Source organism: Leucopleurus acutus (genome assembly GCF_964270905.1).
Source record: "Leucopleurus acutus genome assembly, chromosome: 3".
NCBI lineage: Eukaryota > Metazoa > Chordata > Mammalia > Artiodactyla > Delphinidae > Leucopleurus > Leucopleurus acutus.
This window is the reverse complement of record NC_139145.1, coordinates 137388006-137460094: the sequence shown is the minus strand read 5'-3', so window position 1 is coordinate 137460094 and position 72089 is coordinate 137388006.

Here is a 72089-nt window from a genome sequence, read left to right as displayed (position 1 = left end):
TGAATTCATTATTCAAAAATAGTTTTATCTTATCTCTTTCCTGACACTGGATTCTTAACAAAATTCTCATCTGCATATTTCAATAGAGTCCTAACTGCTCTGAGGTCTCTAGCAATTCCTTTCCAAATCCATCCTACACATTGCTGCCCGGTTCCAACCTCCTGTAGTTCATCTTCAGTCATTGCACTCCCCTGCTCAAAATTCTTTAAAGTTTCTCTACTGCATATTAAATTAGGAGCATTCATGAGACGCAGGAATTAGGTCCTTCACGATCTGGCCCCAGAATCTTCGCTGCCTTACACATTGTAGTTACCCTCTTTACATACTCTACACTCAGTTAAACTAGACTACTATGCTACTACTTTGCACTACATTGCCTGCATTTGGGTTTACTGGTTGCTTTTTTGTTTGTGGGCCTTTATTGTTGAGCCCTTTGCTTGATATATTCTTCTCTGATACCCACATCTCTATATCTTGAAATTCTACCTTTTCATAAAGGCCCATCTCAAAAACCATTTTCTCCATGAAACTGTGTCTGATATTCTCAACTAGATGTGGGATTCCTCTCCTCTGACTCTTAATGCATGCTTAGTTCCTCATTAAGACACTTTTATTTGGCATCGTAATATATTTATAGGTCTGATCCCATGGTCATATTTGTCTCTGACCACCGTAGTACTGTAGCACCTGGCATAATTACTGTATTATGATTACAGTAATCTAAAAATATATATTGAATTCCTAGTTAAAACCTAGAACCACTGAAGTCCCTAATTCATCCCAAATTCTAAAAAATGAATCCCAAATTCTAAAAACACACTACTCATTCCAAATTCTAAAAACACACTACTGCATCTCAAATTCTAAAAACATCCCAAATTCTAAAAACACACTACTACAATTTTGCCTTCTTTAAGACACAGTAGGGAAAGTGAAGTGAAAAAGAACCCCCAAACAAATTTTTTTTAAATGTTAATTTTGTGATGTCAAAGGTATTTGGGGTAGAAAAGTGTGTCGAGAGAAGATGATATAGTCCTGAATACTGCTCCAGTATGAGCACATGTGATTTTGAATGTGTTATGTGTGTATGAGCCTATCTACCTACTTATTAATCTAAAAAAATACTGGAAATGCAGTGTCATCAGTTGATTTAAAAATGTATATTATTCTTACTATACAATGTTGCATGAAATTTACTTCATATATAAAAAATGACATGCTTATTTAGCCTCCATCTCTAAAACTGGAATACATACTAGAGTTACTTAACTACTGATATTTAATTATCCATGTTAGGTGTCATGTTTTCATTCTAACACTTCAAGATTCTCTCCGTGAAGAATTGTATTAATAAAGACTATGTTGCTGTTATCATTCAAGAGTATTCTTTTTAAGCAGGGCAAGATTTTTCCAGTGGAAGACACACATACACAACACACACACACACTCATGCAACAATCTGAAATCAGAAGGGCAATGCTAACAATATTCCAGAACCTCCCCCCCAAAACATACAATATATGTTTAAAAAATATTAAATACAGTGATCATGTGATTAGTCTCACTATCGATATTACGACAGTCTTTTACAGATTGTATGTATATTTGGCCCCAGAAAATGACTTTTTTAAAAAAAGCTGATCGTCTGAAATACATACTAGGAAAGATTAATGTAAGATGAATATGCAGACACTGCTCACAATACCAGCAAACGTCTTTGTTGTAAATACTTTTTCCACCTCCCAAAATATTAGATTTACATAAAGAGCGCTCTGATTTCCTGCAGATACAAATACACTTTTAACTATTCTTCTGGATAAAGGAAAAAGTTGGAGCTATGAATTTATTCGTATATTCTTTCCTTTGGCTCATTTGTTTGATCACTGATTTGTTCATTTTTTCAATAGCCATCTTTTACGCTCTTGCTAGATGCTATGCCCCATGCTAGTTAGTCAATGGCCTATCAAGGTAAGACACAATCCTGCCATTTTAAGTAGAGAAGAAATGCAGCCCAAGACCCCATTCTGTTTGACGGTAAATTTGGTGCAAAACGGTCCTAAAGCCATATTCTGTAAAACTGGTAATACAGAATTCAGTAGTCATAAAGTTATATTTCTATACATTTGGAAATAAATCGGGAAATTTACTCATCAAGCCATGCTCTTTTAGATTGGATAATATATGCAAAATAACAGTCGACTATGTTTATTTTCCTTGACTCACCTTCCTACTCTGAGGAACTATTAATTGTCTAAGAGGTCTGATTGCACCTTTCAAGCAAGGAGGTTTTGACCATGATAACCCTTCCAAATATACCAACACTGTGATCAAAGTCTTGATTCCACTTATATTTTAATCCATTTATAAATGCCATTTTTGTATATTCAGCTTATCTCCTTTGTTTCTCTCTGCCTTGGATAATATAGGTCACTCTTTCACTTTTGTATTCTAAAGATGCCAGACCGAGGCCACACATGAAGAACAGTCCCAGCTTCTCCCCTTTACCCTCCTTTCGTAACATGTTTTATTTGCCAGCTGATCAAAGATTGTGCTTCTAGACAACTCTCCGTAAACAGTTGGTAGAAAACAATGGATGCTGCTTTGTTTACCTTGTGTATTCACAAGTGCTCCTACTGGAAGAACCCCAGAAGTCCCCCTCACTTATATCAAGTGCTTTTAACAATGGTAAGTGTGCCTCCTTTAGTTTGCCCACATGTGTGATACTTCGGAATAAACCGAAGCATGGAAGAACCTATTCACATAAACAAACACAACATTAAAACAGAACTGGTAAAAACACTGAGAGAATCACAGAAAGAAAAATTGTAAAGATCCATTTGATCTCCATGCATAAATAATTATTTAAAACTTCACAAACAGAAAATATCAATATGCATCTTTGAGTAAAGCTTGTTAGCTGTCCTTATTATTACCTGCTTCATTAGCCTTGAGGACGTCCCTTCTAAAATAGGAAAAGCACAATCTGTATGCTAGGAAAACTACAAAGAAGCAATAAATTATTGCTGTAATGACATGCTAATTAAAATTTTGCTTGTAACTCATGTAAGTGTTTGAAGCCCAGCAAATTTCTCTTTTCATTTGTGAAGTGTGAAGGTAAATTGCCCAGTGACAGTGGGACATCGCTAACAAGTACAAATTGAATAACATGCTATCTTGCTCTATTAGCCCTGACTAGCATGTCTGAATTAGATATTCAGCACACTCCCCATTGAAGGCCTGATTGATAAATGCTACGGAGAATTTGTCAAAACAACAGGGGCTACACCCAGTGGGACATCAATATGCCCCATTTAGTCACCCACACAGCACTTCCTACATAGGATTGTCACATAAAATTAAGACTAGCCGCTAACCAGCCATCAAGCTTGTAGCAGACGTCAGGCAGCCTGTGTTCTGTATGCATATTAGTCACATGCTTAACAATTTGGGCTGTCAGGACAGAAGCATGCAGTGACCTCTGGAGCAGAGGTTGAATTTTCCAACTATATAGAAACATCATGCTCAGCTGTTCAAGATTTTAGACCATTTCCTGCCAGATCTGTGCACAGATGCAGTGCCCTAAGCTATAATCTGTGGCCGCGTCCAAATGACAAATGGCACAGGGAAGATTATTGCATTATATATTAAGTACCACAAGTCTGTAAATTATAAGTAAACTACTGTTCAGACTGTCTCCTCCAGCTTTCAGGATGATTTTCCTCTCCATTCTTTTTTAAATAAACCTAATAAATATTGGGTGAACCCAGAGATGAAAGCCCAGAGTTTGAATTAGCCATCTCCATTGCTAATTAGCTGCTTGAATATCAAACAGTTTTGGACCAGCTGTAATTTAATAAGGCATGATTGAGGTTGGCCTGATTTTGTTTCCCCACTGAAAATTCTTCTCAGGTGCAAGTTTGTATGATTTTAGAATTCTTGGTGATAGGTTGTTTTTGTTATTTCCCTTGTAAACATAATTAGCCATAAGTATGGAGTAACAATAATAAAAATCATTACAAATCTAACAGAATTTTTAATTGGGTCAGTTATCTTATTTCTACTGCATTATATTTAAGCTCTTCATGTATGAGGTTATCAGCTCAGACAATAAAGAACTAAAATATGATAAAGTCAATAGTGTGAAATAAAATGTATTCTCTGCAAAATCGAAAAACTTGTCATCCTCTAATTCAGATCTTGCCATCTGGCATGAAAGCTAGGATAACATTTTAAAATAAATTGCTTAAGCTTTGTTTTACAAATAGTCTAACAAAACATCTGTATGATATGTTAAAGAGAATATGTCAAATAATTTTTGTCTTTGAAAATCATATATCTGTTGAAACCTGAGGAAAACGATTCTAAAAACACTTAGCACTGATTGATATTCTCCATGTATTTTGGAATTCTTGCTTTTGTTCTGAGACCCAAAGCAGAATTACTCAATTAACATGAGAAATTATATTTCTTATGGCACTTCTATAGAATACAATTACAAGAAATATGTGGTATGTGATGAAAAATCACTATTAGACTTGAATAGTATTTCTTCTTTCTAGGACATAACATAAAGACAAAACATATTTCTTTTTTCTAGGACGAAAGGCAACCTGCTACTCGAATTCTGTATTTTCCTTTTCAGAGATAACACGTAAGTGAAATCTTGCCTTTTGCTACATTCTGAATTTTATATATCCTAGAGTTGGAAATTTTTCAGCTTTTTGATACATCTCAGGGTACGTATCTCTGTTTACGTAACAAATCTAATCATAGGACTCCTTCCATAAAATCATTATTCTCCACGAAGATAAAAGACACCAGCTTCCTTAGCCTATACAAAATAAACATTGAATTTCAAAAAATTGGTGAGCTGTGAAATTCTCGTTCATTTACATTAAACTACAATAAGCTGTATGTCAAACCTAAAACGAAGTTTGCTCAGTGTGGTTCAAGTGACAACCAAAATTGTAACAAGGGTCTAAACAATGGCTAGGTACCATCACATTGTTGGGGATTATTATGAAGGCAAGTTAGGGCAAGGAGGAAATAGTTGAACATTTAGCAGTATTAATCTGATGATTTCCTCTGAACAGCTATAAACCTTTTTTCTTCCAATATTCTTTTAAAATTAAGACCTATCCCAGTGATATGAGTGGGATAGCTCACATTTATTAAAGCTAGAAGCAGCAACCAATTCCATTTTTTAAAAGTGCTCATTTTAAATTGTTTGACAAGAATTTTTTGCATAAACTTTTTATTATGAATTTCATAAATTCACATTTCCTGCCCCCACCTCCCCTCAGTCTTCCAGTAAGAACAGAAAAACAAAGGACAACAGGGTCCTTTTGCCTTAGGCAACAGTCTGCTGATGGATATTGCAGCAGCTGAATTGCTCCCCATTCACATTCTAAACCCTCTCTCCTAATTGTCATCAGTATCATCAATGTCACTAACTGAGACTACTGCCACAATTTTACAGCCCTTCAGAGCAATATTGCCTTTGGCTTTTCTCCTGGGGCTTGCTCCTTGCTTGGTGCAATCTGTGGAACCACTTAGCAAAGGATCTATGTTGACTTATAACAGGTACCAGATGATGCGCCCAGACCTCTAGGCTAGTTTTATGCCCTTATGGTTGGTGCGCCTGCCACTGATGTGTGTGTGTGTCCAGATGTCAGGGGAGAGATGACATTTCTGCTGCCATTTTCTTGAAAGAGCTTCAGGTTGGTGGGAATGAACTCAACAGTATGTGAGAAAACTTGATGTGTAAAAGAAATAGTATCTTTCTTATTCTTGATAGCTTTGTACATTATTGAACCTAACCCAGAATTTTCACTAAGCATATTTATACGCCTGTGTTATTGTGATGCTTGAGAAAATAGATGAAATTGCCTCTCTCATCTCACTGATTTCCTTGATATTTAAATATTCTACATTGTTCTTGCAATTTATAAAATTTATGGAAAAATATTCATATTTACAAGTTATCTATAAGGATTTGGAAAGAAACTACTCTCAAGTGGCTATTTTTAATAACAATTTTTATTAATAATGTTCTCTCAATGAGAAAAAAATCATTTCTTTTCCCATAAATTCATATTTAATATTTCTTCCTAAGGGTCAAATTTGGATTAAAGTTCATCCGTAAACATATATACACAAACATAACTTGAGGAAAATTATATTGTCTCTGTAATTGTTACATATCTCTCTTAGTAAACAAATAATTAGATATAAATAATAGCATTCACTTCTCATGGGGTATAAATATATTTGGCATCGCCAGCTATATTAGCAATTAGGACAACTGTGTTTGTGAAACAGGTCATGATATATCTACATTTTCTCTATCTGAACTTCCATAATTTCAGCTAACAATTGTGAGTTCTTATTGAGATTATTTTATCAATTAATGTCTTCTTCTATGCGACTGTAAACTCCATGAGAGACGAGATCATGTCCCCCTTTTTACTTATCATTTTATCCACAGTGACTAATAAAAAAAATATCTGGGTCATTGTGAAGATTGGTTGAATGAATTATTATATGAGCAAATTAATAAAGGAGTGGATGAACGAATACATAAAATTACTGGAATTACTAGGAAATTTTTAGTACTTCAAATAAACATTGAACAGGCAGCCTGACATGAATGCGGTTAATTCTCAATGCTGTTGAGGGGCTCACTGTGCTGCCTCTACCTGGAATAGCATATTGCCACCTCCTCTGAACTTTTAAGTAGATCCAAGCCTTGAGGAAACTCACTTTAGGTAAGCTGTTCAAACTGGAGAACTGGAGAACAAAGAAGGAAAATTCCTGGGATAACTTAATCTTCAGGAGGGATTCTGATAATTTGCTCTTTCATTGTACCTAGGGAATGCTACTTCAGTTGGAATATCTTTTAAGAATTAGGCTTTTGTAATGTATTTATCCTCTCAAAATATGGAAGAAAACAGGGCATTTTTTCATAAGGTGGATACAGTGAAATAGAGTTATACAGCAGTTCCTCTATTTTAAACAGAGTATCACTAGTAATGCATTTGATTTCTTTCCCACATCTTGGCCTAGGTGGAGATTTCCACCATTTCTCTCTTTTCTTGGTTCTATGATGATTTGCTATACAGATTGGATTACAGAAATACTGTTTGCCTAAGGTTTCCCCTGAGGACCACCCAAGAGCTTTCCCTGCCACAAATGGTAAAAGCCTGTGACTTTAGAGGATTGTTTGCCTAAAGCATATAGTACCTATAAAATATAAGGGACATCTGTCCTGCAGTTCAGATGGTTATGAAGTAAATCATTTGAAAATTATTTCAAAATCTTTCTGAACAAGTCAGTTCAGTATAATGCTTTTGACAGATAATCAGCAATGTTTGATCCTAATGATATCTCTGTGTGTGTGTGTGTGTGTGTGTGTAAGAGTCTTTAGAATACCCTTATTTGTGCAATTAAGGTCCATCATGGCCATCTTCCTGCAAAAAGCAATACAACTGGTTAATGCCAGTTTGTCTTATTCTGCATGGAAGAAAGGATTTTTCTAGGGTCATAAACTAAATTTGATATTCTAATAATACATCTTATATAATAATCCTTTCTGGTAAACATGAATTTAAAATTGTTTAATCCTTGAGCCAATAAATGTTCTGTAAAGTTAAAAACAATGTAATATATCAGAAGTGGTGTTTTATGATATTTACTATATACTATGTTTATTTTCAATTGTAATACATATTTAAAAAGTGAAAAAATATGCTATGACTATTAAACTTTTATTTTCAAGGTAAAAATTACATACACACACAGATTGATTCTGTACGGGAAAGCATAGTGGATAAATAACTGAGAAATATGGTTTCTGCTATAGACAGCAAATTAAATCATTTAATTCCAAAAATTTAATTAAAAATTGAAATCCATATTAGATTTCCACATTGATCAAAATAATGAGGTAATTTTCCCAAATTCACTTCATTCACTGTGTGTGTATGTATTCATACGCCTATGGTAAAGAAAAATTCATGTATTCCCCAATATCACTTTTAAATCACCATGCCTAAAATAAAACCTGTTTTTTTTTTATTTCTTCTTATGATTCCTTATTTTATTCAATATTGTCACTGTCAGGTTTTCAATCACCTAAATGCTTATAGTTAATTTTGGACCCTCCCTCCTTTGTAACTGCTACAGGACTTGGTAACAGTCCATTAGTTAGAAGAGCTATACATAAGTCCTACACGACTGCTTTTAAGCCCTTCCGTGCTTGCCAGTTCCAACTGTCACTACTCCATTCCAGGTCATTATCACTTGCCCTCTAAAATCCTCTTTCAGCAGCCTCCTAAATGATCTCCTTGCGTTCATCCCTCCCACACTCAGATAGCCTTAAAAAAAAAAATTGTTCATTTTATTACTAATGTCATCAGAAGTATCCCATGGCTACCCATGGCTAATAAGGCAGTTCTGAACTGCTTTGCCAGAAATCAGGGCTCTTGATAATTTCCCTTCAACCTCACTTTCTGTCATTGTCTCCCACTCATCACTCAAGCTGGACTGTTCTACTGTAATGCTCTGAATATTCCTACTTCATTATTTCTGTGAACACTATCACTATTTCTTATACTCAAAATGACCTTCTCACTTCAAACCACCTAGGAACCTGCCTCAGTCAGCCTTTCTAATTTCCTCATCCCTGATGCCCTGCTTTTTAGTAATCACTTAGCCCTTGTGCTATATTATATTGTATGATTATCATGTTTATGGTTACATATGTTTTACCTACCAGCTAATCTCATGGCTCTAACAGAGCCTGTTTCCTCTTTCCCCACTGTGTGCATCACACAGGTAATGTCTCCAAACTACTTACTGAGAGAATAAGAACTCTACACAAAGGTTAAACTATTTTAACTGTATAAATACTTTACTTGATAGAACCAAACATTTCCTAGCCTATTAGATCATATCATATCAAAATGATCATATCAAGCAGATGTTTTATATAAAATACATTTCCTTTGATGCCAAGATGTGAAATCTCAGTAAAAATGAGCAAAACTGAAGTTAAATCCTAATCAACTTATCCTTTTCTTTGAGAAACACCACATGTCTCTCATAAATAATCATGTTATTTGAAAACAAAGAAATTTTAAAAATTACATTTTCTCATATATATATATATATATATATATATATATATGACAATTATTACAAAATGCAACCTGGGTGAGTCTTATTCATTTATCTACTCAGGGACTAGCAGAGTACCCTGCATATATTGTACGTTTAAAATAACATGTATCTGGAAACAAAGTGAAATATTAATGACTGAGATCCCACAAACTATAGTCAGAAACTTGTTCAAGTGCACAATGGATGAGTTATTCAGCTTCCTCCCACAAAACAGTATTTTAAAAGCCACCACTAACATAATGTTATAATACAGTTTAAATATCACATTTGCTTCTGTGTGTGACACTCTGCAAGAATTTTTATCTCCAAAAGCTCTTTTTACCCAAAGATTAGTAGCCATAATAAAGTGTATATATTTAGGGTTGTTTTCCGTGACATTTTTGATGATTTTTTTTTTTTTGCGGTACGCGGGCCTCTCACTGTTGTGGCCTCTCCCGTTGCGGAGCACAGGCTCCGGACGCGCAGGCTCAGCGGCCATGGCTCACGGGCCCACTCGCTCCGCGGCATGTGGGATCTTCACGGACCGGGGTACAAACCCGTGTCCCCTGCATCGGCAGGCGGACTCTCAACCACTGCGCCACCAGGGAAGCCCTTTGATGATTCTTAAAAGTCCAAAGTAAGCTTGCTCATTTTGCAGATTTGGGCTGAGAAGTACAAACCATTTAGTAGAAAGCCACCAGAAAACTTACATTTGCGGAAACAGGAACACCAGGGGATAGAGCCTTTCTTTCCATGACTTGAGCAAATTATTTTATGAAATTTGTTATTCTGACCACTGTGACACTATTAGATGAATATTTTTTAAGTTACTTCTCAGTTTCTAACATCTTCCTGCAAGGCCAGAGAGTTAGAGCAGTCAGTTAGTGTAGGACTCGATTAATATCCCCCGATTCATCAGACAGACTTCCTCTGTCATAGAATCACAAATAAACTTGTCATCCCATTTAACCTGCAAACCTGTGCTTCTAATCACAGTAGGATGGAGAATTATTAGTAGGTCTTTTCTGACGACTGAAAACAGAAAAGTAACTCAATCCTTTCATGATGAGGAGTAGCAGCACCAACTTTAATTATAAGGAACAGAGGGGGGCTTCTCTGGTGGTGCAGTGGTTGAGAGTCCGCCTGTTGATACAGGGGACACGGGTTCGTGTCCCGGTCCGGGAAGATCCCACGTGCCGCGGAGCGGCGAGGCCCGTGAGCCACAGCTACTGAGCCTGCGCATCTGGAGTCTGTGCTCTGCAACGCGAGAGGCCACAACAGTGAGAGACCCGCGTACCACAAAAAAAAAAGAAAAAAAAAGAAAATATTTTAAGATATATTTCTGTCCTGACCATGATATTAACATACAAAATAATATTCAAATACATCTTGTTTTTAACACTGCAAATGCAGATCTACTATAGTACAGGAAGAATTAACTGAAAGTAACGAGAGGTCATATCTTTAAAAGATATATTGCTGTTGAAAAATATGGTTTAATCACACTGGTTGACTTTTTTCTGAAAATGGGTTAAAATTTACACACCACTGGAGATCTGTTTAAGAGCATGTGGGTTAAACACACTGAATCTCCATCCCAAACACAGTAAGGCAGCTACAAGTCAAACATAATGACAGTGCTGATTAATTAGATACTCCTACCCCCAGCACTTCAGAGTGATTTATGGAGACACATCTCTAGCCTGATCCATTGTGCTGACTGGATTAATGGAGTGAGCTAGAAAAATTCACTGGCAACAGTATCTGGCAGCCCAGCAAAACATTAACCCTTGGAGTTTTCTTATCTAGCCTATTGACAGAATATTAATTATGACAAAATGTGCATGTCTCACCTAATTATCTCTTGATAGCTTGGTTTATGTTTGACATATAAATATAGATGTATATATTGTGTTGAATATTTGGATCTACTGAAATTCCTTGCATTAGAAAGAAATTGCACATAAACATTTAAGAAGAACAGAATTAGAATAAACTGTGTATCCATTATGGAAAGGAAACTATGCAAGCATGTCTTTTTCCTCTTAACTATATGCTTAGAGACACAGAAATTTCTTACAGAACAAAGAGAACATAAAAATTATTTTTCAAACAAAAAATATTCCCATTGCATTAAGAAATATCAATGTGTAGATTGCCTGGTGGTAGTGAATTCTGGAATAAAGAGAAATTCTGCCTAAGGGAGAAAAAGATGTCACTGATATATAAACAATTAAACATATTCTGAAGTATGTCTGATCAGAAGTGAGCATATTAGCACATAAATTGCTTCTGGTGTATATAAATAAAGAACCATATATTATCTGAATCTCAAAATTAAAAAGCTTCATAGTGCTATTTCTGCACAGTATTTAAAGCTTTGTAACAGTGAAATTGAACCTTCCCTAAAATATCTAGTACAGTTATGAGATATATCAATACATTCAGCTTTAATTATTTTTGTGGTATTTGAACCATCCTAGTTATATTTTCTAAATATGTTATGTTAAACATATGAAACACAACTTTTAGGTAGACTTGCTTTAAAAGTCTCTGGATAAAAATGTCTTTCAATTGGAAGCAAAAAGTAGAACCGAGTAACAAACTCCTAATCAAGCAGCTCTACCTTGCACTGAGACTAAATGAATAAAGAGTTAATTAATTAAAATATTTGTAAAAACTAAGTTATTATAACAGTATAGAAAGGATAATATAAGGAAGCTTGCAAAACTCTGTATTCTTACCTCGCTGGTCACTCAAGGTTCATACTTAGAAGGCTTAGATTGTCGTGTATTTTCTTAAGTTCAATCATGGTACAAAAGAAAGGAAATGCAAAACTGACTAAATCTAAGTTCATGAATTTTTATTGCTCATGCCATCAAAAAATAGAAACTTAATATCAGGCTTTAATGCCCATAGGTACCATGCCTCATGAAACCTATAGGTTAGATCAAAGCTGCTGTCATAAATTGCCAAGTTGGAGTTTCCAACGGTTCTGCAAGGGTAATGCTAAATCGGTGGTTCTCAACTGGGGGCGATTTTGCTCCCCAAGGGGACATTTTCCAATGTCCAGAGACACTGTTGATTGTTCAAAATAGGAGCATGTTACTGACTACTAGTGGATAGAGCTCAGCTGATAAATATTCTACGGTGCACAAGATAGCTCCACACAATAGAGAATTATCCAGCCCCCAAAGTCAGTAATTCTGGGGTTGAGAAATCCTGCCCTAGGTAGAGTACATTTAAATAATTTTATCTGAAGTTTTCAAATGAACTTATTAATGTTGAGAATTGTATCTATGAATAAATATCAAGGCTTGATGATCAGTTATTGCAAAAAGTGGTAGTATCCACTTAAGGATAAAAAAGTACTCTGAAAACTGGAAAAGTGAGCATAAAGCTGTTAACACTCTCAAAGGGTGTCATCATTAAAACAGCATCAAGATATTAAGAGGCCCTGAAAATAGAACACAGACTAGTCAATAATTTCATTCATAATGTTTCAGATGCACAACTTTTGAATTTGAATATTTTGGACTTCTAAGGCCATAGAGTATCTAAAAACATTATTAAGTACCAGAAGAAAAGCTTTTTCTTATTTAATGATGCTAAGATTATGAATAGTGTTTAAAGAAAAAAATTAGTAAACCTTCTCATGCAAAATATTATAAAACATCACAAGTTAATGAAATAAGTATCTCCACTGAATACATGACTGAAGTTAAAATTGTGCATGAGACGAAAAATTTCAATTTTATTTTCCAATTAATGAAAACATTTTCAAACCAAACTGCTCATCTAATTGCATTCAAAGTTTCTATTTAGCAAAAAATAGACTCCAAAAAGAATAGCTTCTCCTTCTAATCATTGCTAGTAACAAATTTGAGAAGTTTATGTGGCTCCTGTCTCCAAGCTTTTTAATTTCAAGATTAAAATCTAATTATTAACAATAATAACAGCCTTTGCAAATGGTTGCTTCTCACTTGGGAAGGATTTTTCGTATTACAAATCTATTAAAAAATTTCTAGGTTCAAATATAGTCCCAGTCTAGTCAAATCTAGTCAAATCAAATCAAGTCAAATCAAACCTTTCCCAGCAATTCCAAGTCACTCACAAACATCTTTTCCTCTTAGAAAATTAGAGAACTTAAAATTTATATCACTCATTTTGGTACTTAATGCTGTATTGCCTCACTTTTTTTCTTAATTAAATTTTTTCCATTTATCTTTTTATCTTCCCAGTTAAATACTCAGATTATAAATTCCATATCGTAAAAATCTCTTCTAGTGATAAACTTAGTAATATTAAAAGAAGTAAAGGAGGAAAGAAGGGATGGAGGGAAACAAGAAGGGAAAAAGGAAAAAAAGAAAGAAAAATGGAAAAGAGAGAGGAAGAAAAGGAGGGAGATGGAAAAGGAAGGGTGTGTGTGTGGAGAACTGTCCTTTATATCACGCTTGTGTTATTCAAGAATAAAAGATTTCTCTAACTCTTCTTTAAAATGAAAGTGTTTTCAACTGGCTCAGAGATGTTGAAATGCATCAATTTCAATTCAGAAATGCAGACCCTGATCCCTATGCCTAGGCATAATATTTGAGGTTTCTCTAGTTTTTCTCATTTGAGATCAGTAGTTCTTAAAAATAGAACTCCCATATGACCCAGTAATCCCACTACTGGGCATATACCCTGAGAAAACCATAATTCAAAAAGAGTCATGTACCACAATGTTCATTGCAGCACTATTTACAATAGCCAGGACATGGAAGCAACCTAAGTGTCCATCGACAGATGAATGGATAAAGAAGATGTGGCACATATATACAATGGAATATTACTCAGCCATGAAAGGAGACAAAACTGAGTTATTTGTAGTGAGATGGATGGACCTAGAGTCTGTCATATAGAGTGAAGTAAGTCAGAAAGAGAAAAACAAATACCATATGCTAACATATATATATGGAATCTAAAAGAAAGGGATGGTCCTGATGAACCTATGGGCAGGACGGGAATAAAGACGCAGACATAGAGAATGGACTTGATGACACGGGGAGGGGGAAGGGTAAGCTGGGACGAAGTGAGAGAGTAGCATTGACATCTATACATTACCAAAGGTAAAATAGATAGCTAGTGGGAAGCAGCTGCATAGCACAGGGAGATCAGCTTGGTGCTTTGTGGCCACCTAGAGGGGTGGGATAGGGAGGGTGAGAAGGAGATGCAAGAGGGAGGGGATATGGGGATATATGTATACATATAGCTGATTCACTCTGTTTTACAGCAGAAACTGACACAACATTGTAAAGCAATTATACTCCAATAAAGATGTTAAAAGAAAAATAAAAAAGTATTGGAAGCCCTCAATTTGTAAATGGTCAGGCAGGTCAGAGGCTTGAGGAAACCCAAAATTTGCTGCTGACATCTGAAATGGGGGCATTCTTGTGAAGGACTTGTGGGGTCTGCACTAACTCTTGGTAGTTGGTGTCTGAGAATTGGTGTCAGCATAGTAAACATAAAATGATTTTATTCATAATTTAAAAAATGAGATTATTAGAACTATCAGATTCTACAACATAAAGTTAAGGTTTGGGAGAGTAAGAGGAAAACAAATGGATAAGTTGAATTTTTTTTACATGTGTTAAAACTAGACTACACTGCATGTGAATTTAACATATAATAAATGGTATTTCAAATTACTGGCCAAAAAAAAAAAAATCAGTAATTCTAAGCTCTACTTTAAGAGAGTAAACCCAGCTCTCAGGAAAGAGTATTAGAATATGAGGCAGGATTAACTTGAAAAACATAAAAAATTTAACATAATTACATATTTAGAAGGAAAACCCTTTATTTTCCTAAAATAATATACAGAAAGCAAAACATTTGCAGTCAGGGTAAGCTTCTTCAACCAGATCTCAGCCAATTATTTTCCCATCGAAACCCTTAAATATCTTCCCATCTCCTGGAAGATGAACTCTAATTCTTAAACTGTATAGGCATTCTTTCTACTTCTTTAATCTCTTCTCTTTTTAGTTGCTAATTCAGACTCTTAGCTTGAACCAAACCAAACTTGTTTACCTTTTCCTAAAGCTCCATGCCATCTCTCTCTTCACTTTGCCTATAGTCATGTACCTCAACCCAATTCCCAAGCCTCCTGGTCCCCAACACATGTATAAGTGCATACACACGTACACATATGCAGTCATTATCTACTTCCTACTTCACTTCTTGCAGTTATTCCAGGACCAGCTGCTTCCAGGCCAGGTGTCAGGTCTCTGGGTTCCTCTGAGAATCCTGTACTCCCTCCAGAACTTCCTCTCTCCTGACAGAACCATACAGAATGAGATTGCATGCATGGCTAGTATGTAAGCTCTGTGAAGATCTCTTTTCCTCTCTTACTCTCCTGGTGCTTCTACTACCTAGTACAGAGTCGAGCAGATATGTGTTTCAATAGATATTTATTAGATTGAACTAAAACAAACTGAATTGGTCAGATTAAATGCATTTAAGTTAGATATACAGATGCAGAAAATTTTTACGTTGATCAAAAGGGGATTTGGTGTTTTGTTTTAAAAGATTGATAAACACATGTGCTTAGATCTCCATAAGTTCTCAATGCCTTTCTCCTGTAGAGAATTCATTTTGTGTTTCACCTAGATCTTTTTCCTTACAAGAGTCAGCTCAAGACAGATGTCAAAAATTCCTAGGGCTACTCAGTGGTTACACATCTGCTATTACATAACTGACCTTTTTTCAGTCTTAAGAAGACTTTCTTCCCTTAAATGATACTCTCCTCTACTCCCCCAAAGCACCTTAAATTAATTTGTAATATGTTCTGTATTTAAAATTGCAGGACATTTTACTATTCACAGTGTTTCTTTACCAAAATATCTTCTAATAAAGGTTTTCTTTTCCTTTCCAATAATTGAATTAGTAAATAAACATTAGTAGAAATTTTGAAAGATACAAATCTAAGTAATATCACACACAGTATCCCAATATCCAGAGATGGCCCTTGATAACATTTTCTTGAATTTATTTTCCATTTATTTTCTATGCATGTACTTTTAAACAGTTAAGATCAATCAGGGAAAATACACTATGTCCTGAATTTCTAAAATAATTTTATACCATAAGTATTGCCCTATGCCATTATCTTTGTACTACACTTAATTTTAAATGACTAATAGTATTATATGAATATATCACAATTTACTTCCCCATTTCCCCATTAATGGCCATTTAGATTTCTCTATGTGTTAGAGTTGTTTCCTGCTTTCAGGAAACAGAGGCTATAGAAGCCCTTGTGCCAATGTACTTGGGTGGAATTCTTTTTCTTCCTTCCTGGTTCATGTAACTTGCCATACAACAGTTGCTTCAGTACAATGATATATTTAGAGAACTGTTCTATAAGTGCACAAATAACATAATTGGGAATTTGGGGAAAGAACCATGTCTTCCTTTGCCTTACACATTGCTGATAAATACAGTCATGACTCAGGGAATGATAATGAGTCATTTAATTTGCTTAAAGCACTTCCCCTCAGATTCAGTGAAATGGCAAGCTTAAAATTGCTGGCAGCTGAAGATATTGTAGCCCTTTTATATTTAAGGGAGTAGGAGTGCTTTCTGCACTGCTTGCCTGAAGATCGATTGTTCCAGAAGCGTAAAAGATATAATGACTGCATAGCAGTACCTTGGTATGGCAATAAGGCCAATAACGACGATAAACGGATCAGGTTTCAGCGTTCCAAAGGTGTGTAGGTATAGGGACAGGTTCTCCCACAACTTGGTGAATTACAGCAAAACCCATTAAAGTGTCTATAAAATGAATTTTTCTAGATGGACATATTCTTGGCAAAAAGGTCAGTAACCTGTCTGTTAAGAAAAGTCATTTATGCCAACAATTTGCTTCCACTATTGATGAGAAAGAAAGTCAAATAACTGGATTAAATGGCTTTTGCAGTTTGACCTCCCGGAACAGGATGAAAAAAACCCCAAGTGCTCTAAATGCTCAATTATAAAGTGCTTTGACGATGAAACACCCTTCCTCGGTCCTAGACACTATATTCCCTGTAAAAGATTTGACAAATAATTTCCATTTAAAGGATACTTTTGTTAGGATTTTCTATCCATTTGAGAGATATTACATTTTCTTACCTACAAAAAGAATCCAAGAAAGGGTAAGAAGAACTCCAAGTTCATTCATGAAGTTAGACCAGAATTCAAGGACTCTAATTTTTTTTAAATTAAAGAAAGCAACAGAAATAATAGGAAAAACCTTGGTCTTAGATGTAAGCCTGGCCATTTGACACCCCATGGCATAGATGGGAAGGTCTCATAGATGGGGGAATAGAAAACAAAAAAGAATCTAAATAGGAATGTGGGACAGAAGGAGGAAGCATCCTGGAAGAGTAATAACACCAGCACTTGTCCTGATAGTGCCCCAGAGGATGGCTGTGATGGGCCAGGCCTGGGGACTGTTGCAGACCAACTGAGTACTGACTGTAATTTCTGTAGCAGATGGCCAAACAGGCAGGTGGGTTTCTGAGAGGACGCTCCTGGACCTTCACCCACATTCTCCACGTACCTGGGTACACAGATGGTAGCACCAGCTGGCAAATGAAAAAGATGAAGTTTATGTGTTGTATTTACTCCCATAAATTATAGAGAACAAAGTCTATCTTCTTATATGTACAAAATTAATTCTCAACACCATATATATCACTTAACTCTGATGTATTCACTTAACTACGATGATTCTATTTTTATTAAGTTTTTAGAGGCTATAATTTTCCATATTGTTTGTATAGACTATCTAGGTTTTTGAATGACATGTTTTAGCTTGAATATCTAAGAGAGTGCAAAGAAAATTTCCAAGAACAAAGAAACAAAAATCTCATTCTATACTTATATTTTCTATACTCATTCAAAAGAGTTTGAACTAAAAATTTAAAAATATTTAGAAATTCAGAAAGAAACTGTTTCTTAACTACTACTAATTCTCAGTAAATGGATTGTCATCATCTATTTATTACTAAAAGTACCATAATACAAAACAATACTTTTCCATACATTTAAAAATACTTTTAAATAACTAATTATTTCATATTTTAGGTGTGTATATGTTACATATAAATATGAATAGAAATGCTATCACATAAAACAGTATAATTTCATTTTAATCAAATAGCATTTATTGACCCTTTTTGAAGCATGCTTTTTGGAAATGTGTGTCAAAGTGAAAATGCTTTCAAGTGGCTTACAGTTTGGTTGAGGAGAGAGAGAGAGCACATAAAAAGGACTCAACCAAAAGCTTGTTATGGAGAAGCAGAACAAGGAAAAATTAATATAGAATAAAATAAAATTTGTTTTAAATGACCGGGAAATAGTGGGGCTAGTAGTATTAGCTGACTTTTTTATGATTAATAATGGATTTCCAACAACAGTAGAAACCGTATAATGGCTAGTTTTTTCTTAAGTTCATAATTTATGATACCAAACTATATAGCATCAATTTTTAATCTGTATTTTGAAATCCAGATAAGAACATTTTGAAGTGATTCCACACTGCCAAAATAGACAATGCCATTTACGTACCTTGAAAATCCCTGACAGAAGTAGGAATGTATTAGGCATTTGAGTCCAAAGAGGTTAGGTTGGTCCTAGTGGTTCTCCACATGGGTGATGTTGATCCTCCAGGGGACATTTGATGACAATGATGTCTGGAGACACTTTTGCTCGTCACCACTAGGGAAGGGGGTCCTACTGGCATTTTGTGGATAGAGGCCAGGCATGTGCTAAACATCTTGCAACCATCACCCAGCCCAAAATACCAGTAGTGCTGAGACTGAGGAACCCTGGTTTATCCCCATATATATCTGCTAAATCCTCAAAGGAAAGATTAGCTCAAAAGAATGAAAAGATTGGCCAAAAACTTAGGAGAGCGTAATATAAGAGATTAGCCTGTTCTGCAATCACATCTATATTTTACATGAAGTTAAATCACTTTTTAAAAAAGTTTCCAAATCCCTCTTCAATTTAACCCTACTGTTTGAATTAGTTCTCAAAAACTTCCTCAAAATGGACCTTTTACTCTGGTCATGTGAATCTCCTTAGTGTCTCACAAGTAGTTACAGTTACTGCCATACCATTATTTCTATTGCTCTTTTAACCTCCAACAGTTTCTTTTCTCCAATACCTTTCCTCTCCATCTATTCAAATATTTTATACCCTCTGATAGTTACATAAGATCGTTTTCCAAAAAAAAAAAAAGAACAAAAACTGAACTTCTGTGCATTTATTATCTCCGTCACGTAATTTATCATTTAATCATTGCCCATTGTCTTTTGTGGTTTTACGTCTTGCTACATTAAAAAATGTAGACTATATGCTCTTGGGGTAAGGATCAGACATCATCCGTAAACTGTATGATTCTCTTGGTATCCAATACACAGACCTGCATATACAGTAAACGTTCATTAAATTCTCATTACTTTATTAAGTTATCCATTTAGAGTGATAGGAAAACCAAGGTGAAGAAAGATAAGGAGGAAAAGGATAAAATCAAGGGAGAAACAGGCCTTGTGACAAGTTAATAAATATTTTCATTGATCTTTGCTCACGTGATTTGCATCTCTTATAATTTAGTCTAATTAACTTGAATTTTATCCTGTCTCAGTGTGTATTTATGGATGTGGAAATAAGTTACTGTATTCTAGGAAAAACCAATCGAGGGGTACTCACTGGAAAGAGCAGACCTGATTCTAGCAATGGAGGGTGGGGACTTCAGTTGGTCTTTGGAGACAGACTAGCTGGGGCTGAATCCTGGATTACCCACGTATTAACCGTGTGACATTGGGGAAGTCAGCTTCTCTGACTCGGAGTGTTTCATCTATTCTATGGGAACATTAATAGTGCCCACTTCAGATGGTTGTTATGATGACTAAATGAGATAATCTCTGTGAAAGGCTTAGCACAGTGCCAGGCAAAGCATGAGGGCTCAGTAAATGTGAGATAGCCTCATTACTCAAAACATAACTTAATCCTGTGATCCCTCAAGATCTTATCTGTTAACATGACCTTAGATCTAAGATCTTCAAATCACCTGAACATTTCAAACATATGGTATAATGTCCTTTAAATGAAATTATTTTTTCTCAATTCCTCAAGAAATAACGTTTTACAATTCACTGTGGTTCATGTGGGCAGTTTCACATCATTTTCAAATGTATTTTACATTTTTAAATCTGTCTAACTTAAAAATCTAAAAGTAAAGAATAAAAATGTTCTTAATCTCACATACTATAAATCTGCTTTTGTGTGTTCGTAAACACTGGGTTCATGGTGAAATAAATTAGCACTGTAAAGTACACATATGTCAACAATTACTGGGTGCAGTAATTTAAGGCCTGATTCACTAAACTTTCCTTTGGCCAATAGGCACCCTTGAACAAGAAATGTGATTTAGGGCGGGGAGAAGACTAAAGCATAAATATTGCACTGAATCCATCTTTCATATTCCAAAGTGCTATAACTTTCAGGGTACTATTTCCTACCCAATTAGCTCCCTCCCACCAACATTTATTTATGTCATCATTTTCCTTGGATTAGTTCTGATTTATAAATAAGCATTCTTGTTGAAAGCAAAGTAGAAGTATGATTTAACCCAAGGTAAGAAAAATGTGTAGTTTAGTTGATCAAAACTTGTAGTAGGCATTGGTGAAAAAAATTCACCTATACAATAAATGGCAAAGTGTTTAAGTTTTACTTGCTTGATTTAGAAGGGTATTTAAGTCAGAATCCATTCTTCTATTTTTAAATGTAAAATTTTAATTGATAAATAGTGACTTCCAGAGGTGTAACACAAGACTTCTCAGCATGGCTGGAATATCTGACTTCCTAATATTTCACCTGGATTCATTTTTTTAATTTATGGAAACCATTTCGAAAGTATGACTCTAAGAGAGAGTGTTTATATTTTAGAAAGAAATACCACATGTGTATTTCTGCATATTGTAAAAGGGAAGAGAGAACATCACAATGTTATTCCTCACTAAAGGGTACTTGAAGTAAGCAATAGGTCAGTCAGCAACCTAGAAAATTCTTTAAAGGCACCCCTCTCCCCTTGCCGCAAATTAAACAAGCAAATAAACATACAATGACAGCAACAAACACCTAGAAAATAAAGTGGCTGAAATGTGTGGAATTTATTGTTAAATTTCTTTACTACCAAGAGAATTGGAAGGTTTAGCTTAAGTACTCTAAGACCAGCAAATATATATTAATTCATGTCTGTCATTAACAAATAGATATGATTGCAGTGGCCTCTTTATTTGCAGTCTTTCTGTACCTCTGGTCTATGTAATATATTTCTCTTGGATTATTTTCCCTGAAAATGCTGATTTAATTTCACTCTCTTCTTCTCTAAACATTCACGGCTTATTGTCTGTGTGATCTTGAAAAAGTTATCTTTCCTAATTCTCCTCATCAGCAAAATCCCTATTACGGGTTTAATGAGATAATGTATGTGGATATAATAGAAGCTGAGTCGATTTGAGTTTAACATGAATCTGAAATATTCTGTTTTTAGAAGCATATTTCTGTGGTTCATCAGAAATACAATTAGGCACAAATCCAATAGAAATTGAATAAAATGTGTATTGAATTGGTTATAATTATCCCTTCTAGATCTTCTTTACCCCAGTTTCTCCAACACCAATGATTTTAATACTATTTGCAGATTAATTTTCTTAAACAATGTCTCTAAGGGCATCATTCCTCTATACAAAGATTTTCCATGGTTTTAAATTGCTTAAGAAATGAGGACAAACTCTTATCAGTTAAAAGCCCTGTATGACATAACCCAACATACCTTCTACCTCCTCTCTGGCATCCAATGTTAGACCACAGGCTGCTCCACGTATTTTCAGTGTTCTCCTGCCTTTACTTATATTCCTCCCTCTGTACCATTTGGGCTTGTTGAACTTCTGTTGAAGGATTTTCTCAATAACTATTTGATGAATTGAATGCAAATTAATGAACTAACTATAATTTGTTCTTTAAGCTTATAAGATGATCTGTTTTATTCCCTAAAAACTTACAACCGGAGGGTGGGAGGAAAGGAGACGCAAGAGGGAAGAGATATGGGAACATATGTATATGTATATAACTGATTCACTTTGTTATAAAGCAGAAACTAACACATCATTGTAAAGCAATTATACTCCAATAAAGATGTTAAAAAAACACAAAACTTATAACCAATTGACTCTGAGTTCAGGTAAAATCAGTTTAGCGTAAAAAATAGTACAGAGTTTATTTTTGGGGTGATTTGACTGAACATTTAACTTTTCAGCCAGTTAAGCCTATGTCAGAAAGACATGCCAAGTTACTAATGTGTCACTTCACACTTTTGTAGAATTGCTTTGGAGCCCATTTACTGCTATTAATAAATCCAAAATATAGGAAGTGTGCAGGACATTTTCATTAAGATTTGGAACACTGGAGGTAAACAACACACATCTTCAGAGCGAACCAATAATTTTATTAAAGCCACTTGCAAATACATGAGTTCTTTCTAAATTTGGATGTTAAAATGAATAAAGTAAATGAACAAGAAAATAGCATACATATTTTTAATATCCAAAATGAGATTGAGAAGACCAGAAGTCTGGTGTGAAGGTCACATCTGAGCAGTTGCACTGATATTCTCTGACATGATTTGTCCATAGAGACCACAAGTTGAAAATTGAGTTTAAACCGAAAATTAATCTAAAAATACTACTCCCATAATTTACAGACAGGAATTCTGGCATGTTCAAAGAACATTGCACGTGCAAGATAGTTTGATCACATTTAATACTAGTTATTTAAATTAACTCTCTTTTCTAGGCCCTGATTTGCTTCTTGGCAAGTCTTTTACGCATGTAAGTTCTGAGGATGTTTGTTGAAGGAAAAAGTGAGAGCATGGACAGCCACATAGCAGTGATTTAATTATCTTACTATTACATACAGCTCAAGATTATTTGTAATTGAGTCCCAAGATCTCTCCTATTTTTTTTTTACAAGGACTGGATTTATTAATCTAACCCCTACCAAGTGCCAGACATAATGCTAAGCACTGGGGATAACAATGAATAATAATTCAAAGTCTTTGCCTAAACGAGCTTACAGTGCAGTGAAAAAGAAAATGCAAAGTTTAAGATTTATAGAGGAGCTGTCTGAGGAAGTCATCAATCAAGACGGATGTTCTGTTGAAGTTTAAGAAGATAGAGAAGCATTGTTTGAGGAAAATATGAAGACTCTGGGCCACTGAAGCATTTCAGCAAAGATCTAGGAATGTTAACATTATTTTTGTTTGCAATTTTTGATTCTTTTTCAAATTGTCCATATTCCCAATTCTCATTCTTGGTTACTCATCTACACAGAAAAGGCTCAGGTCTGAATTTCAGATTCCCCATCTTAAAATATGTACTAATAAAACTGATGACCTAACATTGTTTCACATTGGACTTTAAACTTTGTACTTATTTTCATACTGAGGGTTATCTTTTGCCAGAAATGTTCCTAACAAAAATATACTCCAGGCTGGAAGTAATTATTACCTCTGAGGGACTTAAGGGAATAAAGAGAAGGAAAACCTCACTTCTTATTTTACCTACTTCTGTATTTTTATAATGACTATATCAACTTTGGTGATTAAAAATAAATTAGAAAGTGTGCATAAAAAAAGGGAGTGAACATTTATTGGTCTAAAACCACATTCAGAAAACTGAATCAGCCTAAAACACTGATACTAACTCCTCTCATTTGAAAGCAGAATGGCTGTAGTGTCCTGGCAAATATGGAGAAATCAACTTATAGTCCAACAATAGATGGTATGGAAGAAATGGTTGAGTATTGTCTACACAACAAATTAATAAAACTCCCACCACAATAACCAAGTGGTTGACTAAATTTATGTTTTCTCAATGTTTGAATATACATACACACTTTACGAGTTCATGTTTAAATGCTTAAAGAATTATGGGAAAAGGAGGATATATGATGTTAACTGTGTGTCCATTATCCATTTTCTTCAAACTCACAGGGTTAAGTTGTTGTACCTAAATACATAATACGGTCATTGCTCATTCATAACATAGGAATTTAATGTTGATAATTCTTCTTTGTAAAACATATTATCTAAATCTGATGCAATTAAAAATATTTTAAAGAGATTATTGAAAAATAAAAACAGATGATCCACAATGTAATAATGATTATTCAGAGGAGAAAAAAACTAAAGTGATGCAAGTCCTGTATTTTCCTTAGCCTCTTAAAACTTGCTCCTCTGTCTAGAGTAGAACTAGCTTAAATGTTAAAGTTGGAGGTCAAGGTCCAGGAATGTGGGAGATGTGGTTAGGAGTTGCCTTCCTCCCCCACTTGGCTCCATGCTTCTCTTTCAAACAAAAACTGCTCTACTGGTAATTAAACAAGAATTGAACAACCACCACATGTAAGGCACTCCACTGGGTTGCTGGAATACATGCACAAATAATCATCCTACCTAGGAACTTGCGGATGCTGTATTTACCAGTTTGTCTCAGAACTGAATCTTCCAATTTTTCTTTTTTCAGGGATTCTTCCACAAATGTGTTCTTTAAAATGAATCGACAACCACATTTCTTGCCCTTTGACTTCAACATTTTTCCTTTCAGCTACACCTTTGTTTATTTCAATTCTCTGATTATGAGATAATTCCCCTCCTTCGAAATTTTGTCTTAAAGGTGTACTTTTATTTCCAGACACCTCATCTTTTTGCCTTGTTTTTTAAGCATTCTAAAGTAAAATATTTATGCATATAATAGAGAAAAGTACATATTTCCTAGATGAACAGTATGATGAATTTTTTACAAATGGTCACCAGAGAAACCACTATTATCTCCCCAGGAATAACAACTCTAATGATTTCTATCACTTCAGATTAGTTTTGTTTTGAACTTTATATAATTGAAATTATGTAGCATGTACCTTTTGTTGCTAGTTTCTTTTGCTTAACATTGTGTTTGCGAGATTAATCCATATTGTTTTGTGTAATGATAGTTCATACATTTGTATTGCTATATAGTATTCAATTGTATCCATGTTTATTCACCATTTGAATACCCACTTTTACTAAATGCTCATTCAAGTAATTTGCCCAAAGTGGGTAGGGAGTGAGGTGGCTCTGTAGTGTGTTTATTGATTTGAAGAATTCTTTATATATTCTAGATTCAGGGCCTTTATTAAATATATATATTACACATATTTTCTCCCACTCTGTAGCTTGTTTTAGTGGTGCCTTTGGGTAAAAAGACGCTCTTGATTTTCAAGAAAGTCTAATAACTGATCTCTCCTTTATAATTAAAGTTTTCTGTCCTATTTGCTGTCTGTAAAGTGATGAAGTTATTCTCCTATTTAAGCTTTTGGAGACTTTATTCTTTTAGGTTTCAAATTTAGATATACAATCATCTTTGAATTTGTGTGTGTCTGTGTGTTTTGTGTGTGTATGGTGTGAAGTAAGAATCCAGATTTTTTTTCATTTAATATCAAAAACAACATTCATTGAAAAGTTCATCCTTCCCTTCTGGCACTAGAGAAGTGCATTGGCCATATATCATTTAACAATACATGTCAGTTTGTTTCTGGACTCCATTCTGTTCCATAGATCTGATTGCTTTCCTGGGCACCAATTTCATGCTGTCTTAATTTCTGAGTTTAGAATGTCTTAGTATCTGCTACTCTGTTTTCCTTCAAGATTGTGTTACTTTTTGTAGTCCTCAAATTACATGTAAGTTTTAAACTTAACTTATCAGTTTTCACTAGGACAACCAGCTGAAAATTTGAGTGAAATTTCTTTTAATCTATAGATCTTGTCTGTAGATTATTGACTGTAGGCCACATCTGTAGATTATTTTGCATTTTTAAGTACACAGTCATGTTAACTGCATATAATGATAGTTTCCTATCTTCCTTTACATCACTATATATGTTGCTCATTTTTCCTGTCCTCTTGCACAGTTTAGGACTTCCAGGGTACAGCTGAATAAAAGTCTCCCCCTTGCCTTGTGTCCAAATGCTGGCGGAAGCCTTTTACTCTTTTATTAAATATGAAGTCTGCTACATACTATATAATATAATATTGATAAATTAAGGTCATTTCTTCTATTCCTAAATTGCTTAGACTTTTTATCATAAATGGGTGTTGATTTTTATCAAGTGTTTTTTCTGCATTTATTGAGTTATTCATATATTTTTCTTATGTTAATGTGTTGAATTAAATTGATAAATTGTGAATATATAGCCATACTTGGATTTTTGGAGTAAATTCTACTTTATTATTTCTTTATGTTCTTTTTAATATATTGCTTAATATAGTAGGCTAATATTTTTATAATTTGCATTTATGGTCATAAAGAGAGGTTGACCTAAAATTTTTCTCCCCTTTCAATAGTCTTTTCACATATTGGTAACAAGGTTGTACCAGATTCATAAAACTAGTTGGGAAGTGTTTACTCTTTTTCTATTATCTGGAAAAGTTTTTATATTTTATTTCATCCTTGTATATCCCCTGGGAAAAAATGGTTGGTTAGCTTGGTGTTATATTTTCAGTATCTAGTTGCAAGAATTCACCTGGGAACTCAACCAGGCCTGGAGTTTTCTCTATGACAAATTCTCAATTTTTGTGATAATATTGCACTATATGGATTTTCTGTGTTGTGTGTGTTACTTATTCTAAGGTGTTATTTTTTCCAGGAATTTTTTCATTTCATCTAAAATTTCAAAGCTATTTGCTTAAACCTGTTCTTTGACCTGTTATTATCTGGAGGTTACGTAGTGACATCCACTGTTTCATTCCTGATGTTAGTAATTTGTGTGTGGTGTAAGGGAGGTGGTAGAGGTTTGATCTGTTCTATTAGAAGTGTATCAGAATATCAGAGAACACTATAATTCGAAAAGATACATGCACCCCACTGTTCATTGCAGCACTGTTTACAATAGACAAGACATGGAAGCAACCTAAATGTCCATCGACAGATGAATGGATAAAGAAGATGTGATACACACACACACACACACACACACACACACACACACACACACACACACACAGTGCAATACTACTCAGCCCTCAAAAAGAATGAAATAATGCCATTTGCAGCAACATGGAGGGACCTAGAGATTATCATACTAAGTGAAGTAAAGCAAGACAGAAAAAGACACATATCATATGATATTGCTTACATGTGGGATCTAAAAAAATTACAAATGAACTTATTTACAAAACAGAAATAGACTCACAGACGTAGAAAATAACCTTATGGTTACCGAAGGGGAAAGGGAGGGAGGGATAAATTAGGTAGCTGGGGTTAACACATAAACACTGCTATATATAAAATAGATAACCAACAAAGACCTACTGTATAGCCCAGGGAACTCTACTCAATATTTTATTTATAATATAGGTTATTTATATAGGTTATTTATAAAAACCTATAAGGGAAAATAATATGAAAAAGAATATATAACTGAATCACTGTGCTGTACACCTGAAACTAACACAACATTGTAAATCAGCTTTACTTCAATTTAAAAAAAATGGTTGTCAGGATTTTTAGTCTTTTCAAAGAACACATATTTGTCTTTGTTGATTTTCAGTATTATGGTTGTTTTCTATTTAATTATATTTTTTGTTCATCTGATTTCTAATTTATTTAGGATTAATGTGATTTTATACCCATAAATTCTTCATATATATCCTTATATGATTGATGTTCAGCCTTTCTTATTATTTTAATATTTAACCCTATATATCTCTAAGCCCTATTTTACCTGCATTCCCTAAAATTCTATATGTGATATTTTCTTTCTCATCCAGCCCAAAGTATTTTATAAAATTGAATTTTCTTCTTTGTCCTACAGGTAACTCATAATCGTGTTGCTTAATTTCTTAATATTTGGGTATTTTGAGCTATGTTCGAATTCTTATTCTAGTTTAACTCCTCTATGGTCAGAGAAGGTACTTTGTAGGATTTTTAATCATTTGATATTTGTTGAGATTTGATTTATCATCCAGGATATCAATTTTGGTTACTATTCTATATAATTTAAAAAGATGAATATGTATTTACTACTTTAAAGTGCTCTTTATTATATTTTCTGAATATCTGTGCCCCCATCTCTGATCACTTTCCTTCTTTCTGAAGAGCTCCCTTTACTAGTTCTTCTATTGTTGGTAATATATTATTTCATTTTTATTGTTTTTTTTTCAAACATCTTTATTTCACTTTAATTTTGGAGATATATTTTCACTGGATTTTTTGTTGTTGTTGTTGCGGTACGCAGGCCTCTCACTGCTGTGGCCTCTCCCATTGCGGAAAACAGGCTCCGGACGCGCAGGCTCAGCGGCCATGGCTCATAGGCCCAGCCGTTCCGCGGCATGTGGGATCTTCCCAGACCAGGGCACGAACCCGTGTCCCCTAAATCGGCAGGCGGACTCTCAACCACTGCGCCACCAGGGAAGCCCTTCGCTGGATTTAAAATCATAAATAGGCAGCTTGCTTTCTTCCTTCCTTCCTTCCTTCCCTCCTTTCTTTCTTTTTTTTTTTTCTTTCTTTCTTTCCTTCTGTCTTTCTCTTTCTTTTTCTTTCTTTCTTTTCTTTCTTTCTTTCTTTCTTTCTTTCTTTCTTTCTTTCTTTCTTTCTTTCTTTCTTTCTTTCTCTCTTTCTCTCTTTCTTTCTTTCTCTCCCCTTCCCTCCTTCCCTCCCTTCCTTTCTTCCTTCCTTCCTTCACCTTAAAAATGTCATTCCAGGGTTTCCCTGGTGGCGCAGTGGTTGGGAGTCCGCCTGCCAATGCGGGGGGCGCGGGTTCATGCCCCAGTCCGGGGAGATCCCACGTGCTGCAGAGCAGCTGGGCCCGTGAGCCGTGGCCGCTGGGCCTGCGTGTCCGGAGCCTGTGCTCCGCAGCGGGAGAGGCCACAGCGGTGAGAGGCCCGTGTACCGCAAAAAAAATAAAAAGTCATTCCGTTGTACTCCGGATTCCATCATTTCTGTTGAGAAACCAACTGTCAATCTTGTGATCACCTGAAGTTAAAGTGTCCTTTTTCCTCTGTCCACCTTTAAATTTTCTGTTAGATTCTGGTGTTCAGCAGTTTGCCAAATATGCCTGAGTGCGTGTTTCCTGCCTTGTGACTACAGAATTTCTTGAATATGTCACTTCATAATTTCATCAGTCCTGAAAAGCTCTGTCCTATTCTCTTTTTTATTTCTCTTCCTGAGACTTCAATTATAAGTACATTACTACAATTTTTCACCTGACTTCACATATCTTTTGTGTTCTTTTGTACATTTTTCATCCTTCTTTCTCTCTAGCTTGATCCTGTATAATTTCAGCTAACTTAACCTTTTCGTTTACTAAGTCTTGCTTCTGGTCTATCTAATTTACTGTTATACCCATTCACTGAGTTCTTAATTTTAGATATTATTTTTTTCAAATATCTAGAATTTCTCTCTTATATGGTTTTTGTATAGACTCCAGGGCTCTGGTAAGATTTTCCTCTTTGGCATCTATTTTCTTCAGCATACTAATCATAGCTATTTTAATTCCATGTCTGATAACTTCAAATATCTGAATTACAAGCCAGTCTACTTTTTAATTCACTGATATTTGTTGAGATTTGCTGGGTTTTGGGTCACTTCATCATATCTCAATAAATGGGTTGTTTCTATTTTTTCACAATGACAATCAACATCACAATAAACATCTTGATACATGTCTTCTTGTGCTCATGTGTAATAATTAAGATTGAGTATAAGTACAGTAGAATTGCTAGGTAAATAGATCATGCACAGTACAGGTTTCCTAGAAACTGACAAACTATTTTCCAAAAGGATGGCATCAATTTACATTCCCATCAAACATATAATATTTCCCATTTTTCATAATCTCAGCAACAATTGCTATTGCTAGACTTTTAAATTTTCTAATCTGATATGTGTGATGTATTTTTATTATGATTGCCCCCCAAATCATGTTACATCTTAAAAAAATTGTTATGTTCCTAAAGATTGAGTTTCTGTTTCAAAACTGCAGGTAAGTTCATCTTGGCTAACATGTAATTAAATGAGTAACAATCATTTAAACTAATATATTTTTATATCATTTGTGGTTGTTTAAATTTTATTAAAATTGTTCCTTTTAATTTACTATTAAGATGTATTATTTTCCTAATTCACTAAATGAATCATTGGCTCAGAAATGATTTATTAAAAGGCAAAGGGACACAAAAAATCAGATGAAAAATAGTGTTCAAAGCTAACACTGAAAATACAAATAGGGAGCAGATACATGGTATGAATATAAAATATGGCTCAGTATATGATGCAGTCAGTAAATCCAAAATGTAACGATTTACATAAGTGGACATAAAGGAGAAGAAGTACTAATAGTAATCGTAACCCTCTGAATGTTGGATTTTATAAGATTGTTGTCCCATTTTCCCCCTTTCCTCCATTGCCTTGTCTGATAAGAATATGGCACTGGGATTTTTTAACAGTGGTGCAAATGGATAAATTGTCAAGAATTTGACTTTTTTTCTAATATTCTTTAGTCTGTATTTACTTTCCCCTACTAGATCCTAAGGTGGTGATGCTATGTTGGTACTTGGCATTTACTAATATTTTATAGATAACGCTTATCGCTAAGATTGTGAACCAAAGAGAAAGCAATGGTTTTAAATCTACTGTTTGTCTTCTTGAGTAATTATGCCCCATGAATTATCTAGTGTAAACTACAAAATGATTAAACTATTTTGATGCAAGTAAAAAGAAAATGACTGCATATGTTTCTTCTTTATGCACCTTTCCAACTTTATGTAGAAAGCAATGGATTTATTATGAAACCATTTCATCTAAATTTATTCCAAGGACTCTAACTGGATATGAAATTTTAAAAAGTTATGCAATATTATTTTAAATTTAAGATTATTTTCAATGATTTACCTTACATCTGACAGTGTTTAAATACCTGTAAAAAGTACACAGTCATTTTCCTTCCTTCCAAGACAGTCAGTGCTGAGAAGTGTCTAAAGATTCTTCAGAAGTATTTAGTGTTTTCATGCTGAAATCTACTTCTTATTTTTACGCTCTCTGGTTTTTCTTGGTGTGTTCCTTGACCTTTTATTCAAGTGTATTTGTACTGGGCAAGAAGCCAGTGGTATTAGTGCATGGAAACCAGGTTAGTTGTCAGAAGAACTGTGGCAGCATGTCTAATTTTGCTATATTAAATCTGTCACAAAACATTAAGTAAGAGATTATAGGAAGTATGCATAGAGCACGTGGTTTGTAACTTAACAAACTTGTAGTGTTGGGAACAAGCTAAAACCCCTCTCTTTTATCTTCTTTCCCATTTGGTTTCACCAATCTCTTTAAACCACTGCTAGAAGAATGGGTGAAACTACAAAAAATTTTCATGACCACAAGAAAGCTCTCTCCCAAGTAAAGCCATACCAACAGTTAGTCAGAAATACTTGAGAAGTTAACAAGGATTTTCTTTTCAATCCACACAAATATCTATCTCATATGTCATGAAAGTATGATGAATCCTTATAATTGCTCCTGTCTAAATAGATTTTTAATTTCTGACAAATCAGATTCTTTGTGTAACTAGCAGCGTCTGTGGTAGAAACCAAAGGATATCTCAATACAGTTGTTTTTTTTTTTAGGACAGAAAATTTTGAGCTTAGAAGTAGGTAGTACTTGCTGACTTTTTTTCTTAATGAGCACAGATAGATCTAAGAATTGTGGTGCATGAAGTGTGCATAATTTGGAGGGCACTGTTTCAGAAACAGAAAAATAATTTACTAGTACAAAGTTAGGTACAAGAACTAATATGTAATTAGACTATGAAAGAAGTCACAAGTTAAAAAGGATAAAAAGCTGACAAATACCACAAAAATCATGAAAACAACAATATTTTTATGAAGTAGCAATCTTATCTGTCCTTGGTTATATACTTTAGTACCTAGTATGTTATAGGTTCTATACTATGGCCTTGGAATGGTTAAGGCTCACATTGTTTCTTCCAGTCTTTTCAGAGGTCCTTTTGACCCTTAAGAGTATAGCACATAATAGGCAGTAAGAAATGTTTGTGGAATAAAAGTGGTCTAAGAAATAAATTAAAATAAAAAGATGACTGTTGCAGCCTTCCTACCTTATAAATTCAAAGGTTCATCAAGTCCACAATAATAATTAAACTAACCAAGACATTGTGAATTAGATTGATACATGACATTGTGTATGATATAGGGAAGGATTTTTCTGCACTCAGGAAACAAAACATAATGAAGGCAAAGCTATTTAAAGTAATTTAGCCTCTGAAGAAAAAAATGATGCAAAAAGGAAAATGATTGCATGACCTCCTTTTCAATAAATGTGTTTGCTGTTTCAAAATATAAATGGGGCCAGAGCCTCTATCTTCCACATGGGAAATCCTAAAAGCAAATGTTGGATACAGCAATCAGAAGCCTTGATATAGGCTTAGTCCCAAAAGCAGATATGGAAACAGAATGTCTAAGTGTGGAAAACTAAGTTAAAATGCAGTCAGGTCAGCTGGAATGCAAGTAGGGGAAGTTTACATTGGCTGCCTGAAAAGCAATAGGGAGAAGATCAAAGACAGGAATGGGTCAAGGTCAGGTTTAGTTGAAACAAAAGAGGCAAAGGTAGCAGGTGAAGCATAGAAAGGGATGTGTAACTATGTAATCCTAAAAGCAGAAAGGTATGAGCTGACAGATATGTATCTTTTTACAAGCTAACATCTTCTGCTATGGTTTTAAATGAACTAGGAGTCCAGGAAGTCCAGTTCCAGAACTGTAGATGTTGCACAGCCTTTAAGTCCAGCAACATTCCTTAGGCAATACCTCCTCTTCAGGGTAACTCAAGTCTTCCAGAAGTCCAAAATGACCTGAGTGTTCCCAGTATTGCAGTCCGTCACTGTTTAAGTCATTCCCTTTCTCCCTCCCCAAGCTAATGCTCTCTCAATGTTCCCACCCTTTATAGGGTGGCCAATTGTTCCAGATTGTCTGGGACAGAAAGGCTTCCTCAGATGCAGGACTTTCAGTTTTAAAATTAGGACAGTGAAGTCAAACCAAGATGAGTTGATAACCTTGTGGTCCAAATAATCTTGCAAACTGGGTCTAATTTCACCACGGAATAATGATAGGGGCTAACTTGTGCTCTGAACACTAGACTTCCAATCCAGTGTACCTTTCACTATAGTTTGTTCTTATTATGATTATTAAGTCCTTTTCTTAAAAGATGCTAATTTAGTAAATGTGATGGCATTTATTTTCACATTTACAAAAGTCCTAGACTGATAAAAAATAGATTTGGGTTGCTAATATAGAGATTTTTGGTTTTATTTCACAAGTGCCCTCTATCTGTGTGTGTGTGTGTTTAAATTACAGTTCTCTGAATGAAGTAGGATGAAATTTATCACCAGATACTCAGACACCATGGAACAAAAATTCTCATTCTGATAACTACTCAATTTTCTTTGAGTGGCCCTGCCATGGAAATTGAGCCGTTGAGCTACTGAGAAAAAACATTTTCTAAGCTCTACAGCAAAGTAGATCTTATGAAGCCCATAAATTAACATTTGGAATAAGATTAATGCATCATAATCTCACTCCATTTTGCAAATTCAATCCTCTATTTCAACCTACAGACAAACTGAAATAATGAAGAGCCTCAAAAGGTCCATCTCACCTTAGAAATGCTAAGCCAATGGTGTTTTTTTTTTTTAAACCAGCATTTATGACTATATATGTGTGATACAGGATGGGGGATTGGAAGCTTGGTCTTCTTAAGGGATAAGAAGCAAATTATGTACTTTGAATCTACTTGGATGTCTGTAAATGATGGAGCTCAGTGTTCTGGGGATCTTAGCATTTCAAACTTGAACACTTTGTGTTGAGATTTCATTGAGTGGTCCTCTTATATTTCTTTGTCAATCATGTTTAGCGTTGGAAAAAAAAATGCAACCCTGCACAGTGAAAGCTGCTGAAGTATTCTGAGAGAATGTGAGTTGTAATCATGCAATATTGATTGTGATAGTCCACAGCCCAGGAACTGATGTATAGGAGCTACGGAGATTAAGGCATATATCCATCATTGTGTTCACTCCCAGGTTCTCAGCATGATATAGAAGGAGGAACCCTGGATTGGGCAATAAAATGGGAGACCTGACTGCATGTCTGTTCATACTGGTTGAGAGTTTACTACATTATACTAAGAGCTTTTTATATGAATTTTTAAATTTAATTCCCAGAAGAACTCTATGAGAAAATACTTTCCCATTTACAGAGGAGGACATTGAGGGTTAAACAGTTTAAACAACTTGCCCAAATTGACCCAGTGGCCAAGCCATAATTCAATCTCAGGCCACAAAGTCCACCAGAATTCTTTCTCTGTAAATGAATCTTGTAATACATAATGAAGCCCATCTCAGGCCCGGTGAAGATACGCCAGCACTACAAGTTTCATGGGGATAATTTTAAATTCTGTGTTTATTTAATGGAAACTCTCAAAGGCATTACAGTGTTTGATTGAGGATACAATATAGTTTTTACCAAGATGAGACAAAAAAGAGGATACAAAAGTATATTTACAGGGCTTCCCTCGTGGTGCAGTGGTTAGGAATCCACCTGCCAATGCTGAGGACACGGGTTCAAGCCCTGGTTCTTGAAGATCCCACATGCCACAGAGCAAATAAGCCCATGCACCACAACTACCGAGCCTGCACTCTAGAGCCCACAAGCCACAACTACTGAGCCCACAAGCCACAACTACTGAGCCCACGTGCCACAACTACTGAAGCCCACACACCTACAGCCCATGCTCCACAACAAAACAAGCCACTGCAATGAGAAGCCCGCACACTGCAATGAAGGGTAGCCCCTGCTTGCCACAACTAGAGAAAGCCCATGTGCAGCAACAAAGACCCAATGCAGCCAAAAAAAAAAAAGTATATTTATGCTGTGATTAAAGTTAAGTTAAATAACATAATTTCATAAATTAAAACCAGAACTGTAAAATACCAAGAGTGATAGAGTTATGCATATATTTTCTATAGTGTGATAATATTATTTTAATGATGAAAAATTCAGTAAATTTGCAAAATTAAAAAAAAATGGAATAAGAGAATACTGGGGGGAGAAAACCCAACATTACCAACATATTGGAAACATAAAGTGTGACTATTTTTACCAGCAGAGTGCTATTGGAAACTAAACCTATAATAGAGTCCTTAATTTCTGAAATGAAGTCCATTTCAAGTGTTAGGTGAACTATAAAAGTATTTTAGTGTTTCAGTCCACAGATTTTTAAAAAAAATATATCATTATCCTCTTTCAGTCCTACCAGGGATGAATATTAAAGGGTGTGAACCATTCATGCATGAAGGTGTGGGCCCTCTGTAAATATTAATGATTAACTGACTGACCATATGACACATTTACCTTTTTTTCTAAAACATCCATCTACACCTGTTTTCTTATAACCTTGGTTACAGCCTGAACCAATTAATGTACCTCTGTGAGATTATCATTCGCTCAATGAAGAAATTTTATTCAATCATGTATGTTTAATATTTCATCTTTTCTCACAGACTCTCCTACCTTGGAATCATAAAAGGCTCTTCATTAACATCTGCAATTTAGTCTGATTAGTATTTCACAGAATCACCTGGCATTTTGTTAACTGTGACTTATTAGGCTAATATCATTCTCTAATAACAGGTTTGCCATAAAAATAAAACCCTGGTGAAATACTCTGAATTTTAAGTAAATTTGTTGAACATGGTAACGCAATTTATGATTATCACACACAAAAGTAAATAGGATGGAGAAAAAAATATGAGGCAAGGTTGTAGAGTAATAGATATTTTAAAACTCCATCAACCTATGTCATGTTTCAATAATATAATTAACAATAACTAACCCTTTAAGGTAGGAATTATTATCCTCATTTAAAAATGAAGAAACTTCTGCTAATTAACGTCAAGCAACCCAGGTATCTCCAGCTTCGATGTCCATGCTCTTAACTACAGTTCACACTCCCTCTAAAGCAGTCACCTGAGGAAGCTGGTGAAATTACATTGCCATCACTCAAAATATTGCTCTTACTTGAGTTGCTTTCATAGAACCTTAGGAGAAACACTCCAAATTAATTCCTGTTACTTTATAGCCTCAATTCTCTATTTTAGCCAACTTTTTTCAAACTTTTGGCTATTTCCAAAAATCTAGTCTTACCTATGAAGAATAAAGATCCTACATCAATGGGTAAGAATCTACTCTGAAGTCTGATCCAAAAGATGATAAATACTTTGAATAATGTCAACGGTGTTAAAGCTGATGTACAGTCTCCAAAGGTGGAAACTCTGATGGCAACATACTCGTTAGGAAGTATATGTTTGATTTGTGGAGTGGATAAATAGTTGGTGTCAATGTCAATGTAAAAGTTGTAGAAACTGCAGGTGATGATGAATTCCTTTGAACACATAGATATTAAGATTTCCTTTGATGAACTATATATTGAGATTACTTCTTGTGTGAAATCTGTTATGGAATAAATTAAATATTGATTCATATTTAAACAAAACATGCAATTCAGTAATATTGCTCTCAATTTTCTCCCATGATTCATTCCACTATGGATCCATTTCTCTGTACTGTTGTCCTCTTCACATTTCTCTATCTTGTCTCCAAAAATTTTATGAGACACTTAGGAATATACCTACCCGAGATCCTGAAGAATTCTCTTTTCAGAATATTTCTGCTACATCCCTGTGTAAAAAGTAGTTTACACACTGAGTATTAAGTGTGTTTAGAAAAGGAAAGGAACATTACTAAATGAAGTTGTTTTGAATGACTTTATAAAGAACTTGGGACTTAAATTGCACTTGGAGGATTTGAAGGACTAGGAAACTTATGAATTACTGACAAAAGAGTTAACACATAATATAACTGCAATCTATCTACCATGTATATAAAACTGTGTGTGAATTTATAGAGATCTGTCTTTAATTCCTTCCATAAATGCTATCCCCAAACTTCTTTTTTTTTTTAACATCTTTATTGGAGTATAATTGCTTTACAATGGTGTGTTAGTTTCTGCTTTATAACAAAGTGAATCAGCTATACATATACATATATCCCCATACCTCCTCCCTCTTGCGTAGTGAAACTAAATAATATCTAATCTGACGCAATTTTCAAGGCCCAACTTAATTCTCAATTTCTTAGTAAGGTTTCTCCAAACTAAAACAGCTCTAATTGTCTTTCATTCCTCTAAATGCCTAATGTAACTTATTGTCTGAAGCTCTCATTTTGGCATTTTATTAAACATTATCTTTATAATGTTACTAGCTCTTTTACTATATTTTTAATTTCCTCAAGATAGATTATAAACTTCTAAAGAAATTTGATCATGTTACATACATTTTGGGTTTCCTACACAGCAGCTATCTCGATAAATACTGGCTGAATAAATAAGAATAGTTAACATGGTTGTTTTCTGACCATACCAAGGATTTGGGTATATCTATTTAAATGTAGGTGTGTGTATGTGTTAAAATTTATATTTTCCCAGTGCATTTTTTAATCAACAATTTAAATGCAGGAAGCAAATACAAAAGCTTGACTAATATAATACAACATGTGTAACAACTTATAAACCATCAACTTTACATATACAATGCTAAATATCATTAAATTAATTCCAACATCACTGTATTCCTTTGCACTTCTGGTATAAGTTGGGTTTTTGTGCTTTTTTATGCTTATCTTATCCCCGTAATAAGGTGTAAAGTTATTGAGAACAAAAGTTGGTCTTCGATATATAGGTAATTTTTCAAGATACACAAAAGCTTTTCTGCCTTCAAAGTACACTGAAAGTATTTGACCAGTTTTTGTAATCATGAAGCTTAAATAGGAACTTCTGCTCCCTCCATCAGTGACAAAAGCAACCTGAAATCCAGCCATGTTCTGCTTTTTAAGATAGAGTTTGCTGATTTATCAGTTTGTTTATTTTCACTCTATCTATGTGACTGTCATTTTAAAAAGGACCTGCTGCAGGTTCCCCTTTCTCCTTGAATTACACCTGCAGTTCTTCAATGGAAATATCAGCAGGAGGAAAGCCTGTTACCACTGAGAATTATTCCCCATCATTAACTGAGGAAGCGATGCCTTGCTACAGCTGGAGTGAGACTTCTTCCCAAACATCATGGTGTGCCAAACAGCAGAACTTCCTGAATTGGGTGTTAACATACCTAGTTCTAGTCCTGGCTTTGCCATGAAGCAGTGTGTAACCCTAGGTAAGTCACCTTGCCTCTCTAGTTTCAGTTTAATTTTCTATAAAGTGAGGAAGTTAGATTGGATTGTTTTTGAGGTCCTTTACAGATCTACGACCATATGAGTTTCACAGGTAAAACTGCTCCTTCAGGCAACTGAGGTAGACCTAATAACAAAATGTTTATTTTTAACATGAATAAAAAAATCAGTATTGCTTTCCCTTTTTTGAATAGCACAAGTCCTGCACCCCTTTTTTCACATATCCCTTTTTGAAAATGGTGAAGCCTGAAAACTTTCAGGAAAGAAACAGCTTATGGTTTTCCCTCATAAGAATAATAAAAAAACCCAATAAATAATAGTAAGAACCCACTTGGAACAGACTGCCTACTACTCTATAATTACCAGCTACATCAGAGAGAGCATAAATCCCCCATTCATATATCTACATGGAAGGATGAAGATTTAATCTTTGCTTTTGGTACTAAAAATTGGAAATAAGTATTTGAATGGTACAAAATTGTAGGACTTGAAGACTTCAAAGCTTCTTTTAAATACAACTGTAAAATGAATTTTTGTATTTAAAAAGTGTACTTACACTTAGGGCACATGTCACAGTTTGACTGCCAGGGGAAGTTTTGCACCTATGAAAGGTAGCCTGCATCCAAGCTGTCACACAGAATGCCACGTTGTATCCCCATAGAGGGAAAAATCTCCTTTAAGAAAGATGGTATATGGGATTGTAACGCAATTCAAGGTTCTGTTTGGTTTGGTGTGGTTTGGGTGTCTTACTACTCAACTCACCTCTCGATTTGTCATAAATGCCTCCATTTCCTGAGTTTGTTTAGCTGCATAAAGAGCAAAAAGAAAAAAATCATCGGAATCACTTCAACTGCTGGGAAAACCGAAGCAAAGCTGCCTGTTAAAAGCTGTTAATTGCAGTTTACAAAGGAGAAATCCCTTATCTTTGAAAGTTCACTTGCTTGAGTGACTCATTCTTCCTGGGAGGGATTAATGCTTAATTAGAAAAAGATGCTAAACAATCTGATGTGCTTCCTGAAGGAAAACCTTACCTTAGTTTGAAAGATTCTTAACAAGGTAATATGCTAATTATTTAATGAATGATTTGTGCTGAGAACTAGAGCTATGTGTTAAAATAGCAGTGCTTATCGAATCTGGCACAGCTCCCAGAAATCAGTGCACTGACTGTTCTAGGATTTGGTGCCAAGCCTGTTTTCTGTTGTGCTCTGTGCTGGGTTTTGTTTTCCCATCTTTGAGTGTAAACATGTTTGTCAAGGTACACTGTTGGGAGGGAAAGCAGAGAGGATCAGGGTGGGTAAGCCTTGTGGTCAAGGAGGCCAGAGGCGGGCGGGGGAGAGAAGAGAGGAGGAAAAGGCAGCCAGAACGCCATCCTCCTGTTGGAGTGTGACTGCATTCTGCTTACAAATACCTGGAAATAGCAGCTCTCCAACAGAGCTGTGGGGTATGAGGAAGTTAGAGCAGCATGTTCACTTCAGAGGAAGGTAACAAGGCATCACTGCAAGCCCAACTTCACACTTTGCTTGTCTGTCAGGGGTTTTTCTCCTTCATGACAATACCCCCAATGTTTTGGTAGGCAGACTCCAGTTCACTTAGTAAGTGAGAGGCATGGGTGGAATGCCAGGTATGTCTACAGAGCAAAGCAGTGCAGGCAGGCTGACGCCAGGAGAGAATAGGCAGGTACCTATTGAGTTACAGGATTTCTACAAATCTAATCCGCATGTAATGTGAGACTTATTACAGAGCTAGCCTCTGCTAGGGCTGTGAAGTCTGAGGATATGAACAGTCTCTGAGGTAATGATCCCAGTTAACCCATTGCAACCCAGCTTCACTTGACCAAAACTAATAGCCTCTTATCCTTGTAATGCTATTTAAGAGTGATAGTGATTACAAGTTGCTTACTAACTGTATAAAAAATACTCAGAGTAAGTAGGGCATTACTGAACTGAAACAGAGATGTTTAATATGCCTACAAACAGTGAACAATACAAACACAGCAGCTAGGGCTATTTTAAGGTACTTTCTATTTAATATGTCTGACACTGGATAGTCTATACATTACTAATGATGGGTATCTATAATTTATGGTGCATTTTTGCATGTGATAAATTTGTTATGAAAATTTTAAATAGCAAAGTTATTTATCAGTATTTAAAAAGCATCTACTTAAGGGAAGCAGTTTTTTTCCTGGGGCATCTTCATTAATCATCATAATAAATTGATGACACACTTATCAAAGGAAGAAAATCAGAATTGCCAACACAAATAAGAAAGAGGCTCAGGTACTAAAATTTCAAATATTCATGATGTATGTCGTATACTTTTGTTGATCATCAGCTAACAAACGTCTTTGGAAAGTGGGTGAGAGAAATGAAAACATTGTTTCTAGACTTAATATATGATCAAAAGAATTCTCTAAATCAAGCCTGATTGATTAAAAATGATCAGTCTTGGGCTTCCCTGGTGGCGCAGTGGTTGAGAGTCTGCCTGCCGATGCAGGGAACGCGGGTTCGCGCCCCGGTGCAGGAAGATCCCACATGCCGCGGAGCAGCTGGGCCCGTGAGCCATGGCCGCTGAGCCTGTGCGTCCAGAGCCTGTGCTCTGCAATGGGAGAGGCCACAACAGTGAGAGGCCTGCGTACCGCAAAAAAAAAAAAAAAAAAAAAAAGAACAGTCTTCCAACAAGCCCATAATTACACAAAGATTAAAAAATTAAGACAATAGTTCTTTATCAATGTCATAAAACTCCAACCATAATACAAATCTCCATATTACAGATCATTCTTAAGACTGATTCACTAATAAATAACATTTAACCTGAGAAATTTTCTACAAAGAATGGCTCCAAATTACCTTTATGTTTTTCTTACAAGTTGATACCTTCCCCACAGGCATTTAGGTCTATTACCATATTTAGATGCCTTGAATAATCTGAAACATCTCTTCGTAGAGTTTTATATATTAACACAGAGGTACCAAAATCAAGGAATTAAAGGTCTAGATACTGATATGAGAAATAATATTTATAAAAATGTCTTCTGTGACCCATGTATTCTAATAAGTACTTTAGCTATGTTAATTTATTTATACATTTTTATCACTAGAGATCTGGGTTGAAAAATGGCTCTGCTTCTTGCTAATTTCTGAACGGACATAAATTGTAGAGTTTCTATGCACCTCAATCTTCTTGCCTTTAAATAGAGATGGAAAATTATATCATCATGCTTTGGTGAGGACTGAGATAAAACTGATGCCCATAAGTGTGTAGACGGTGTGTGGTGTCTTGAATCACGTACTGTTCCTATCCGCATACACTGCATCGTACAAGTGATTCTCTATTTTGAACGTGGGCGGGAGGGGGAAGGATAAAAAACAGGTCATCCTGCTCCTGGCTGAACTGGCAGAATTTACTGAAGGAGCTTGCCTCTGAACAATATTGAAAGTTTGCTTTTAAGTTGGTTTGTAACATTAAAGCCAGCCCCCATCCTAAATTTGTTCACTCCCCTACTCCACTTGTTTCTTTCAAGCTATTGCCAATCTTATCCCTGTTTAACATTTGTGGTAGATAAGCAGATGCTATTAAATCTTGGACTACTGAGTAGGCCTCTTGAAAACAGCAGTCAGTATTTGACAAAAGAATGTAGAGAGATATTCTAAGCAGTTTTTTTTTAAAGCAAAAAACATTAATTAAAATGAATAAATTGAGGACATTTGTAAAATAGTGTCTTTTTGAAGGTGTTCTTAATTCCTAAATTAGTAACATCTTTAATATTTGGTAAAGATAAACATGCTCCAACCTACTGAGTGATTTTACTGGGTGATAGTATTCTATATTAATTGCTGTTTTGACTTTGGTTTTAGTATGGTATGAAGCATTTTTCTTTAGGCCAGACACATATTTGAAATACCAAATATATCTCTTTAATTAGATATATATCTGTATATTATGGATGTTACATTTAAAATTCCCAAAGAAAATGTGGTTTATAAGAGTTCATTTCTACAATAAGCAAAGTAGAATAAATGCTTGTAAATTAATTTTTTAAAGAAATGCTACAAAGATTTAAAAGTAAAGAATAAAATACCTTAATAATAAATGGAATCTAAGTCTGAATTTCTTAAAATTCAATTTCTTTGTAAATATTCTATGTGCACTTGAAAAAAATGTGTATTTTATTGTTATTGGGTGCACTGTTTTATAAATATTAATTAGATTAAGTTGGTTGGTAGTGTTCTTCAAATTTACCATACACTTGACTTTCTGTGTACTTGTTCTATCAATTATTCAGAGAGACAAGTTGAAATCTATTGCTATAATTATGGATTTATTTCTTCTTGCAGTTCTATCAGTTTTTACTGCATGTGTTCTGAAGCTTTCTTGTTTAGTAATTATTTGTGATTGTTATGAATTGATCCCCTTTTCATTATGAAATGACTATCTTAACACTGGAAATATTCTTTGGTCTAAAATCTACTTTGTCCTATACTAATATAACCAGTCTAGCTTTCATTTGATTGGTGTGGGAATTGGTATCATTATTTTCCCTCTATTAATCTATTTGTTTCTTTATATTTTAAGTATATTTCTTGTAGACAGCATATAGTTGGGTCCTGATTTTTTTAATTTAATCCAACAATATCTGCCATTCAATTGTTTTGACCATTTACAGTTAATGTGATTATTAGTATAGTTAGGCTTATATAAATTTTAATATGTCCCATCTTTTCCTTATTTCCTTTTTTCTCTTTTTCTGGCTTCCTTTAGACGGGGTATCTTGATGATGCCATTTTATCTCCTTTGTTCATTTATTAATTATAACACTTTGTTCGTTAATTTTGTTAGGCTGTATGGTAAGACAGTAACTTATCACTGTCTCTGCCATCAAGTGATATTATCCCACTTCATGTATAGTATACTTTCATTTCTCCTCTCCCAGCCTTTACGCTCTTACTGTCATACACTGTATTTTTACCTATATTTTAAACTTCAAAATATATTATCTTTGTTTAAACAGTCAATTTATACTTTAAAGTCATTTAAATAATAAGAAAATAAAGTCATTTTAATAAGAAGAAAATATACATATCTGGTTCTGATTTCCAATATTTTTTTGTGTAGATCCACAAAGGGTTTCATCTAGTGTCATTCAGTTATATTTCATTTCGTATCATTTTTCTCCTGCTTGAAGGACTTCCTTGAATATTCTTTGTAGTACAGATTTGCTGGTGATCAATTCTTTCAGCTTTCATATGTCTTTATTTTGCCTTAGTATTTGAAAGATATTTTTGCTGCTGAGTATAGAACTCTAGGTTGACAGATTTTTTTCCAGTACTTCCGAGATGTTGTTCCACTATTTTCTCACTTGAGTTGTTTCTGATGAGGACTCTGCTCTCATTCTTGTGTTTGTTCCTCTGTATGTAATTTTTTCCCCCTCTGACTGCTTTTAAGATGTTCTCTGTATCACTGTTTATGAGTACTTTGATTATAAGGTATAGTTTTCTTCACATTTCTTGTGCTTGGAGTTCACTGAACTTCTTAGATATATGGATTTATTGTTTTCATTAGATTTAGAACAGTTTTGGCCACTATTATTTCAATTCATTTTTCATCCCACTCCTTTTCTTCAGGGATTCCAAGCATGTGTGTATTAGGTGGCTTGAAGTATCTTCCAGGACTCTGAGGCTCTGTTCATTTTTAAAATTTATTCTCTTTTCCTCCTTGTTTTATTTTGAATCATTTCTATAGCCATGTTTTCAAGTTCATTAATCTTTTCTTCTGTAATATCTAAACTGCTGTTAATCCCATCCAATTTATTTTTTTATCTCACACATTGTAGTTTTTATCTCAGAAATTTGATTTGGGTCTTTTTATATCTTCCATAATCTCTACTTAACTTTTGAACATATAGAATACAGCTAAAATAACTGTTTTAATGTCCTTTTCTGCTAATTACAGCATCTCTGTCAGCTCTGGGTCAGTTTCCATTTGTTGATTATTCTCCTCACCATGGGCCCTATTTTCCTGCTTTCTGCATTTCTGCATATCTTTGATTGAATGCCAGACATTGTTAGGTGAGGAATATTTTGCATTCCAGTAAATATTCTTGAACTTCATTTTGGGATGCTGTTACTTGAAATAGTTCAATTATTTTGGGTCTTGTTTTATGATGTTTTTAGGTGAGCTTGGCTCAGTGCCCATTCTAGGGCTAATTATTCTTTACTTCCAAGCAAGATTTTACTAAGTACTCTACCCAATGCCCCTTGAATTATGAGTATTTCCAGCATGGATGGTAGAAAGAGTCACTCTCCCAGGCCCCACGTGAGCAGTAGGTACTGTTCCCTTTACTCATTTTAGGTGGTTCTTTCCATAGCCTCAGGTAGTTTTTTCACATACATGTCTGCTGAACATTTAGGTGGCTTTCTGTAGATCTCTGAGTTTCTCTTTCTGTGTGGTGTTTTCCTCTCCAGTACTTGCCACCTCGGTCTTCCCAGATCCTCTGCTATGTCTCCTCAATTTGGGGAGATCTCCGGACTCCAAATGGTTTTCCCTTTCCTGTGGTACAGCCGAGATACTCTCTCAAGGCAGAAAGCTGGGACAGCCATAAGGTTCACCTTACTCCCTGTCTCTTAGAAATTACTATGTCTTGTTGTATAATGGCCAGTGTCTTAAAAATCACTGTTTTATTTCATGTTTTGTCTTTTTGTTGTTGTTATTTCAGTCTGGAAGGTAAATCTAGTCACTGTTTCTCCATCTTGGCCAGAAACAGGTAAAATTCAATTTCTGAACCAGACAGAGTAATTTATTGATTCTAGGAACAGGAAATATTCTTGCTAATTACTAGCTAATTCCTTATTGTATAGCTGAGGACATTAATGCACAAGAAATTGAGTATTTTTTATAATATCACACTAGTTATAGTATTGTTCTTATGATTTTTACTATCTTTTAGTACCAAGAATTTATATCTTCTTGTACTTGTTTCCTATAATTTATCTGTGTAGGTCTTAGTCATAGATGAATTTGAAAGGAGTCAAAAATGTCATCTTTTTTCACCCACACCCCCCGCCATCCTTAATTTTCACATAATGAAACTGAGAACCAGAAATGTTATCATATTGTGTGGAAACAAAAGGCTACTGTGGATCTGGGCAAAGAAAGAGAATTAGTTGTTTCCTTCTTCTGAGTCCTGTTCTGCCCCAAGCTGAAAGCAGAACACCAGAGTTCAGCTTTGGGAAATAGACCTACTGTGCTGATTCCAGTTTAGTCATAGTTTGAAGACTAAACCAAAACCAAGAAATCTGCCATGTAAAGAGAAATCCTATGGAACCATTTTATCCTAAGGAAGTCAGGAAGTTATAGAGCCAAGGTGGTTTGGCAAAAAACAGAACAATTATCAATGGCATTGCCTAAGATGATCACTAGTTCCCCAAGTAAAGGCTCCTGCTAACCACATGGTTAAGGATAGATGAAAGATGAACAAGTGAATATGGAATTTATGGACAATGCTTATGCCCCAAAACTAGTCCTTTTATTGCCCTGCTATTCCCTCAGTTCTTTCTTCTAGAATACCACCTACTAAAAAACCTCAAAGAGACACTGATTTATACTACAGATTAAACCTCTGAGAGACAAACACTGGTGTTCCCTCATCCAAGGTATTTATAATTTGAAGGAAGAATCTAGATAATTCTAAGCCAGCATTTTCAAAAGTATATTCCATGATTATTAATAGATGGTCACAAACTTTAAAAAAAAGTTTGAGGGTTAAATATTTGGCTTCTCAAAGTTAAGCAGCTCTCTTTATTGTGGGTTTTTCAGTCTTTAAGTCACTGTCAGACATCATGCATCTCTAAGAGAGGAAAGAAAATATTCGCCATTTCCCAAATTTCTTCATAGAACCATTATCTCGACTAGTGTTCTATGAAAAATATGCTGGGAAAAGTTAACCTAAGAAATAAATGCTATGGTTACATTTTCAGGTGCCATGGTAGTTTGACGAGAAAGCATTTTTGATGCTAAGAACTATTTTTGATATCCTAAGAGAATGAACAACTTTGATCCTTGTAAAAATTGACCTTATGGATTGGTCAAATTAATATTTTGAACACTATCTTTCTAACAGGCTTTCATAAAAACTATGCTTGAACAAGAAAAATGAATAGAAAATTTCTATCTATGATGCTTCCCAAGCAGGAACCATTACCCCTTAATTACAGAACACTGAAACTGTATTTTGGGGAACAAAGAGGAAAAGCCTTAGATGGGTGGCATAAGGAGGAGGAATTAGGGGTTCAGTTTCATTTCCTTCCAAACTAATTGCCAAGGAGCTTTTTATTTCATCAGGAAGTACACTAACAAATGGCCTCCTTGACTTTTGCTAATCACTTTATTAATGCTTTAGCCAGATTTTAAAATATGTAGTATTATGAATATCTGTGGAGAAAAACCTTTATTGTGCATAAATTACAAATTTACTATCTCAATTGCAGTTGAGTTTTAATATTTCCTTTCCAGAAAAGCCCTAGTGCATATTCTTCAGGGAACAATTCTGCACTCTTAAGGGAATGAACTGAATGACCTGATGGGTCCTTTCCTCTTTAATTTCTGTAATTCAGGAAAGCCTCATAAAACACAAGCTTCCTTTGTGAATTAACTTTCTCTGAAAGTATTGAAACCACTTTCTTGCACACTTTGGAAGTACTTTAAAATGTTTAACAATATTAGAAATATTTAGTGGACCCATATTGAAAAATATCAGCTAAGTAATACTTAATGGTTCAAGTGTAATTCTTCCGAAACAAGAATTATGGAAGAAATACAGCACATGACTTCTTCACTCCCTTTCAAATTATAGAAAGCCATCTTTTCACAATACCAAGAAAAATAAAGATTTTTTAGAAAGAATCTAAAATAAAAATCAAACTAACAAAACTAATTATGAACTGTCTTTTATGCATAAAGTATGGTGCTAAAGTATCATTGTTAAAAAAGCAAAGGCATTTACTGAAAACACAAAAGGCGTATTACATCTCCATCTTAAACTATCTAGTAAATGTAAAATAAATAAGAACTTTTATTGAAAGAAAAATGTGTGCTAGAGAGTATGAAAAATTTAGTGGAATATAAGCCTGGCTGATTACCATAAATGTTTGCAGTTTAAGAGAGAAAACAAAACAACCACAATAGGACAATTAGAACATAATGAGTCATGAATTTTAAGCTGTGAGAGTTCTGTTGGCACTACAAAGGTGAGAGTATGCATTAAGAAGAAGAATGAGTTGAGGGGTGATTTGCAACTCCTATCTGTACCTCACAGAACTTTGGGTTAAATATCCATCAAGATTAGAATTTTTTACTCTGGAATTCAATATTTGGAAGGGCTGGGCTTGGAGTTCCATGAACCATAGTATCATCTGAGAAATTGTGTGTGCGTGCCTTTGCATTAAAGATTTTTATGACGTATTTCACAGGTATTTGTGACCCTAATATGTTTAAAGAGAATAGGTATTGTCTTTTATGGCTATAATTCTAAACTAGCATAAAAATTCATTTAAATAGCATACATTTTAACATGCAAAATAAAACGTATTTAGATAATATTAGTCAATTAGTAGTAGCCCAATTTTGTGACTCAGCTAATGGAAACTGTGAAGTTATTTCCAATTGCATATTATTGACAGTGGTAATAACTTCATTTTTAGCATGTATCTTTCCAAAGTTCAGACATAAAGCTACACCAAATGGACCTTAACTTTTCTATGGGCTGTAGACAAATGTAATATTAGAAAATGACATTTCTAGTTTAGAAAATTATGACAAGTCCATGAACAAATCAATATATAAACAAAATGTAGTATAGAGATAAAATGAAATATTATTCAGCCATAAAAAGGAATGAAGTTCTGATACATGCTACAGCGTGGATGGAACTTGAAAACATTATACTAATGAAATAAGCCAGACACAAAAGGACACATATTAAATGATTCCACTTATATGAAATATATTGAATAGACAAATTAGAGGTTACTAAGGGCTAGGGAAAGAGGAGAATGGGAAATTATGGCTTAATAAGTACAGAATTTCTGTTTGGGGTGATGAAAGGGTTTTAGAATTAGTAGTGACAGTTGTACAACATTGTGAATATAATTAATGGTACTGAATTGTACACTTAAAATGGTTAAAATGGCAAATTTTATGTTATGTGTATTTTAAAATAAAAATGTTTAAAAATAATTAAGATTTTTCTTGTTTTGCCTTTCATATAAGGATCTTTACAACTTAAGTATCTCACTTTGATAACCTAGGGGATTGTAAGGTATTTATAAAAGCCCCCCATTCTACAGATTGTGGCACTGAGGGTAACTTACTTTGATTAGTGGCCTATGTTTGGGAAAGATAAGAGGAAATAATGACCATATATGAGCACTGGTGGGAAATGAGATAGAAGACAAACAAGAAAAACACCTTTGACCCATGTCAGCAGTGGATTAAAGCAAACAGTTATAGCATTCTGGGACATTGAGCTCTTTGGTAGAAAGAAGAGAAATGATGTGGTTGATGGAGAAGAAAGGGCTTGAGGCTAAGAATCTACATTCTAGTCTTAATTCTGTTATTTTCTACATACAGAAGCTCACATCTCTGGGTTTTCCTTCTCTTACTTAACATAAAAGGGCTAGATGAATATTTTTCATTCTAATTGTAAAATTGTGTGGGTAGTTAATTCAAGGCATTGAGATTCAATGACAGATTACTTGCTGAAGCCAAGTTTTAAAAATCAAATTTGGTCATTTTGATAAAATTTTAATTATCTTATTAATTGTTGTCAGTACAGTCTAGCTATTTGGCATTGTCATTTGAATCTAACAAGTTAATTTTTGTGTATAGATACATTTCAGAATTTAAAATGACATGAATTGATGATTTTATTAAGAGGCTCTTATAAAATGCTCTATCAACATATTCTTCTAAGACAGAGTATGGCATTTAAGCTTGGTGACTACTGAATGCAACCAAACTATATCTCATATGTTCAACTCGTATTTTTGACCATATTCCTAATGAATCTGGAAAATAATCATTGATTTTAAAACTCACTGACAATTATTATGGTCTGATACAGTTAATTAAAGACTCCCCTAGTGCAGCATCACCAATGTCATATTCTTCTATCTCACAAAAGGATCACAAATATATCTTGAACTTTACAAATAATATTCCCTTTGACTAGATCATCCATCCTATGTATTTACTATCCCTCATATTCTTTCAAATCTACCTCAGAATTCTTTCCCAGACATTTTTCAAAATTCTCACCAAACCAGACACTTCTAGAAGGTTAAAGCTAGGATGTGTTCCCAGGTTCACTGCATGAGAGTCCATGAGACTTTTACAAAGCCATGTGATTTTGAGGTTGAAAATGGCAATGGCAAGAATAATCTCATTAAAATTCTAAACACAATTTTTAAAATTTGTCTCTCAAATATGTACCTTTAATGTGTAAAATTGGATTACCATTTGAAATGTTTCACCTCTTTCAGATTGGTTGATTTGTTTAGAAGTTGGATTTCCCAACAAAATTGCTAAATGAAGGAAATTATGTCTTCCAAGTGTTGTTTTGATCCCAGCCACTATAGTAACCACTAAATCACACAGTAGGTATTAATGTTTGTTGTTCCAACTTTTTTTTTCTGCTGTCTTTGTTTTCTTTAGCTTCTTATAGCTACATCTTGTTAAGAGACCTCAATGGCTAAGCCAAATCTAATGTACACAAGGGGCATCAGTAAACACACCTACTACAGGCTAGGGCTTGACTTTTAGTCCTGTTATTCCAACCCCAGGATCTAGGTTCCCCAACTTCCCTAAATCCACTGTACTGCCAACCAGACTTGGGATTGAGCATGTCCAAGTGGCCTCTAAGTCATGGCTTAGGATGGAATTTGGGCTTGGGTGACTCAGCCCATATTCTGCATTGGTTCACTACTTGAATTTCTCCATCCTCTTCAGAACTGAAGCCTTGCCCTTTTTACTGTGCCTTGGGATTCTTGAACATCACTAGGTCCTGTCAAACTCCCCCATGATGGATTCCATTATTGATATTTTGTGAGGGGCCCTACAATAACATGGACTGATCTTCTACAGAGTAAACTCTAACGTTTTCCCCAAATTATAGTGCTAGGTTATATCTTTCACTACCATGCCCCCCCAAACACACACCACTGAGCCCTCCTAGAATATATAGCAACTGATGCAGAGTCACTCTTCAGTGCACAATAAAAGAATATACCTAACAATGTGTCTACAATCATTTAGGTTTCTTTCATAGTGATGTTCTTTTAATGATACAAGAAAATGGTGAATTATTATTCCTGTCAGGACAAAAAAAAAGGTGCAAGATAACTTAGAATTATACAACTTAGAAATAGATATTTTAAAAGGTAAAAACAATTTTTTAAACCGTTGCTTTAAGTAATCCAGTAACATATCATTTGAAAATATCTCAGTCATCCAGACATATGATGCCATGAGAGGCTCTTTCCATTTAGTAGATACATTGTCATAGAGAAACTACACTTTAGGGATACTATCTGCAAATATTTCCCAGAACAAAGATAAAGAAAGCTATTCATTTTTAAAATAAATATGGCATCTCACTTGTCCTCTATTGAGCCTTACATTAGCAAATCAACAACTGTGTAAAATTCCAGATTTATCTTAAAAATAGATGCTCATTAATAATCATCTTGCAAAATGATTTATAAGCATCGAGAGGAGAGAGGGGAAGGGCAGGGGGAAGACATATTCAGCTTGCTATGAATACACTCTGTTATCCCATCCAGCAGTCTGATACAGCCTTCATGCTTTAGAGTGCAGAAAAGCACAATCTGGGAAGTCTTCCAAATCCATTTGTATAAAGAGGAAGCACTTTCCAGGATACAGGAAGCACAAACTACAGTCCTGGTAGTTTGTCATGTTACTTCAGCAAGATTTGCCAGAGCTGTCCAAGAAGGTTTGACTACTGATGGGTGATGAAAAATTTGAAATTTGAAATTTGAGGTGTGACCTTAGCCCAATGTCAATGAACTATTTTTCTCTGGGTGTTAACTGTTCTTCTGTCAATTATAAAATGAAGGGTTCTTAGGAAAATGAGAGTATTCACAGGTACAAGATCTGACCCTAAGAAATCTAGCACATATGTTGATTTGTTTTAAATTTCTTATTTACTTTCAGCATTGCAGCTGGAATATTAGCTATTATAAGAAGTCTGTTTCTGTGTTTTAGTACAGTTTCAACCAGGTCTTCACTGACTTTGCAGAGGTATCTTTGATTAAAATTTAAAATAAACAAATCTAATGGGGTTTTACTAGGTATTAGTTTATCTAGTTTATAAAAGAGTTATTATTTTATGACAATTTACAAATAACTATTGCAGTGTAATTGGAGAACTAATAAAGTCAAAATTATAGGCTTCTTGGGCTTCCCTGGTGGCGCGGTGGTTGGGAGTCCGCTTGCCGATGCAGGGGACGCGGGTTTGTGCCCCGGTCCGGGAGGATCCCACATGCTGCGGAGCAGCTGGGCCCGTAGCCATGGCCGCTGAACCTGCGCTCCGCAACAGGAGAGGCCACAACGGTGAGAGGCCCGCGTACCGCAAAAAAAAAAAAAAAAAAAAAATTATAGGCTTCTTGCCCTCAAAATATACACATCCCTTCTACTTCTTTGAGAAAGAATTTTGATCTCTTTATATAAAACCATTATATAAGCTTATTTGTTTATTTCTGTATTTATTTATTTATTACCTTGTTCTTAACAGTAAGGACTAATGTACATCATAGGGTTAAAAGGGGGTAAAGTCATTGTCACTCCTTTGAGTTTAGTGATGTATTTTTGTCTCTTTGCAAGCTCTATAGTAACTGCAGCTTTTATTCACACAATTGAACAATCAATATTTGTGTGGCCAGTGTAATTAGCTTATACTCTTCCTGAAAGAAATGAAAGATTTCAGGCAAAACAAATTATGTAATCATTTTTTGTTGATTTTTTTTCTAATATCTTGTGGAATTTGTAAATGGCTCCAGAATATTACATTCACAAAACATAGTTTAGGAAAGAGTAAAATCATCTATACTGAAAATAAATTAACATAGTAATGAAAAATCTACATGGCTTAACTAAAGTATTAAGGGGGTTGAAATTAAAACCAACTGCATCTGCCTGAATTTTATTAATTCTTTTATAAGCTGTTTCTTATTTGATGCTTTCTTCCCATTCAACCTCTTACTGCGCCTAAACCAATTCAGACCTACATTACCTCATACACAGACTATTGCAACAGCCTCAGTCTGCTGCCTTAATCCTTTTTTTTTTTTTTTTTTTTTTAACGCGGGCCTCTCACTGTTGTGGCCTCTCCCGTTGCGGAGCACAGGCTCCGGATGCGCAGGCTCAGCGGCCATGGCTCACGGGCCTAGCCGCTCCACGGCATGTGGGATCTTCCCGGACCGGGGCACGAACCCGCGTCCTGTGCATCGGCAGGCGGACTCTCAACCACTGCGCCACCAGGGAAGCCCTCCTTAATCCATTTTGCACGATGCTTTCAGAGTAAACTCCCACAGTGCCACCAATGTTCTTGTCACGCTCTGACTCAAAAATATTCCATTACTATACCTATTAGTTTGATTCCAGTCTATCTTATCAAATATCTTTGACTAATCTTTTAAAATGAGCCTCTACTTCAACTGGTTTACTCAAGTTTATCCCCTGAATGCTTCTTATATTTATTTATATTTACTCACTCTAATGCCCTTGTTTATAAGTTGTGCTTTCAATAATGCCTCTTACCTTATAAATAAAAAAAAATAAAATTAATAATAGTAATAGTCATAATATATACATCTTTAATGACTTAACACAAATGTTTCCTATTTTATGAAGAATTCTATGATCGACTCAACTGGTGAAAGTATTTTCTTCCTCTAACTCCCTTTAAGTATCTAATGCCAATACATTGCTGTGTGCTAGTGATAATCTGAATCTCTAACCGTCCTAGAAAAAGTTTAAAGGTATTATTGCTCTTGCACTGTCTCTCAGTATTGCTGCCCCTGAGTTTTAGGATAAATAGAATGAAAAAACAGTTTTTATGGCAGTTGAGGCAGAGAGGGCATGTCAGAGATACTCTTTCTGATTCTGCAGCTGATCACAGACATGTTGAAATGTGCCCTGACTGCCCCATGGCTGAGCAAATAGGGGTTATTTCTCTGATTTTTATTTTGATACAAACAAATGGAAAGCCAAGAAAATCTTCCAAGGATCTTTTTCAGAACTCCAAGGAATCTATAAAGACATTCAAAAGGACTTAAAGTTAAATCCTTTTATAAGCAACTTACATGAACAGCAAAATTTTACTCTAGCAAATCTCAGTGGAAATATTAAGCTTAGTTCCTAGAAGCAAAAATGGTTTGGGGCTATGGTTGCTTGTAGCATGAATTCACTGAGACAAAATAGAGAGGTACAAATTACTTTATGATACTTTGAGGTATTTCTCTCAAGTTAATAGTCCTCAATTTAATGCAAACTCAAAGGAGGTTATCATGGAGATTTTAATAAAGAAACTATTTGCAAAGATCTGAGGTCTACAGGAAAACCAACAAGAAGTAATGCAGCACCCAGAGATAGCAATCAGGGAGGCTTACCCACCTTTAACCCTGTAAGTACAAGTGTGGGGGGGAGCAGTTAACATAACCTGGCAAGAGCTATAGCTGTAGTTATAACGTAGGAAGGGACGCCTAACAGAAACTGTGCCCTACAGGAGAATAAGATCACTGACAAATTGAGGACAAGCAAGGAAGGAGCTAGAAGAATAACTTCCCTGACGTTTCTCTCTTTACTCCCCTCATCCTGGGCCAGAAGGACCCAAACTCATGAGGGTTATAAAGTTCAACCTTTGGGGCACAGAATAGAGTGGAGAATAGATCTGGAACAACAAACAGAAAATATCCAGCACACTCCCAAAAGTCACATTATATGGGAACCAATTACCCCAGTCATTACATCACATTTGATTAACCACTTCAAGTTGAAAAATCATCATAAGGGGAAATCTATCAGTGCTATCTACAACCTGTTCTCAGATATGGACATCCATATCCTACATACTCTTTACACTAATTCTTTTTGTAAAGTTTTTCACTCAAAATGCAGACTTCCCACAGTTAGGATGCAGAATTTTGCTGGATAGGATCACAAAAATTTACCTGTGCATTTTCTTCAGTGAAGTACTCTTTAATACGACAGTCTATATGATTATTAGATTTCACAATTTCACAGATATGCTAACCTACTGCTATATTCTGTTATATACAATTAAGGAAATTGATAGAAGAAATTTAATATTTTTCTAGCATTGATTGATCTAGTAGACTTTGATTCTGTGAATTTTGTGGAGTGTGTCTGTCCTTGAACTCAGTGTAATGAGCTCCATAAAGGCTCCAGGCTTCCATGAAGATTTTAGCACTTACCATATGCATTTACTCATTCATTATATATTTACTCATGGTCCAGTACATACCAAGCATTCTGCTAACTGCGGGGATGAATGACAGTATCAGAGTAAGGAGGAATGGAGTTTTGACACATCTTTAAACATTATGAAGTTTTTAGATGTTCAAGTTTCCTTCTCCTGGATGAGATCCCACTACGGTTTTCTAGTGTTGACTTTTAACATTGAGTATGTTCTGGGAATATTTCAGATGCCAGGGATTTAAGCTCACAGAGCTCTCAGTGTATCAAAATAGACTTATAATCCTTACTACAAAATGTACACAGGAGTCAGATCTGAGTCTTGTAAGTTTTGAAAGGGAGCTTGATATCAGACTCTATCCAAATGACAATGGGAAATCATTGACAAGCATTAAGAATGGAAGCAACATAATTACATCTAAGCTTTAGAAAGCGTTCCCAGGTTACAGCAAAGAAAATGGATGGAAAGTAACCAAGAATACACATAATGACATAAGTTACAAACTATTTAATAGTCCAGAATGAAAGGTGGCAATGGTCTAGATTACATGGGGACAATAGAGGTGGACAGAAGTAGACTAAATCTAGAGGCATTCAGAAAGTAGAATTCTTGGAACTTTATGATCAGTTTCATGTGAATAGTGAGGAAGAGGAATCAAGGACAACTCCAATGTTTAAGGCATGGCCAACTGGACATAGAAAGTGTAATTTGCCAGGACAAGGAATAATAAAGATGGATCGTTGCTTTTTGCTTTGAATTTTAATGTTTCTGTTATTCTTTTGTCAATAGCCATCCATGATTTTTTAAAAAAGATTTTCTTTGCCTTTTATATCTTCTTGCTTATCCTTATTTTTCAACTTTTCTTGCCACTTTAATTTTGGTGTGTCTCTCTTAACAACCCATAGCAATTTATACTTCTTAATAAAATCTTATGTTGGCAATTTCATATTAGAGTTTAATCCATTAATATTTATTATGATAACTGACATTTGGCCCATTTTTTATATTAGTTCTGCTGTGTATATTTTATGTGGTTTTTCTGTTTCCTTTTACTCAATTTTCTGTCGTCAGCTATAGAATCCAATTTCTTAATTCTTCCTTTTCTCTGACAATTTGGAAGTTACATATATCATTTCCTTTCTATTAAAGATTATCTTTATACCTTATCTTGAACCTGTGTTTTTCTATCAGTATTAAGAACGAAAAAACCATCACTACTACCTCCACTACTTCTGCTCTTTAACACACTGACCCACATGTTTTGTTTTTATACTGTCTTCTTGAGTTCTAACTCTGGTTGTTTTTTATAGCTAGAATATGCAAAATAATTTATTTAGGAAAAGTATGAGAGGTGTGCCTTATGAGTCTGTATTGTTCTGAAATATTAATAAATAAATATTACATATATATTCTTAATGGTCCAATTTTTGCCCTATAGACATATCACTTATGCATTTTAGTCACATTAAAATGGAGGTGAGGCAAGTATAAGAGATTTTTATGTGAATTCTGAGAAGGTATGCTCTGACACTTTAGGGGATAAAAAACTAAATGCTGATATTAATAAACATATTAGGAACATTTAAACATATGAAATTGAATATGAAAATTACCAGCCACTGTTTTAGTCCAGTATTGTTTTGCAGTACATTGATTAAGGCATTTATTAATTTTTAAACTCAAAGTTCAACTACATATTGAGTTTTCTTGCAATAGAACCAAAGATGTCAGTTGATTTCTAGTTTATTTTGTTAGTCCCAAAGGTTTTTTGTTTGGTTGGTTGGTTTTGGTTGTTTTTAAGGTAGGGAATAATAAACCTTATATGGTATTGCCAATTGTTTCAAATAGAGAAAGAGCAACTCTAAATTCAGCAACTAAGAGATCTGTCTGCATTTTGGATAGATAGTTAAGGGAAAGAGAATAAGATATTTCTAATTATCTTACATTGATGACCTACTTGCATTAATTGCAGTTACATGTGCATCTGGGAGTAGAAGTGCTCCATTATTTGCCAACCACAAAATGACAGTGTTATATAGGAAATTTGTATGAGCCATGGTCTTTTTTTTCCCCAAAGTATCACTTTTTCCCTGTCATTAAATGACCTTTATTAAATTCAGCAACTTCTCTCAGCATGATTAATGATGAAAGAACTCGATTAATGGATGTGTTCCTTTTCAGCATAAATAAGACACACATATCTTTAAATCATTCAATGGATTATTACAGCTTCCGGGAATGAGCCCAAGTTACTTAGCATGCCATATAAGACCCTTCTCAGTCTTGCCCTACATTCTTCCCTCTTCACATTATACTCAAGTTATATTAAAATTCTCTCCACCCCCAAATCACCAAGGTCGTTTTCTTTTTCCTCCTCTATGACTTTACAATTACAGTTCTCTCCTGTTGGACTGCTTTTGTTCTCTCTCTACCCCTTTCATCTGGACAGCTCTCTGTTTCAAATAATTAAACTTTATTCATTTAAGAATAAAGTTTCAAAACTACCTCCCCCTAAGAGTTTGTTCTGATCACCTCAATATCAACAAAAATTAGCAGGCATTCTTATGTCCAACAATAACGAGCTATGCTTTTCTAGTTTATAGCACTTATAACAGCAACTTACAATGATCTGTTTATTTGTCCACCTCCCCCAAAAGACTCCATTTCTTCAAAATGGGGATTGTATCTCATTTACCTTTCTTATTTAGCACTGAAAATATTTATCCACTCTAATGTCCTACTCCATCCCCCCAAAAAAACCTTAATTGACAACATTTGAAGCAATGTTGATGTTAAGATTCTCTTGGAATTTTGAACATTTGAATTTTGCTTCATTGTCATTATACTGAAGTGAACTTTCATTTTGAAAAGACCACATCATAAAAGTTGATAGAACATCAACAAATCTCTGTCCTGATTTTGGTAAGGATGGTGTGCAGAGCAAGTGTTTTAGGAGATCTGGAACTCTCATTTTCTCTGCCTGTGGTGGAGTTTAAAAAAAAAGACTTTGGGAAGATAGTAAAATACCTCAGCTTTATGAGAATAACAAAAATAATAATGATAGCAATAACAAAAATACAGAAGTTTGGGTTGGATGTTGGAATCCTCTGTCGAGTTTTAAAAAATATAGATGGCTTTATTTCCAGACACACTGGAAATTTACAGTCAGAAATTTAATGCTTGGGGAACCGATATGTTGTTTTTTCTAAAGTCTCCAAAGGCCACTCAAACCTACAGATGACTTGAAAACTACCATAATATTATTTCATAGCACTTATAACTTACATGTTGTTTTTCCATATATCTTCCTTTTAATTGTCACAAGAGATAAGTAAAGTATATCCTATAGCCCTAAGAGTTAAGTAAAGTGTATCCTATTTCATAAACGAATAGGCTGAATTTCAGAGGTAGTTGGCAATATTTAGGGGACTCATAATCAGTTCTGATTTCAAGCCCCAACCTTCCCTCTGAAATATTAAAGTTAAATATTTCAAATAGCTAAAACCAAAGTGCCTGTCTTACATATGTTTAATGCTCTGAGATTTATCATTATATTTCTGATAATAGAGAAATTGGAAAGCAGTTTACTTCATTTTGGTAAATTGTGAAGATACTCTTCAAATGTTTAAGGTCTTAAGATTTTAAATTATGAAATCAGGGATACAACAGTCATTATTTTTATGGTAGTCTTTTTTTTTAATGGTTCAAAGTCATTATGACCTAGTCATTACTATCAATGAGGATAATTAAGACTTTTCAAGTAAAATAAAAATTTTAAATGGGACCTATTCCTTTCATCTCTAAATTTGAAATCATTTATGATTCCTTGTTTCAGTTATTCTAGGAAGAAAAGTAAATGTATGGTATTTTTATTTTTGATTGAAATGTAATTATAGAGAGATTTAAGTTATAATATGTATATGTAATATATCTTAACTCCATAAACTCATAAATATTATTTCTCATAATAAAGGGCCAGCAGCATATAATAATTCAAAATTTTACGACTGGTAATTAAGATATTATTTCCTAGAAAGAAAAATATTGTATTTATACTAAAGAAAACTAAAAAGTACTTTTGCAATAAGAGCTAATTTCAAAGGACGTAGTTGATGTGCTATAACATTGAGCCAAATTTTCCCATTACAGAATGCTCTAAAGAGGATCTCTTTAAAATTCATAGGCTAATCCTTCCTTCAGTGTGTATTTGCCTCTAGGTCAGAAGGATGGAAGAAAGTGTTGGGCATTATTTGTAACGTGCTCCCATCTGATAAAGAAAATCAGAGCAAAACGTATTTTTATATCCAAAGCATCCTTAATTTTCTCAGATTACCTTGCCTGTCTTTTAAAATCCTCATCCTGAGAAATTTTGAGAGTGAAATCATTCTTTTACTCCTTAGCTACTCTTTAGAGTAGGTATCGTGAATGGACCATGACAGTCGGTTTGTAGCACTATGAATGAAAGATTTAAGACCTGAGACTACCATTCGGCGCAAGCAGACAAGCAATATGCTCCTTTACCTGTCCTCCTACTATTCTAAGCTATCTCCTCCAAAAACATATGAATTTACTTGCAGAGTACAGAGATATAATATTAGCTCCAAATCTAGGAGCAACAGATATATATTCTTATTTCACTTAAACATTTTCCAAAGAAAGAAGATACAATATTAAAGTATGATTAAATGATTTTTCATGTGTGAGACAGACCTCCATATCTGTAGGATAACAGGTCAGTCTATGTAACAGGACTAGAAAGGAGTGAGATTCTGGGATACAACAGCGGTAGAAAGTCTCTTGTCCACTTTAATATCCAGTGTTGTCACTCTATACAGCAAAAACCTTTCAGTAAATAGTAGCACTGAAAATATTTATTTTGTTTAATCTTTGAAGGTTTACTTTGATAAGGAACATAAAATCCAGTCCCAGTTGGGAAACTAAAACATATTTCCTGTGTTGCTTCAGTCAGATTATTAAGGCATTTCCAGGAATCCATTTATAGTTCATTTGTTTTTCCATGTAAGTTTAATGTTTTGTTTTCTTTCAGCTTTTGCTTGTCCAATGAATGATCTACTCAAGAAACTTATTTTCTTACAGATTAAAAAAAGTCTTCATTATAAGAAACTATTTTTTAGAAAACTAGCACACTTTAATATCAATGTATATAGATGAATAAACATATTTGAGGTGTTTATAATTAGCTTACTAGGAAGACTATTAACTCTTTTAGTTATATAGGAAATTACATAGTAATTTACATAGTAAATTTACATAGTAAAATTACTATGTAATTTATTCCAGTGCATCAGATGCCAAAAAGAGCTAATACACCTCAGAGTTCATAACAGCAATTCTGATGTGAGAGATTTAACGTACTATTTACAGAAAGATTATTATTCTCAAGTATTACGTTTCACATACATGTTAATGTGTAATTTCTCATTTGGTGAAATTCACTGGAAAGTTTTGCTAAATTTAGTACTCTTCAAAATCATGTTCTCAGAGAAACACATCTCTGAGGTGTTAAGCTAATAAAACAACATTCCCACAGCCTGTTTGGGTCACTGAATTCTGAAAATGAGAGACTTCCTCACCCAGACTCAAGTAAGGTTCTTCCAATTGGTTCTTAAGAACTTCAGGATGTTCAAAATTAAGCAATAAAATTGCCATTTGATATGTCTGGAAAATTAGAGGAAGACAAAAGAGTACTATTTCATTACTACAGTTGAAATAGCCATTATTTAAATATTAAAGTAATGTTTTACAATCTAAATCAGAGAAGAAAAGAAGTCAGTTTTCTTATGCACTGTTCTTGAAAATTGCATGTTTTTATACATTTGTAGAGTCCACTTTAAAACCAAAGGTACATTTCAGGGAGATCAGCTCGGAGCTTTGCGACCACCTAGCGGGGTGGGATAGGGAGGGTGGGAGGGAGCTGCAAGAGGGAGGGGATATGGGGATATATGTATATATATAGCTGATTCACTTTATCATAAGCAGTAACTAACACAACAATGCAAAGCAATTATACTCCAATAAAGATTAAAAAAAAAAAAAAAAGACTCCAAAGGTGCATTTTATTTTCTGTGTACAGGTCACCTGATGCTGTTTATGTTAGCAAGTGTGGATGTATACATTAGCAGTGTATGGACAAACATAATGTGGTTCTTGATTTCTGGAAGAATTCAAGTATAGAGATCCAAAATCCCCTTTTATCCTTCAACATATAGAACCCTCTTGTTTTGCACTGAGGTGTGAATTTAGCTCTTTGCCCATACTGTCTTCAGCCTTTGTCCAGCCTTCCATAGATGTAAGCAAAACTATTTACTTTGTGCTAAGCTTATAATCCTTTGCATCCAAGAATAGTATTGCTGACACAGTCTGCTTACAAACCTCTTTCTGTGTGTGGTACTATGTCTGATATGACCATATATGAACAGCAGTCCAAATCATCCTGATGATCCAAATTTTCTACCCTCTGGTCAGCAGACACGTGCCCTTCTTCACAATCCTCCTGGAGAGTTCAGGAATCAAAGGAACGCTAGTTTGGGTTTAATGACCAAACATTTGGAATTTAAAAAAAAATTGAATGGCATCATTTTTTAAGACATTTATTCAGTGTCATGATCAGACTATTACATTTAGCAATCAACAATGTGGGTGCAAAATAAAAAAAAAATTAAAAACTACATTAAACCTTTTGTTGGCATGCTTTACACTTTCCACAGAACAGAAACTGAAATAACCTGTATACAATTGGTCACAGATACAATCCTCGAGTTTTTTCACCCATACACATGTATTGTCTAAAACATGTCTTCTTTGTAGCAGCTAGGCCCGGCCACCACTGTGCTTGCCTGAGTTCCCAAATCTGTTGTAACCTGTGGCTCTCCTGCCACTTCTCTGGCTCTCCTCTCCCTGCTAAGCTTTGTTTCCTGGCAGTAATTAAAACCTTCTGACACTGCCGTAGTTACAGCTGCTGCTGAAACTGCCAGAGCCACCTTGGTTTCATGGTTTGGCAAAGTATTGGTCTCTACCACCATAGAGGCCAGAACTTCCGCCTCCAAAGTTTCTTCCTTTCATGGGTCCAAAATTTGAAGACTGATCAGTGCAACTGCAAAGTCATTGTAGCTTCTGCCACCTCCAAAACTGCTTCTATCATTACTAAATCCATTACAGCCATCCCCACTGCCACCATATCTATCTGTCACCAAAGCCACTGCTGTAAAGTTTCCTCCATGACCAAAGTTGTCATTCCCACCAAAACCACCTCCATGATCACCACCAAAGTTTCCAGAACCATTTCAACCTCTTTGGCTGGATGAAGCGCTAGCCGTCTGTTGCCACTTCAGCTGTGGCCATTCATGGTATGGTATTTCCAAATGACAGTCTTGTCTACAGATTCATGTTCATCAAAAGTTATGGGCTTCCCTGGTGGCGTAGTGGTTGAGAGTCCGCCTGCCAATGCAGGGGATGCGGGTTCGTGCCCCGGTACGGGAAGATCCCATATGCCGCAGGGCGGCTGGGCCCGTGAGCCATGGCCGCTGAGCCTGCACATCCGGAGCCTGGGCTCCACAACAGGAGAGGCCACAACAGTGAGAGGCCCGTGTACCGCAAAAGAAAAAACCTTACCAAAGCAAAGCCTCTCTCTCTCTTTATTTTTTTTAAATGAGGTAGGAAAAATCAAGAAAGTCTTTGGCTCTCAAAGTTTTGCTGGTTAGTTCATGACAAAGTTCTTAAAAGAATTGTTGAACATAAAGATAGAATATATTTCTTTTAAATATGTAAAATTTGCCAAACTTAGTGTGATTACAATGACTGCCCATAGTGTCCTCCCAAGATTTTTTAAAAACATAAACACATGTAATCTGTTGGATTTGAAGTTGGGTGTTCCAACGTGTATGAGTAATTACTTTTCAAAAGTAAATTCTGGGGCTTCCCTGGTGGTGCAGTGGTTGAGAGTACGCCTGCCGATGCAGGGAACACGGGTTTGTTCCCCGGTCCGGGAAGATCCCACATGCTTGCGGAGCGGCTGGGCCGATGAGCCACGGCCATTGAGCCAGCGCGTCCGGAGCCTGTGCTCCACAACGGGAGAGGCCACAACAGTGAGAGGCCCGCGTACCACAAAAAAAAAAAAAAAAAAAAAGTAAATCCTGCAATGGACACAATATTTTGAAAAAGATATTTGGATATGTTTCTACTCTTACAGAATTTTATTAGTAAAAAAAGTGTCATCTATTTTTTAATGGTCTTTTCTGTATTTTATTTTATTTTTTTGACTTTTTATTTTACATTGGAGAATAGTTGATTAACGTTGTGTTAGTTTCAGGTGTACTGTAAAGTGATTCAGTTATACATACACATGTATCTATTCTTTTTTAAGTTCTTTTCCCAATTAGGTTGTTACATAATATTGAGCAGAGTTCCCTGTGCTATACAGTAGGTCTTTGTTGTAGCCTCTCTTCTTGCCACTGCCTCAGTTAAGATTTCAATCACTTCAATTTTCTCATACTGTTCAAAAGAATCTCATTTGTTTATTTTTGTTTTTATTTCCACTACTAAAATATTTTGCACAGCAAAGGAAACCATAAACAAAACGAAAAGACAACCTGTGACTGCAAACAGTGGGAATGACAAAGGATTAATTTCCAAAATATACAAACAGCTTATACAGCTCAATATCAAAAAAACAAGCAACCCAACAGAAAAATGGGCAGAAGATGTAAATAGACATTTCTCCAAAGGAGACACACAGATTGACAACGGTCACACGAAAAAACGCTCAACATCACTAATTATTAGAGAAAGGCAAATCAAAACTACAAGAAGGTATTACTTCACACCAAGTCTACAAGTAATAAATATCGGAGAGGGTATGGAGAAAAAGGAACCCTCCTACACTGTTGGTGGGAATGTAAATTGGTACAGCCACTATGGAGAACAGTATAGAAGTTCCTTAAAAAACTAAAAAGAGAACTACCATATGATCCTGCAATCCCATTCCTGGGCGTATATCTGGAGAAATCTCTAATTTGAAAAGATACATGCACGCCAATGTTCATTGCAGTGCTATTTACAATAGCCAAGACATGGAAGCAACCAAAATGTCCATCAACAGATGAATGGATAAAGAAGATGTGGTATATATACACAATGGAATATTACTCAGCCATAAAAAAGAATGAAATAGTGCCATTTGCAGAAACATGGGTGGAACTAGAGATTATCATGCAAAGTGAACTAACTCAGATAGAGAAAGACAAATATATGATATTGCTTATATGTGGAATCTAAAAAACAAAAATACAAATGATCTTTTTTTTTTTTTTTTTTTTTGCGGTACATGGGCCTCTCACTGTTGTGGTCTCTCCCGTTGTGGAGCACAGGCTCCGGATGCGCAGGCTCAGCAGCCATGGCTCATGGGCCTAGCCACTCTGTGGCATGTGGGATCTTCCCGGACTGGGGCACGAACCCGTGTCCCCTGCATTGGCAGGCAGACTCTCAACCACTGCGCCACCAGGGAAGCCCCAAATGAACTTATTTACAAAACAAAAACAGACACACAAACATAGAAAATAAACTCATGGTTACCAAAGGGGAAGTAGGGAGGGATAAATTAGCAATTTGGGATTAACAAATACACACTACTATATATAAAATAGATAACCAACAAGGACCTACTGTATAGCACAGGGAACTATATCCAATATTTTGTAATAACCTATAAGGGAAAAGAATCTGAAAAAGATTATATATATCTATCTGAATCCCTTTGCTGTACACCTGAAACTAACACAACATTGTAAATCAACTACAATGAAAAAAAAAACCTCGCAGGTGATGTTCTTTAGCGTCTTCTTTAATGCACCAACAAAACCTTTTTCACAGTTAATTTGGCACCAGGTCTTTGAGAATCTTCTTTTGTGACAGCCCTCTTTGGTTCCATAACTCTTCCACCCACCATGTGTGACTTTGCATGTGTGGCTGCATGCACCTCCTCCACCGTTGCATATGTGACAAACCCCAAGCCTCTGCAGCATGTGGTGTTGGCATCTCTCATTACCAACAGTCCGTGAGTGCTCCCCATGGCTCAGAAAGGCTCCTCAGACTCAGACTCAGACTCAGACGCTCTTCAGTTGTTTCAAAGCTCAATGAAGAGCTCTGCAGCTTTTTTGGCTCTTTGGGATACTCTGACCTAGAAAGGAGGACAGTTGTGGGGGAGACTTTAAAATGCTTACTTGGTGATGTTCACTGGTAGACAGGGTAACTGTATCATTTCAAATTCAATTTTTAAAAAATTCAATTAAAAAACAATGATTTGATTTGTTCTCTACTCTATTTGAACTTTGGAAAGGTCAACAAACTCTAAGAATTCATGAGGTATTGTTTCCCCCAACCTGTTTAATTTTTGTTGTTTCCCATTCTTCTGATATGATGAACTCTCCTGAACTGATCTCTACAGCACAAGATTTTATGTCCATGTTTAATGACTGTTCTACAAGATTTCTTTATGTGAAGTCATTTCCATTTGCTGCTACCAGTGAAACACATTTATTGACAAAATATGTAACAGCAGTCATAAGTCTCACACAAACTTCCTAATCTCCCCACTTCTGATTACGGGGGCCTACCAGAGCTACTGCAAATTTAGATCTCCTCCAGAAACCTCGGGTTCATTAATGTAGCAGAGGCTCATCGCAGAGCTTCCCAAAGCACATTACTTGATCTCTCTAAGAGACAGATGGCCTAAGATGGCCTCTGGGCCTTCCATTGAAGGGTGACAAGGGTCTCCATTCTCCAATAATCAAATACACTCTAGCTTCCCTTCCAGCAATATCTGCAACAGTCAGCCATTTAAAAACCATTATTTTCCTTTTGAAAACTACAGTCCATAATCCTTCTTGTTAATCTAGAAGAGATAGCAGCCATAAATAGGGGTCGCACTAAAGGCAGCACATAGAGGAAATTTTGGTGTTCCCAAGAAAGGACTTGCTTCACTCAGGAACCTGAAGAAAATGCAAATTTAGAAAATTTCATTATCGTCGTACTCCAGATTCTTTTCTGCAATGTTTCTACACGCGGTAGTCTTCTCTCCTGCCCTCTAGTTTTCTATGGCTTCACATGAAATTCTGGTTATTCCTTTGGACTTTTCCCCCATATGGATCCCAATATTCACTTCACCAAAGGTAATTTACATTAAAGTGTGAACTTCCAGGTTCAATCCTGGTAGAAGGAAATTTGGAATCTCAAAGAGTAAATTTCACTTTGATATCTCAAATGTAGATGCAAAGATAGATGTTAGATAACTAGCTGGCTAGCTAAATAGATAGCTAAAACAGATACCTAGATAAAAATCTTCTTGATGCCTCTTGTGCACTCATGTTATTTCCTCAAACTGAAGAGACATAGATCACAGGGATCAACAGTAGGTACTCCATTTATGAAAGCTTGCCCATATCTTCCTTGAATAATTCATTATAATTTAATAAAAGCTGAAGACTAGTGTGTCCGCTGATACACAATATAGGCATCATATTGTGAATACTAGATCTTAAAAGACATACTTGTACTAGGTTTTAAGTGTAAATATGATTTAAAAATTTTCTCAATAATAGTATGTCTGACCACAGTACAGACTGTTCATTAAACAGGCTTCCATCTTTACGTACATACTGCATTAAAATTATAACTAGATCAACAAAGAGCATCTTCAAGTCTGAACATTCTCTCTGATACAATTAATAATTTTTTTTCTCTTTGGAATACAGCTGGATTTCTTAAGGGCACATTCTCATTGATACTGTAATACATGGCATGAAAACATAGTGCTGGTTTCCTTAATTTTTCTAACAGGGTATGACTTTCCTATCATCATCTAAAAATCTCTTATTTATGTTAATAGTGGGTGCTATTGCTGATAAGCTACTTGTAATAAATAAGTCAAACAAAAAGGCACAAATTCTGCAGATGGTGGAATAATTCAGTGGGATAATCTGCATAAGCAGATTCAGATTTTCATAGAAAACATTTTAATTTAATGTTGAGCTTTGATCACTAGCTTACTGAACATCCCTAATTTTTTTCATCTAGTTCCCACTTTCTTTTTAATTAAATTGTACTGCAATTAGTGATTAATCTTTTTCCAAGTAGCAACATGATTATATTATGCTATGTTATATGGCACAGATTTTCCATTGTTATAATTTTACTCAGATATACAGCTTTATGTCACCTGCTCTCTTAGTAGAATACTGTTCAATGTAAAGGAAAAGCAAAAATTCAATGTTAGCTTGTATTTTATTCATCTGAAAAGGAAGCACAGGCTTTCTGGTCAGGCATGTAATGAGTTAGAAGTCACCACTTCATTCTAACAACAAGTAAGGAGGTGAACAAACTGAAAAAGCAACTCTTTTTAGATCCATCTGGGAACTGAGGTCACAGGACAAACTACTGCCCCCCGAATTGGAGAAACAGACAGGAGGATACAGAGATTAACAACTCACTAGAGCAGAAATTTCTATAGGAACTGATGCCAGAGTAGGAAAACCTGAACTGAATTACTGAATATCTGAGAAAAATCTTCTGCATCCAGCTGGTGAAGTAGAAAAGAAACCACTTTGAAATACAGCAGAGCATTCTGTTCTTCTTAAGGAGGCCTGCCCTCAGGAGAAACTATTTTACCAAAGTGTTAACTATTGGGGTTCCTTTCAGAGCCCAACCTAACTGGAGGAAGAGAAATACCCAATTCCTGCTCTGTCAAGCCTTTCATGTGGGTGAAGGGAATTACCCAAATCTAGCCCTCTCTAGCTATTCACTCCCATCTAAGGGAGGGGTGGGGAGTGACTGAGAGGCACTGGTACAGTTCATAGTCCAGGGGCACAGGCTCACTAAAAGACTGAGACCTAATCATGTGACTATAGAATACTTCCTCTCTCCCTACACCTCACCGTCACATTATTAATGGCCTATTTACTGCAGTGCCTTTTATCCAGTACATCATGTCCACCTTTCAACAAAAAATTACAAGGCACAATAAAAAGCAATAATACGGTTTGAAGAGACTAAACAAGCGTCAGAATCAGAGTCAGACATGATAGGAATGTTGGAATTATCATACTAAGAATTTTTTTAACTATGCTTAAGAAGCTAAGGGCTTTAATGGAAAAAGCAGACAACATTGAAGAACAGATGATAATGTAAGCAAAGAGATGGGAATTCTAAGAAAGAATCAACAAGAAATGCTAGAAATGAAAAATGCAGTAACAGAAATAAAGAATGCCTTTGATGGGCTCATTAGCAGTCTAGACATAACTGAGGGAAGAATCTCTGAGCTTGAGGATATAACAATAGAAACTCCCCAAAGTAAAAATCAAAGAGAAAAAACTCTGAAACGAACAGGACAGAATATTTAAGAATTGTGGGACAACTATGCCAAAAGGCATAACATACATGTGATAGGAATACCAGAAAGAAAGGAACAGAAGTGATATTTGCAGCAATACTGACTGAGAATTTCCTCAAATTATTTCTTCAAATGATTCCAACCATGTGACATTCTTGAAAAGGTAATACTATGAAGACAATAAAAACATCAGTGGTTGCCAGGGGTTGCGAGGTGGGGGGGCTCTAGGGACGGGTGAATAGGCAGAGCACAGTGGAGTTTTAGGGCAGTAAACTGTTCTATATGATATTACCGTGAGGGATCCATATCATTATACATTTGTCCAGACTCACAGAATGTACACCAAGAGTGAACCTTAATGTAAGCCATGGATCCTGTAGGCTCAGTGATTGTCACACTGTGGTCGAGATCAATAGCGGGGCAGTTTGTGTATGTATGGGAACAGGAAGTATACGGTCACTCTCTGTACTTTCCACTCAACTTTGCTATGAACCTAAATCGTCTTTAAAAATTAAAGTTTATTAATTTTTTAAAAAAATACATCAAAGTTTTTACAGAGCACACATAATTAGCTGGCTCGTTTCCACAGAAGACATATGCATGGTACTCAGAATCTGCTTCTTATACATTTGTTCATGAATTCACTCAACAATTACTATTTTCTTTGGATGACAATCTTCACATACAGTAAGTTGAAACTCCTCTAACTTAACAGAAACAGCTATCACTGAACTCTTTTCCCTCACATTGTTTTTCACAGGAGGCTGATGGTAGAGTATCCAAGAATCCCTAGCCTGTGAGATAGATGCTAAGCCAAACAAGGATGACATAAGTAGAATCTCAGGTCTCTGTTGCAGTGACAACCACGTTCAAGCCTAGCTCAAATAATAATATGAAGTGAGACAAGTTTCTGTACAGTAACCTATGGTTCTGATCCTTTTGTTTTTCAACTTCCTCCTCTACTTGTCTTTAATATGTGCTTATTAGTCAGTCACTGTCTTAATCTCTTGGGGCTGCTGTAACAAATTACCATGGACTAGGTGACCCGTAAACAACAGAAACTTATTTCTCACAGTTCTGGATGCTGGAAGTCCAAGATCAAGGGGTCAGCACAGGTTCTGGTGGGGACCCTCTTTCAGGTTGCAGACTGTCAGCATCTTGTATCCTCATGTGGCAGAGCCCAGAGAGAGAAAGTAAGCTCTCTTGGGGCTTTTATAAGGACACATCTCACACATAAGGACACCTTACCTAATCCTAATTAACTTCCAAAGGTCCTACCTTCTAGTATCATTATATTTGGGGTAGAGTTTCAACATATGAATTTGGGGGGACACAAACAACCCACAACAGTCACCAAAACATAACTATGTTGCTTGTTATCGTTATCGTCCAATTGTGTACTTAAGATTTGGGAAATTCTATTTATATTCTGTTTGTTTTCTATTTTTTTTAGCATACAGAGTTTAATAAATTTGTGAAAAGCACAAAATTATTTCATATTCCTATGTGGGAATTGGGAATTAATAGAGAAATATATTGAGGAGGATTCTGAAAATTAGTTTTACACAATAACAAGAAACATAGAGAATACATGAAGGGAAGTGAAATCTTACCACTCTACCTGGAAGCAGTAAGCCCTGACCCGGACCCACAAAGAGCAGCTGCTTATATTTCAAGTGAGAAAGTTGCCTTTTGATCTCTGTAGAAGGTATATCTTTTGACCTCAATAGGATATGTTTCAGCAGGAAGGTTCAGACACACAGGTGTTCAGATTTGAATAGCAAGCTATTTATCTTCTGCCAGTTTACAGGATAGAACTATGGTTCTCAAGTTTTAATGTACCTTGTGCCTGGAGGGTTTATTAAAACCAGATTACTGGGTCCCCAGAAGATCTTAATTTAGTAGGTCTAGGGCGGAGCCTTGCTTTCTAGCAAGTTTCTAGGGCATGCTGATGCTGGTCAAGGGACCACATATTGAGAACCGGTGGGGTAGAAGGTACTGTTGATTTAGTGTATTTGCATATATCCTAAGAACGTACTAATTTGTTATTTGTATACCAACAGTCCTCCTCTTTCCCACTCTATATAAATAGCTCTTTAGGTGTGAATTAGTTGTGTTAAATGGGTTTGTCCTACAAGCGCAGGAACTTTTGTACAAAACAAACAAAAATACCAGAGGAGGCCTGAATTTGAAGTAAGGAAGTTTGAGTCTCAGCTTTTTCACTTTTCTGTCCTCAGAGGCTTGGGCTGATCAATTACTATCAGGGGCTCACTTTCTTTCTCTGTAAAATGGGGTTGATATCCATCTCCCAAAGTTATGAGTGTTAAATGGGATGACGCATGTGAAAGTGCCTTGAAAACAGCAAAGTACTCTACAAAGGTAACAGTTTATTATTATTGATCTTATTATTGATTTGAGAATGACTCCCCACCTCCAAAGCTCCTGGTAAAGAAAAGACTCATCATAGTGGGTGAGTTTTGTCGACTGACCACAGTAAGCAGTCAATTAAGTATTTGTAGACTGATGGATAAACTGAGACAGACTCAGTTCCTTGAAAGACATCTTGCAATATATAGATAGATTAACTGAGAGAACTCTACTTTTCATTTGTAATAGCAAACTAAGGGAAATTAATTGAATACAACTGAATAAGTATCTATTAAGTACTTACTCTGTATCAAATGCCACGATTAATCATCCCCTGTTCATATTTTAAGTTATTTCAAATAGTAAACACCAAACGAATTACCCATTTGAGACCCAATTGCATTTTGAAAACAGTCCCAGCAAAATGAGAATTTAGGGGCTTCCCTGGTGGCGCAGTGGTTGAGAGGCCGCCTGCCGATGCAGGGGACGCGGGTTCGTGCCCCGGTCCGGGAGGATCCCACATGCCGCGGAGCGGCTGCGCCCGTGAGCCATGGCCGCTGAGCCTGCGCGTCCAGAGCCCGTGCTCCGCAACGGGAGAGGCCATGGCAGTGAGAGGTCCGCGTACCGCAAAAAAGAAAAAAAAAAAAAAAAGGGGAATTTAGCCTACATAACTCTGCTTTGAATTTATTCAGTACGAATTATCATACATTGTACTAGTAAAGTTAAATATCGAATTCTAAATCGGTGATCTAAACAAAGAATGTTAAGTGAAAACTTAAAATAAAATTACAGAGCAACACAAATCTAGCAATACAAATGTGTATCATCTCATCTCTATATACTTTTAAAATCCATTGGACATGGATGGCATATATGGAGTAATGAAAAACAGGTATTTATATATATATATATATGTATATATATGAGTTGACAGAGGTTATTTTTGAGGGGAATAATAAAGGGGGCATTTAACATTGTACTTTGTAAATTTCTGCATTGTTTATATGTTACAAAAGTATTCATATATATAGAAATTTTGTACTGAAAACAATTAGAAAGTAAATAATTTAAAAATATATATATCGTCAGTACACTTCCAGGGACTCCTGCTTGGAAAGCAGTATTCTCCCACATGATGAGCCTCTATTCCCCTTCCAAAATATTGACCTGTGAACAAATCATAAGGCTTCCTGACCTGGCTAACACAGAATCTCAATCCAGTTCCTTTAACTGGTAATTCCTTCAGGGCCAGTTCA